General features: G+C 36.9%; 8 protein-coding genes and 1 long non-coding RNA gene across 13 annotated transcripts in view; 3 read left to right on the forward strand and 6 right to left on the reverse strand.

Moving 5' to 3' along the window:
- LOC131016068 (pentatricopeptide repeat-containing protein At5g27270) overlaps nucleotides 1-1,363 on the reverse strand; it is a 5,133-nt gene extending 3,770 nt beyond the window's left edge. The window contains exons 1-2 of the mRNA XM_057944640.1: nucleotides 706-1,363; nucleotides 1-246 (exon numbers count right to left, since the gene is read on the reverse strand). The exon at nucleotides 1-246 is cut by the window's left edge and continues 1,159 nt beyond it. Of these exons, the coding sequence (XP_057800623.1) occupies nucleotides 1-246; nucleotides 706-1,245 (786 nt within the window). The 5' untranslated portion in view covers nucleotides 1,246-1,363. The remainder of the gene's footprint in view (nucleotides 247-705) is intronic.
- A 17,655-nt stretch (nucleotides 1,364-19,018) lies between these two features.
- On the reverse strand, nucleotides 19,019-21,452 carry LOC131016113 (uncharacterized). Its single transcript, XM_057944722.1, has 5 exons — nucleotides 21,042-21,452; nucleotides 19,957-20,169; nucleotides 19,801-19,872; nucleotides 19,626-19,721; nucleotides 19,019-19,537 (listed from the first exon to the last, which is right to left on the reverse strand). The coding sequence occupies exons 2-5, from the start codon at nucleotides 20,102-20,104 to the stop codon at nucleotides 19,077-19,079; spliced, it is 777 nt and encodes a 258-aa protein (XP_057800705.1). The 5' UTR covers nucleotides 20,105-20,169; nucleotides 21,042-21,452; the 3' UTR covers nucleotides 19,019-19,076.
- A 4,029-nt stretch (nucleotides 21,453-25,481) lies between these two features.
- On the reverse strand, nucleotides 25,482-28,835 carry LOC131016098 (uncharacterized). The gene is made up of 8 exons (XM_057944679.1): nucleotides 28,393-28,835; nucleotides 28,170-28,278; nucleotides 27,222-27,337; nucleotides 27,016-27,135; nucleotides 26,763-26,852; nucleotides 26,203-26,354; nucleotides 25,841-26,072; nucleotides 25,482-25,745 (listed from the first exon to the last, which is right to left on the reverse strand). Exons 1-8 carry the CDS (start codon nucleotides 28,606-28,608, stop codon nucleotides 25,593-25,595), a joined length of 1,188 nt encoding a protein of 395 aa, XP_057800662.1. The 5' UTR covers nucleotides 28,609-28,835; the 3' UTR covers nucleotides 25,482-25,592.
- A 2,875-nt stretch (nucleotides 28,836-31,710) lies between these two features.
- Nucleotides 31,711-34,143, forward strand: LOC131016128 (probable NADH dehydrogenase [ubiquinone] 1 alpha subcomplex subunit 12). The gene is made up of 5 exons (XM_057944747.1): nucleotides 31,711-31,931; nucleotides 32,371-32,397; nucleotides 32,932-33,023; nucleotides 33,550-33,659; nucleotides 33,744-34,143. Exons 1-5 carry the CDS (start codon nucleotides 31,843-31,845, stop codon nucleotides 33,897-33,899), a joined length of 474 nt encoding a protein of 157 aa, XP_057800730.1. The 5' UTR covers nucleotides 31,711-31,842; the 3' UTR covers nucleotides 33,900-34,143.
- Nucleotides 34,144-35,427: 1,284 nt separating this feature from the next.
- LOC131016132 (uncharacterized) lies at nucleotides 35,428-38,115 on the forward strand. 3 transcript variants are annotated; one of them, XM_057944756.1, is made up of 5 exons: nucleotides 35,428-35,716; nucleotides 35,813-35,879; nucleotides 36,978-37,055; nucleotides 37,221-37,293; nucleotides 37,869-38,115. In XM_057944756.1, the coding sequence occupies exons 1-4, from the start codon at nucleotides 35,555-35,557 to the stop codon at nucleotides 37,283-37,285; spliced, it is 372 nt and encodes a 123-aa protein (XP_057800739.1). In that variant the 5' UTR covers nucleotides 35,428-35,554; the 3' UTR covers nucleotides 37,286-37,293; nucleotides 37,869-38,115. The 3 variants fall into 3 exon arrangements, with proteins under 3 accessions (XP_057800739.1, XP_057800741.1, XP_057800740.1); XM_057944758.1 differs by having other exon boundaries at nucleotides 36,978-37,050; nucleotides 37,219-37,293; XM_057944757.1 differs by lacking the exon at nucleotides 37,869-38,115 and having other exon boundaries at nucleotides 36,978-37,050; nucleotides 37,219-37,445.
- A 2,178-nt stretch (nucleotides 38,116-40,293) lies between these two features.
- On the forward strand, nucleotides 40,294-50,501 carry LOC131016067 (protein EXPORTIN 1A). Of its 3 annotated transcripts, none has more exons than XR_009098839.1 (33): nucleotides 40,300-40,731; nucleotides 41,932-42,048; nucleotides 42,183-42,275; nucleotides 42,399-42,470; nucleotides 42,590-42,697; nucleotides 42,773-42,855; nucleotides 43,131-43,269; nucleotides 43,376-43,444; nucleotides 43,531-43,608; nucleotides 43,727-43,789; nucleotides 43,877-43,921; nucleotides 44,510-44,617; nucleotides 44,697-44,789; nucleotides 45,037-45,240; nucleotides 45,322-45,381; nucleotides 45,667-45,777; nucleotides 46,087-46,184; nucleotides 46,337-46,445; nucleotides 46,617-46,682; nucleotides 46,774-46,872; nucleotides 46,967-47,047; nucleotides 47,187-47,276; nucleotides 47,510-47,595; nucleotides 47,701-47,781; nucleotides 47,859-48,041; nucleotides 48,205-48,271; nucleotides 48,382-48,492; nucleotides 48,649-48,756; nucleotides 48,854-48,991; nucleotides 49,083-49,220; nucleotides 49,297-49,401; nucleotides 49,833-50,006; nucleotides 50,092-50,501. XR_009098839.1 is itself a non-coding variant. In XM_057944639.1 (32 exons), exons 1-32 carry the CDS (start codon nucleotides 40,633-40,635, stop codon nucleotides 49,953-49,955), a joined length of 3,225 nt encoding a protein of 1,074 aa, XP_057800622.1. In that variant the 5' UTR covers nucleotides 40,294-40,632; the 3' UTR covers nucleotides 49,956-50,501. The 3 variants fall into 3 exon arrangements, 1 of the variants encoding a protein (XP_057800622.1); XR_009098838.1 differs by having other exon boundaries at nucleotides 50,103-50,501; XM_057944639.1 differs by having other exon boundaries at nucleotides 40,294-40,731; nucleotides 49,833-50,501.
- Nucleotides 50,502-50,977: 476 nt separating this feature from the next.
- On the reverse strand, nucleotides 50,978-54,634 carry LOC131016117 (uncharacterized). Its single transcript, XM_057944730.1, has 7 exons — nucleotides 54,410-54,634; nucleotides 53,833-53,913; nucleotides 52,783-52,831; nucleotides 52,496-52,592; nucleotides 52,152-52,204; nucleotides 51,857-51,919; nucleotides 50,978-51,434 (listed from the first exon to the last, which is right to left on the reverse strand). Exons 1-7 carry the CDS (start codon nucleotides 54,511-54,513, stop codon nucleotides 51,156-51,158), a joined length of 726 nt encoding a protein of 241 aa, XP_057800713.1. The 5' UTR covers nucleotides 54,514-54,634; the 3' UTR covers nucleotides 50,978-51,155.
- A 1,380-nt stretch (nucleotides 54,635-56,014) lies between these two features.
- LOC131016085 (uncharacterized) lies at nucleotides 56,015-58,870 on the reverse strand. The gene is made up of 6 exons (XM_057944660.1): nucleotides 58,654-58,870; nucleotides 57,447-58,146; nucleotides 57,268-57,360; nucleotides 56,990-57,118; nucleotides 56,388-56,887; nucleotides 56,015-56,306 (listed from the first exon to the last, which is right to left on the reverse strand). Exons 1-6 carry the CDS (start codon nucleotides 58,765-58,767, stop codon nucleotides 56,265-56,267), a joined length of 1,578 nt encoding a protein of 525 aa, XP_057800643.1. The 5' UTR covers nucleotides 58,768-58,870; the 3' UTR covers nucleotides 56,015-56,264.
- A 4,791-nt stretch (nucleotides 58,871-63,661) lies between these two features.
- LOC131016135 (uncharacterized) lies at nucleotides 63,662-65,524 on the reverse strand. Its single transcript, XR_009098853.1, has 3 exons — nucleotides 65,333-65,524; nucleotides 64,719-65,248; nucleotides 63,662-64,242 (listed from the first exon to the last, which is right to left on the reverse strand). It is a non-coding gene; the product is annotated as an uncharacterized LOC131016135 (long non-coding RNA).
- Nucleotides 65,525-68,743: the final 3,219 nt, after the last annotated feature.

The raw sequence follows: 68,743 nt of genomic DNA on the forward strand, positions 1-68,743 counted from the left end.
GAAATTAAACACAGCAACTGAAGGTATCACACCTCTCTCCTCTACAGCAGAATAGAATGAGAGCATAGCGTTGTGGCGGCCCCATCTGGCATATGTGCATAACATGGTCCCACAAGCTACCTCATCTGGTTCACACCCTGCTTCAAGCATCTCCAAGAAAGTCTCCTCAGCAAGATTGATTTTCCCACCTTGGCCATACGACCTCAGAAGAATTGTGTAGACTATAACACTTGGCCGATAGCTCAACTGTTATGGCACAAATCTACATTACACCAAATTAATATCTAAAAATAATTTACTATAACTATGCAGACAATGAAGAAAATAAACAATCATGCCATTAAAACACCACCTTAGGAATATAATTATAGCACAACAAACTTAAATATAAGTAGAAAATTATGACAAACAGAAAGAACAAATTGAAACAAGAAGCATCAGCTCTAACTATGTTTTCACTCGTAGTTCTAGCTCCTTAACAAATGTAATCGCTTAAAAGAACCACATGCTCAATTCAACTCAATCATAATTAAATTTTCTTTGCATAGTTTCAATTTCACAAGCATATCGTTAAGAAAGATCATGCTTGCACCTAAAAACACTTCTTGTAAAGCCCAAACCAGCTCAATAGATAAGCAAAAACTGAAGCACTATCCAAACACTACATTTGAAATAATCAAATTAGCAGAGAGAGAGAGAGAGAACCTGTAATTTCATCCAACCAAAGAAGTCCCTAACTTGGCGCCAGCTTCTCTGCTCCTTCAAGACGACACACATCTCTCTAAAACTGAGCTTGGCAACGAAGGAGCACATCTCCTCCCTCATATCGTACTCCCCCTCGCGCATCACCGCGGTGCTCCGCACGCGCTTAATCGCGGCCACCACGTGGCGCCCGTAGAGGTGGCCGTTCCTGTCGTCCTCCATGTACTGCACCATCTGCTCCGGAGTGCGCTTGATCCACCTGGGCGTCTGCGCGCGCGAGCCCTGGTTCCTCCTCAGCACGCTCAGATACCGAGCCTTGGCCTTGATGATGCGGCGGGCGTTGTCGTCGGGGAGAGGGTTCTTCGGGTTTCTGGATCTGGGTTTGGGTTTGCCGATGTTTTTCGGGTTGCCGGAGCTCAGGCTCCATGGGTCGGGATGCAGGCAGCAGCGAACCCTGCGCGGCGGCAGCGGGAGCGGCTGTTTGCTTCTCGGAGGTGGAATTGATGGAGATGGGAGAAGAAATGAGGATTTGAGAGCCTCCATTTTCGATTCATGGAGGTTTTTGCAGCATAATTTATAAGCTGAGATTGATGTGAACTGATGATTTTGTGGTACTGAATTTGGCTCCAATTTTAACTGAATTTTGTAGATTTTTTAGGGCTTATGAAGCGAAGCCCATATTTAATTATTTATAATTCGAGTAATTCTACTAATAATTCAAAATATAGGATTAAATAATAAAATTATATTAAAAATTCAACTATAAAGTTGGATTAATAATTCAAATTAATAAATTCAACTTAGAATATTTTAATACACTTAAAAATCAAATAAATCCAATCTTATTTAATGCCTAATTTGGACCATAGGAAAATATGCTACTCCTTTTATATGTTAAAAACATGTGGCATATTCCCTCCAAACAAGAAAAAAAAAAAAAAAAAAACATGTGGCATAAGTTATAGGATTCTTAAAAATGTTACAGATAAAAGTGTATTGTAACTTGTAAGTAAAAAAAATATTTCATTTTATGAAAAATAGGGATAAAAGGTAAATAGATTGTAGTGAAGGTAGTGTTCAAAAATAAAAATATGGAATATATTTTGTGAGACGGTTAGACGGTTCAAAATGACAAAAAATGCATATTTTTAAAAGACGAATGGAGTATAATATAGTCAATTTATATACTCCATATATTTTTAAGAGCTTTTTTCTCCTATTTTTACCTCTCTTTTTTTTATCTCTCTTATCCTATCAATTTTTCACTATTTTTCTCTCTATTCCTATCAATTTTGTCTATTTTTTCTATTCTTTTTTAAGCATCATCAAATTTAATTCATGAAAAAAAAAAATCAATATGCATCTTAAATTTAAGTTCGTGACAAGATCTTTAATATGATATAAAAATCATCAAAAATGAATTTAAACTAAATAAGTTATGAAATTTTAAAATTTAAAATATTTTATTTTCTCTCTCCATTTTTTTTTGTACTCCTTCATCCCATTAATATTTATCATTTTCCTTTTTCGTCTATCTATTAATAATGACTCATTCCAAAAAAAATAAATTATTTTCTCTCACAAAAAATTATGGGCTCTGTCACTTTCTATCACTTTTATCCTTTAATCATTATTTCTCTTAATAATCGTGACGAATATAAACATGCTTTGTCGAATGGAGGGAATAACTTTTTATTTATATTTGTATTTGAAAATATTTATTTATTAAAATATATTTTATATTTATTTATATTTCAATTTTATTTGATATTTATATTTATTTATTTGAACGTATCGTTTATTTTTTATATTTATCATGCGTTGTACATATGAATGTACTAATTTTTAATTAATAAAATTAACCGAAATTATTTAGACTTAATGTAAGGCCAAGGTTAAATCATTAAAAGATCACTGGGATATTCACATAAAATAATAAAGGTATTGTTGGGCTAAATCAATTAATTAAAGAAGTCCAAGGAATAAAACAAGAAAAAGAAATAAATATATATTTTTCAACCTTACTACAATTTCAATCTTTTTTGTCCTGACCAATTTAAGAACAATTTCTTTTACTTTTTTTGAGATCCAAAGGACAATTTCTTTACTAATGTGCATCTAACACTTTCATTAAAATATTACTACCCTCATTCATGTGGTGCACGTCAAACACTGATATTAAATGATATGTTTAAATAAAAAAATTAAATATTAAAAATAATCAAAATATAAAATAAATTTTAATAATAAAATAAAATAATTCACATTAATTAGTCAACAAAATCCTGAATTTAAAAATATAAATTTTTAACTTTTATACAAAATGTAGGATTAATTGTCTGTAAATTCAAAAGATTTCAAATTTTTCGCGACTTTCTCATGACCATTCAATTTGACGTAGGAATCCATAAACGGGATTTTTTTTAATGTTCCCAAAATTAGAAAATTTGACGACATTACATAGCAAACACCAATTATATGTCAATTACATATTTCCATGTCAATCAGCTATGACATGCCATTATTTTATTTTTTAATAATTTTATTTGTTAATAAATTAATTTACAAAAAAAAAAAATCACCTACCCCTACCCCAAACACCCTGAACCCCCCCCCCCCCCCCCCAAACCCCTCGACCACCACCTCCCAACCCATCTGCCACCACCCTGAATCCATCTTCGGTCGCCGCAGCTCGAAGTCGTTCTGGAGGTTGCCGCCATTCCAGCGTTCACCATTTGCTCCGACTTCCAAGCTCATACCGGTGTAACGCCAAATCGAAGGAGGATTAACCTCCTCGCCACCGCGACTTCATCAGGCAATTTCCGCCGCCGTCAACTACCATCATTATCATCCCCTTCAACCATAGATCTAAGGTCGCGAAGAAGAGGCCGCGCTGTGCGACCTGGGAGGGCGGCCGCGCTCTGCACGGCGTTCAAGGGGGCAAATCGAAACCCCCGGTGCCTCCTCCACCCAAATCTCTAACATCGCCGCCCAAATTGAATCCCTAGGGCCTCATCCCTCCTCCTACTACCAAATTGAAGGGGCACACCGTTGTGCGCCCGCCGCCGCGCCACATATCTCAATGTCGATTTCAGCCTCCGTCCTCTGCCCCAACCCTGGAGATGGCATGGTGGTCTGGTGGCTGAAAGGTGGACCGCAAGGCAGCGGTGCGCGAGAAGGCGAGCGGTGGTCTGGTGGCTGAGAGAAGAAGGCAGCCGCGTTCAGCCCCCAACCTGGAAACAAATTGTTTCTTTTTTTTTTAGTTGTAGTTGGAAATCAAAACGATATTGTTCCTCCAGCCTGCCGGCATCGCCACGCTTGATTTTCAGTTGTCCATGTCAGCTTAAAATTGGAGGAAATTTTTAATTTTGGGAACATTAAAATAAAATCCGTTTATGTATTCTGACTCAACCTAGAACACCTCTAGTTTGACTTGCAATAGAACAAAGACATTCTAGTGATGGTAAGTTGACCCAGTGTCATCTCTCAAGGAAAGTCTTAAAGGGCTTCTAGTAGTATCGTGGAAAAAGTAATAAAAGAAAGCAGTAAAGAGTTTGATTATTAATCTAGAACTGAAACTTAAAACTGAATTAAAACCAAATTGTAAAATTACTAGGCGAATTAAATTATTAACCCTAGGCAAAATTAAAACAACTTAAATAAAATCTAACTTAAGAAATTAAGTACTTGTAAATTAAAATAAAACTAATCTAGGCATTAAACTAAAGTGCATAATTTAAATTGCATAATTAAAAAGAAAGCATAAACATGAACTAAAAACATAAACATGATTAAACGAAAATAAATTGAATTGAAATACGAAATACCGTAAATGTCTTGAACGTGTAATTGTGTCACGCAATCACAATCCAATAAATAACTAAAAACTTAACTTAATCGAAAACTAACTAAAAACAATGAATTTTCAATACTATGAAAAAGAACTATGAAAGCAATAAATTCTAAATTTCGGATGCCAAGAGATCTCAAAGATTGAGTCTAAAACTATAGCAAAAGATAGATGATTTTACAATAGAAATGAAACCCTATTTATAGACCTAGCTCTGGTGAGATCGGTGCTGGCAAGAATAAACATAGCTGGAAAGTAATGGTGCTGGCAAGAATATGCGGAGCTGGAAAGAATAAACATAGCTCTGGAAAGTGAACTCCGATGATTATGCTTGGGAAAGGTAGTCAGCGTTGGCGAAATAGGCGGAGCTGAAAATGGTCAGCGCTGGCAGTTATGAGCTAAGTTGAAAATGGTCAGCGCTGGCAAGAATGGGTGGAGCTGAAAATGGTCAGCGCTGGCAAGAATGGGCGGAGCTGAAAATGGTCAGCGCTGGCAGTTATGAGCTAAGTTGAAAATGGTCAGCGCTGGCAGTTGACTCTGGCACTTAGCTCTGCTATGTCGATGTCTGCTAAAAACACCATTTTTAGCCCAAAAATCTCCAAAATTGGATTCTTCCATCTATAAACCTAAATCTCCTGCAAAGCATCAAACAAACCATAAAACGCACCAATTTTCAGAAGATTTAATTTAAAATATGCACATGCAAACCCCTAAAATTAGAACAATTAAGCATAAATCAACCCCCCCACACTTAGCCTTTTGCTTGTCCTCAAGCAAAATCCATATGAATCCTAGGAAGAGATTGATTTCAACAATGCAAATTTCCATCCAAACATTCACAAAGTCAATTCAAAATTTTATCAACAACACACATCTCTTGATCATGCAAGTAACTCAAAGTTTAAGACGCAACAAAAGAGTAATGCAAGTAATTCGATCAGACCCGATTCTCCGCTAGAAGTGAATTCCCTAATGTGATCACCTTTATAATCAATATCCCCATTTTTCACACTTTTTGTGCTTAAGATTTTCAACAGTTGAGCCATAATTCATGAAATAAAACCATTTGGATGTAATCCAAAGTCTTTTCACGTGGTTTCCCATGCTCATAGTTAGTCTAGAGGAGCAGAGACTCAGAGCTGTCACTTTTTCAGAACAGGCCAGATGTTTCAGAGCTGGAATTTTCAGAGTTGGCAATTCGTCCAACATTTTTCACATTTCACAGATAAGATACAATCGTAGGTAATCACACTGACAATACTCCTTCTAGTATCTACCGGACAAATCACGTTTTACTAACTTACAATCATGTTGCAACAAAACTCATAATTCTTTGCATAATCAAGAGACGCATATTAAAAATAAAACAAGAATAACCACCATTCATTCACAAACCCTAAATGCACATCGAAAACCATCTTCTCTTCCACAAATTCATAAAAATTCGCATGAGACAAAGACCAAAAACTAAGCATAGAAGACTAATCTCGCCAATTTTATTTTTTTTTATTTTTTATTTTTTTATTTTTTTTATTTTTTTTTATTTTTTAATATAAGCACAAGAAAACACCCCACACTAAAAGCATGCCATGTCCTCAGGAAGAAAAGAAATACGAATAGTTTAGAAAACGTCCCTGATTATCGGCATTGAAAAACTGAAGCATCGTGAGAGGCGGTTAAGAAAGGGCTTTGTCTGTTGCAAGTGGAGAGTGGCAGCATTGATAGCTGCAGAATAGAAAGGCAGCGCTGACTCTGCACGACATAGTGAGTAAAAACAGAAAACAGAAGTAAATTGCTAACAAACCAATCCCCAAAGTAATTGACTCCCATCATAAATTCCACGAGGCAGCGCTGGCAGTTAATAATTGACTCCCATCAAGAATTCCACGGTTTCATACACATCCGAATATTTGGGAATAGCATATCCCGCCGGATAAACCTTAAACGACGCCAACACGAGAGAGAATCCCAGCCCTACCAGCGTGTTGAAGAGCGGCCCCACGTAGCAGCTGTATATTGCCGCGCGCGTCAGCCCCGCCCTTCAACGCCATCGCCAAATTCGAAATCAAGTCGCCTAGCGAGTTCCCCCACGCTAGGGCAGTTCAGCGATGGCGGTTGTTGAGCGTAGCACAGCGGGCTGGTCAGCGATGGCGGTGTGGAGCGAAGAAGCCGGGCTGGGCTGCCGTGTGGCGGGTGGCGTGTGGCGTGTGGCGGTTGGCTGGGCGTGTGGCGTGACAGCGCTGACGGGTGTTGCTATGAATTTGGAGAGCGAAGGCGCTGGGCAGGTTGGCAGAGCGCAATCGGGCTGGCTGGTCAGCGCTGGCACGTAGGTGCTGGCAGCGCTGGCGTTCCGTGGCGGGCTGGTCAGCGGGTGGTTGTGTGCGCTGGCGGGTGCGTGGCTGGGCGGGCTGGGCGGTTTGGCAGCGCTGGCATGTGGCGGTGTGGCTGGGCGGGCTTAGCGGGTGCGCTGAGCGGGCTGGCAGCGTTGACGGGAGTGGGCTGCGGTTGGCGGGTGGCAGCGCTGGCGGGTGGCAGCGCTGCCGGGGGTGGGCTGCGGTTGGCGGGTGGGCTGCGCTGGCGGGGTGGCAGCGCTGGCGGGTGGCAGCGCTGCCGGGGGTGGGCTGCGGTTGGCGGGTGGGCTGCGGTTGGCGGGTGGGCTGCGCTGGCATGTGGCGTGTGGCTGAGCGGTGCGGGGGCGTGGCTGGGCGGTCTTGGCGGCTGGCAGCGCTGGTGTGGCTGGGCGGGGTGGCTGGCAGTTCGGGGTGGCAGCGCTGGCGGGTGGCAGCGTTGCCGGGGGCATGGCTGGGGTTGGCGGGTGGGCTGGGCGGTTCGGGGTGTGCGGCGTTGACGGTTGCGTGGCTGGGCGGGGTGGCTGGCAGTTCGGGGTGGCAGCGTTGGCGGGTGGCAGCGCTGCCGGGGGTATGGCTGGGCTTGGCGGGTGGGCTGGGCGGTTCGGGGTGTGCGGCGTTGACGGTTGCGTGGCTGGGCGGGGTGGCTGGCAGTTCGGGGTGGCAGCGCTGGCGGGTGGCAGCGCTGCCGGGGGCATGGCTGGGCGGTCTTGGCGGCTGGCAGCGCTGGCGTGTGACCGAGGCGTGCGGCGTTGACGAGTGCATGGCTGGGCCGGCTGGGCGCCGCTTGCGGGTGGAAATTTTTGGTGACTTTTCCTTCTTTTGCTAGCCCGCTCTATTCGACGTTTGGCCAGCGCTGACTCTTTTAACTTCAATCGTTGACGTAATTTCCTAGCCAAAGCTGCGTTGGCCCTTTCTTAGTTTTTAATCCAGCGTTGACTCCTTCCCCTCTCTTTTAGCAATTTTTAACACCTTAATCAGCTTTGGCCCACACATTTTACAAACGTCGCCTTCTCTTAGACTTGGTGTATTCTCAATCTTTTGGGCAACGGACTCCTTCAGCTATTCCTTTTTCTTTTTTTTAATTTTTTTTTTTTATTATTATTAGCGTTGGCTCCCTTCTTCCCTTTGTCGGCGTTGGCAACCAAAACTGAGGAAAGACTCAAAACAATCAACGAAAACAAAGAAAGCAAAAGAAAAATAAAAATTAAAAACAAACCAAAGGTGGGTTGCCTCCCACCAAGCGCTAGAGTTAAAGTCTCCAGCCCGACTTCAGAGCTGAACTTCAGCTAGGGTTGTGCAGAGCTTGAGACTCCACCTCCATAGGCGAGCTCTGGTGCTCGTAGTACGGCTTCACTCGATGGCCATTCACTCGGAAACTCTCCTTTGTGTGCTCGTTCAACAGCTCTACCGCACCATGCTCGAACACCTCTTTGAGTAAAAATGGACCGCTCCACCTGGATTTCAGCTTTCCTGGAAATAACTTAAGTCGAGAATTGAACAAGAGTACCTTCATTCCAGGGCAAAGATTCTTGTGGCAAATGCGGCGATCGTGGAGTCGCTTCACTTTGTCCTTGTAAATTCTCGCATTCTCATACGCCTCATTGCGTAGCTCATCTAGCTCCTCCATTTGTAGCATGCGCTGCTTCACAGCAGAGTCCAAGTCATAGTTAGCAGCCTTGATCGCCCAATAAGCTTTATGCTCAATTTCCACCGGCAGATGGCAGGCCTTGCCATAGACGAGACGGTACGGACTCATCCCAAGCACGCCCTTGAAGGCAGTTCTGTACGCCCAAAGATCATCATTCAACTTTGCGGACCAGTCCTTGCGCGAGGGTTGAACCGTTTTCTCCAAAATTCCCTTGATTTGCCGATTGCTCGTCTCGGCTTGGCCAGAGGTCTGCGGGTGATAAGGTGTTGCTACCTTGTGCGTGATCCCATTCTTCTTCATGAGCTTTGCAAACAACTTGTTACAGAAGTGCTTGCCTCCATCGCTAATGATGGCTCTAGGAAATCCGAATCTAGAAAGAATGTTCTCTTGCACAAACTTAAGTACCACATTAGCATCACATGTTCGCGTGGGAATAGCCTCAACCCACTTGGACACGTAATCTACAGCAAGTAAAATATATTGAAACCCATGCGAAGTATGAAATGGCCCCATGAAATCAATGCCCCACACATCGAAAATTTCAACAATTAATATGCTTTGGAGAGGCATCTCATTCCTGCGGCCGATATTTCCTACTCTCTGGCACCTATCGCATGCAAGAGTGAAAATGTGTGCATCTTTGAAAATGGAAGGCCAAAACAAACCTGATTGAAGAATTTTATGTGCTGTTTTCTGCCCCCCAAAGTGTCCACCACAATGATCTTCATGGCACATCTTCAACACTTGTTGTTGCTCCTCTGTCGGCACACACCGTCTAATGACATCATCCTTTCCAAGCTTGAAGAGGTGAGGAATCTCCCAATAGTAGTGCCTGCACTGAGCTAAAATTCTCTTTCTCTCCTGCGATGTCAGCTCAGGTCGTAGAATACCACAAACTAAGTAATTGACAATATCGGCATACCAGGGCTCGGCGCTCGCAGGGCTGTACTGAGCAGTGCTGAGTTTGGCAGTGCTGGGCTGGACAGCGCTGAGCTGATCAATGCTGACTTCGGCAAGGCTCGCAGGGATGAACTGAGCCGCGTTGGGCTGGGCAGCGCTGCATTCGGTGGAGCTGGGCTTGGTAGAGCTGGACTCTGCAGCGCTGCACTTGTCAAAGGTTAATGCATATGTTTGCTCAAAAGGAAAAGATTCAGGGATGCAATTAAGATTCGACTCTATCCGATGATTATCCAAGCGTGAAAGGTGGTCAGCTACATGGTTCTCGCTCCCTTTTCTATCCCTGATCTCTACATCAAATTCTTGCAACAGTAAAACCCAACGGATCAGACGAGCTTTAGCTTGAGGTTTAGTCATCAAATATCGCAGCGCAGCATGGTCACTATGAACAATAACCTTAGACCCAATGATGTAGGCACGAAATTTATCTAAGGCAAAGACCACAGCAAGCATCTCTTTTTCAGTAGTGGTGTAATTTACTTCTGCACTGTTCAGAGTTAAACTAGCATAGTAAATTACACGTAACATCTTATCCACACGCTGACCTAGCACAGCTCCTACAGCAGAGTTAGACGCATCACACATAATTTCAAAGGGCAATGACCAATCAGGCGCAATCACCACCGGGGCAGAGCTCAATTTTAGTTTTAATGTTTCAAAGGCATTCATGCAAGAGTCATCAAAATTAAACGGAATGTCCTGAGCTAGCAGTTTGCATAGAGGTTGGCTAATTTTAGAGAAATCTTTAATGAAACGTCGGTAAAAACCGGCGTGACCTAAGAAACTCCTAATTCCTTTAACATCAATAGGGGGTGGTAACTTTTGGATTACCTCCACTTTAGCTCTGTCGACCTCTAGTCCATGCTTAGACACCACATGACCCAAGACAATACCACATGTAACCATGAAATGACTCTTTTCCCAACTCAAGGTTAAGCCACTTTCAATGCACCTTTGCAACACTACATCAATCTTCGTCAAACAATCATGAAATGACTGCCCAAAAATCGAAAAATCATCCATAAAAACCTCCACGAATTTACCAATCATTTCAGAGAATATGGACATCATGCATCGTTGAAACGTCCCGGGTGCATTGCACAACCCGAACGGCATCCTCTTCCATGCAAACGTCCCAAAAGGAGTGGTGAAGGCAGTCTTGAGTTGATCTTCCGGGGCGATCGCGATCTGGTAATATCCTGACAAACCATCAAGAAAACAATAAAAATCATGCCCAGCTAAACGATCTAACATTTGATCAACAAAATGGAGAGGAAAGTGATCCTTCTTGGTGACGGCATTGAGTTTCCTATAGTCAACACACATCCGCCACCCCGTCGTAGGACGCGTCGGTACCAACTCCATCTTGTCATTGCGCACAACCGTCATTCCTCCTTTCTTTGGCACGACATGCACGGGACTCACCCACTCACTATCAGCGACAGAGTAGATGATCCCTTCGGCCAGCAACTTAAGGATTTCCTTGCGCACGACATCCATCAGAATAGGATTCAATCGTCGCTGAGCGTCTCGCTTGGGTGCTGCTCCCTCCTCTAGGTTAATTTTGTGCATGCATGTGGCTGGACTTATGCCACGAATGTCTGCCAGGCTCCATCCCAAAGCTGCCTTGTTTCTCTTCAATACCTTGAGCAACGCTGCCTCTTGCTCCCAAGTCAGCGTGGAAGATATGATCACTGGCTTCTCCTCACCTGCTTCTAAAAATACATATTTGAGATTGGCAGGGAGTTCCTTTAGTTCCAGCGCTGACCTCTTGGTTTCCATCTGTTCATCAAAGGGCAGCTCGGTATGGCTGAAGGGTGCTGAGCTCGGCAGAGTTGACTGTAGCAGCGCGGGAATCGGCAGAGCTGGCTGCGGCAGCGCTGACGCTTCAGGCAGCGCTGATTCTTCAGCTTCCTTAGCTAATTCCTCCATGTCGGCCGATCCAGCAAAAGCTTCCATATACTCCTGTTCCTGAATAAATACCTTCTCAACCAAGCCATTAATAGCATCTATATATGAACATTCACTTATGAAATTCGTAGAAGGCATTGCACGATTTTCATGCACCGAAAAAGACACCGACTCCCCTAACACCGTCATTTTAATAGTTCCATGTTTAACATCAATCAAAGTGTTAGTGGTCGCCATAAAGGGTCTTCCTAATAGTAGAGTGTGGTCTCTACCATTCTCATGCACATCCCCAATCTCAAGCACTACGAAATCAACAGGCACAATCAAACCCCCGACTCTAACCAGAATATCCTCTACTATCCCACGGGGGTACCTAACGGACCTATCAGCTAGTTGTAGACACATGCGAGTGGATTTCAAATTACCTAACTCTAATTGTTGAAAAATAGAGTAAGGCATCAAATTAATTCCCGCTCCCAGATCTAACATACCCGTGGCCTTCTTACCATTTCCCAAAGCAATATTAATCACAAAGATACCTGGATCGCGCTGCTTTGGTGGTAAGGATTGCTGCATGATTGAGGTCGCTACTTCCGAGACTAAAATTTTCTCATTGTCCCCGAACTTTCGCTTGTTGGAAACCAACTCCTTGAAAAACTTCACATACGCCGGTACTTTTCTGATCACATCAAGGAGAGGAAGATTCACGTTCACCTTGGCAAGCATGTTGTAGAAGTCGGCGAACTGTTTATCCAGCTTTTCATTCTTCAATCTGCTAGGAAAAGGGATCGGAGGTCGATAGGGTGTGGTAGACTTATGAAGTTTATTCTCCTTTTCTTCCTCCATCTCTCCATCTTTTTGTTGATCTGCCTTCTCTCCATTGGTAGGGCTGGTCAGAGCTGAGCTCGGCATCTCTGGTCTGGGTTGTGCTGAGCTCGGCAGCTCTGCTCTTGTGAAGGCAGAGCTATTCAGAGCTGAATTAGGCAGAGCTGGACTTGGCAGCGCTGACATCGGCGGAGTTGGATTCGGCAGCGCTGACTGCAGTAGCGCTGACTTTGACTTTGAGAGATTCTGTAATGCTGAGTTCGTCAGGGATGATCTTGGCAGCGCTGGCACTTCCACTTTGTTATCCACCATCTTACCATTACGAAGAACAGTTACAGCTAGAGCTTGATGCGGCTGAGCAGGTTGGCCATGAAACTTTCCGGGCTGCTGTTGTTGTTGGATTTGATTCAAAGTACCGGAAAGTTGACCGACAGTTGTTTCAAGCCTTTTTATGGTAGATGCTTGGGACTCCATATTCTGCTTAGTCATCTCCATATTTTGCTTACTAATCTCCATGAAAGCTTGCAAGGTATCCTCTAGGGATGTTTTCTGTGGTGGCATGGGCTGTGCACTCTGCTGCAGGGCTGATTGTTGGTGTTGGTATTGCGGTCTATATGGTTGAGAGGAGCTTTGCTGCGGAGGGAAATATTGTGGTTGCTGTTGGTAGCCCATTTGGGGTGGTCGACGGTATTGATTCCCCCCAAAATTTTGATTTCCCCATCCAGCATTCGGTTGACTTCTCCATCCTCCATTGACATTCTGTTGCCCTTGATTCATGTTCTGCCCATATGGTCTACTTAGCCCTTGATTATAGCTTTGAAATCCTTGTGCCGCATAGACCTCGGCTTGTCCTTCCGGAGTAAACTCTCCCATTCTATGGCACTCATTAGCTCCGTGGCTGAAATCTCCACAAATACCACAAGGCTCCATATTCTGCATAGCTGGGTTCGGCAGAGCTGACATCGGCAGTTCTGTATTCTGCAGAGCTGGCATCGGCAGCGCTGCATTCTGCAGAGCTGAATTCTGCACCGGAACGGAAGGTGTATCCATCTTGCCCATCTTCAGCTGTTGTACGTCCCGCATGATTGAAGCCAATTGTTGTTGTATTTCAAATTGATTCGTCACTGCGCTGGCTTCAACTCTTCTTCCACGGACGGATTTTTGTTGGGAGCTCTCAGCTAAAGTTTTGAAAATCCCTTTTAACTCAGTTGCTGTCTTCCGAGCTATGTTACCTCCTGCCGTGCTATCCACCATAAATTGGGCAGTTTGCACTAACCCATCGTAAAAGAACTGCATCAACATAACATTAGTGAATTGATGTTGAGGGCATTGACGGAGGAGTTCTTCATATCTTTCCCAAGCTTCATGCAAAGGCTCGTCCGCTCCTTGGGTGAACTCCATTATTTTTGTTCTCAACTCCTGTGTCTTATGGCTTGGGTAGTATTTCAGCATGAATTTTTCACAAGCATCTCCCCACGTAGTGATTGAGTTGGGTGGCAGAGATAGCATCCACGTCCTCGCCCGGTCTTTAAGTGCATAGGGGAAGCACTTGAGCTTGAGTTGGTCCTCCGTGAGACTAAGCAAAGGAATTGTTTGCACTTGGGTGCAAAAATCCCGGATGAATTGCAGAGCATCCTCGCTTGGCATCCCGTGGAACACCGGCAGCAAACTCGAGTCATTTGGTTTGAGATTGTAGTTTCTCACAGCAGTGGGGAGCACGATTGCTGACGTGTTGGTATCTCCAATCACAGGTCTGGTGAAGTCTCCCATGTATTCCTTGTTCTGGGCCATCTTCTTCTTCTCCTCGTTTAAATTCTGCTCAACTTTGTCCTGTTCAGAGCTGGTTTCTTCCTTGGTGGTTTTCTGCTCAGTGCGGAAGTTGGCAGGGCTGGCTTGGTCTGTGCTGAAATTGGCAGTGCGAACTTCGGCACCGCTGCCAGCGTTGACTTCGGCAGAGCTGGCAGCGTTGACTTCGGCAGCGAAGAACTTGAAGGCAGGGCTGGCCTCTTCCTCCTTGAAGGCAGGGCTGGCAGCGTTGACTTCGGCAGAGCTGGCAGCGTTGACTTCGGCAGCGAAGAACTTGAAGGCAGGGCTGGCCTCTTCCTCCTTGAAGGCAGGACTGGCAGCGTTGACTTTGGCAGCGAAGAACTTGAAGGCAGGGCTGGCCTCTTCCTCCTTTGTCTCTACGGTGTGCTCTGGAATTTCAGGTTCAGATTCAGAGCCAGAGTAGAAATCGTCAGTTGGAGACACCAATTTGCCTTTAAGACTACGGCGTCCCTGCATGCATAACACTGAACAAACAGATTACGCGTACCGAGTGGAAGAAACGTAAAAACAAAACTGAGAAAAACTGGAAATTAAATAAAGCAAGTAAAAACGACACAACTAAAACGCCTAAAACTTTCCCCGGCAACGGCGCCAAAATTTGACTCAACCTAGAACACCTCTAGTTTGACTTGCAATAGAACAAGGACATTCTAGTGATGGTAAGTTGACCCAGTGTCATCTCTCAAGGAAAGTCTTAAAGGGCTTCTAGTAGTATCGTGGAAAAAGTAATAAAAGAAAGCAGTAAAGAGTTTGATTATTAATCTAGAACTGAAACTTAAAACTGAATTAAAACCAAATTGTAAAATTACTAGGCGAATTAAATTATTAACCCTAGGCAAAATTAAAACAACTTAAATAAAATCTAACTTAAGAAATTAAGTACTTGTAAATTAAAAATAAAACTAATCTAGGCATTAAACTAAAGTGCATAATTTAAATTGCATAATTAAAAAGAAAGCATAAACATGAACTAAAAACATAAACATGATTAAACGAAAATAAATTGAATTGAAATACGAAATACCGTAAATGTCTTGAACGTGTAATTGTGTCACGCAATCACAATCCAATAAATAACTAAAAACTTAACTTAATCGAAAACTAACTAAAAACAATGAATTTTCAATACTATGAAAAAGAACTATGAAAGCAATAAATTCTAAATTTCGGATGCCAAGAGATCTCAAAGATTGAGTCTAAAACTATAGCAAAAGATAGATGATTTTACAATAGAAATGAAACCCTATTTATAGACCTAGCTCTGGTGAGATCGGTGCTGGCAAGAATAAACATAGCTGGAAAGTAATGGTGCTGGCAAGAATATGCGGAGCTGGAAAGAATAAACATAGCTCTGGAAAGTGAACTCCGATGATTATGCTTGGGAAAGGTAGTCAGCGTTGGCGAAATAGGCGGAGCTGAAAATGGTCAGCGCTGGCAGTTATGAGCTAAGTTGAAAATGGTCAGCGCTGGCAAGAATGGGCGGAGCTGAAAATGGTCAGCGCTGGCAAGAATGGGCGGAGCTGAAAATGGTCAGCGCTGGCAGTTATGAGCTAAGTTGAAAATGGTCAGCGCTGGCAGTTGACTCTGGCACTTAGCTCTGCTATGTCGATGTCTGCTAAAAACACCATTTTTAGCCCAAAAATCTCCAAAATTGGATTCTTCCATCTATAAACCTAAATCTCCTGCAAAGCATCAAACAAACCATAAAACGCACCAATTTTCAGAAGATTTAATTTAAAATATGCACATGCAAACCCCTAAAATTAGAACAATTAAGCATAAATCATATTCCTGTGTCAAATTGAAAGGTTGTGAGAAAGTCACGAAAAATTTGAAACCTTTTGAATTTTCAGGCAATTAACCTTAAAATGTAACGATAATTATAATTGTTAAATAATTAAACATTGATAACAAAAATTAGCATTACACTTTATTATTATAGAATACAAGGTTTTGCAGCCATGGGACGTACGTTAGGATTTCCTATCAAATTGGATGGCGCTTCAGCAAATCGGGAAGTGGGAAGTTTTGCTCGATTGCTTGTTGAGATTGATTTGTCTCTTCCTTTAATTGACTCTATGACAATTGATTGCGATATTACTTCCTTTTATGTGGAATTTGTCTATGAACATTTGCCTCGCTACTGCTCTCTATGCAAAATAACAGGCCACGTTCTCGATGAATGCAAGCGGCTTAAAATCAATGCCGATGGTAATGATTCCAAGCAGGCTCCAACTAAGGAAGGCAATAATCAGGGGACGAACAAGGATGCCAATATGCCAGCGAAGGAAGTCAGCAAACAGGTGTTGAATACTTTCAAGCCTCCTGCTAAAGTTAGTAACTGGAAGCCTAAAGAGCAGCAGGAGTCTCTGGCCACGGGAAAAAATCAATTTGCTGGTCTCGATGTTGAGGAGGGGGAATTTTCGGTTGAAGAGGAAGCGGATACTCCAGAGCGACATGACACGCAGCCTTTGCCTAAGGGGCCGTTTGAGGATCCTCACCCCTCGGCGTCCCTTTCACCTCGGGAACCATTTCCGACGGGTTCTGGTGGGCAGCCTGTTCTTGATGCCCGACCCAGGTCTCCCTCTTCTGCGGTGATTCTGCATCAGGTCCTCCCTGAAGCCCAACTTGGGCCGTCTTCCTCTGCGGAGACTATGCTTCAGGTCCCACAATCGGATCTAGCTTTGGTGGTGATGCCAGGAAAGGCGATGATGGAGGATTCTCCCATACCTCGCGGCCGTGGGCGCCCAAAGGGTTCTACCAAGAAGGGGAGGGTTTCCGATTCCTCTATAAAGCACCGGCTCCGGCGTATAATCAAGAATGGTATGGATATGAGTAAGAGTCGTGCGGATGGTGCCGTTTTGCAGGGCGCAGGAGCACATATTGTGCCAGTGGAGTTCTTGAATAAAGTCCAACATGCTCAGGATGGAGGTGCGATTCTACAAAATTTTGTGATTCATTCTTCTTCCAACGCTGCTCGAGCTATGTCGGCGGTGGTTTCTAAAAGATGGGGAGATATGTTGGACGACGACGACTCTTTGGATGAGGATGAATCTCTAAATATTTTCTCATAGTTTGGGTGTTTGTTTTCGTTTACCCGTGGTTTCTCGCGGGTGTTTAAGACTGCTCTTGTCTTTCTTTTTTTCCTTTCTAATAAAATTTCTATTTCAGCAGCTCATGCTTCGTCGATTGAATTCGAAAAATAATGCATAAAAATATCACAAGGTGTGTAAAAGAAAAAGGTAAACATCGAGATGCAAATTACCTCCATTTCAATTATATGACCGATGATTATGTCTGATGACTCAAGACCTTTTTCGGAAAAAAAGATCAGAGAATTGCTCCAGCCTGGTAATCAATAAAATAGAAAAAAAAATAGAAAAAAAAATTCAAGTCCGCTTAATAAGAAAAAAAAAATAGGAATAGAGGGAGAAGGAAACTTGCAGGGTTAGCTCTTGCGTTTGGAGGCGGTGTGAGGCCACAGGCCAACCCGAGTTTTGGGCGACGTTTGTTCGAGAGGCGGCGCGGCAAAGGCGATGGTTGCGTCTCCATCAGAGTTTGGTGAACAAATGGCGGCTGAGTCTCCGTCAAAGGACGACTCGCTAATACGGTGGTTGAATTGACAAAAAAGGAGAAGAGCAAGGAAAATGGTTCAAAGTCTGGAGATCTCTATTTTTTGGCATTTAGGTTGCTCCAGAATGCAGAGAGAACGTGACTTAGTTTTAATGGAAGAGGGAGAAAATATAATAAACTTTAGTGGATGATAAAATTGAGAACATGGGGTATGTGGCAGAAAAGTAGGAATAGTAAAATAACCGCAGATTTTACGGAAAAAAAAACTGCAAAAAATATTGATAGATAATATGAGTAAAATGTGATAAATAATGTGAAACTGCCGTTAAATAGTTATTGAGATTCCGTTAAAAATTTAACACTAAACATGTTTCCGTTAATTTTTCCGTTAAACTGCTTCTTTATATAATATATAGATTACGCGTAATAATAAATAAAATAAATATTTTCATACATAAACATAAATAAAAAATTATATTTGAACAACTATAATTATCGTGTATGTTCATATTGTGGAACAAATTATATTTGAACAACTATAATTATCATGTATGTTCATATTGTGCTTTCAATTAGTGTTCAATATTGCTAGCCCTACTCGAAAGTTTAGCATATATATATATAGAGAGGGAGATTCTAATAAAAATCTCTTTTAACATGAGAACTAGGAACCACATCTTAGCCTTTAAATTTGAAGATCTAATGGCTAGGATTAATTTGTTAAAATTAACGCTTAAAATGGGGTTAGTGGGTTTAGATATCCGTTTCTTTTATTTTTCAATTAGTCTAAGGTTATTTTTGTCTTTTAGTGATTACTTAATTAAACCTAGATATGATATACACGATTTGAATTACTTAATTAAACCTAGATGTGGTTCACGAAATGGATTTTTAGAAACCTAATGAGTTCCTACTTTTCGTTTTTACTATTTTATTTTATGTTCTTAATTTTCTTTCATTCTTTCTCCAAGTATTCTTTATTCTTCCATACTCTTAATTTCCTATACTCTTAATATCAATTATTATTGAAGACAATTGTAGCAGTATTTATACACGATGAACACTCAAGGTGTTTATTCATTTAGTTTTATTATCAGATTTAGTTGATTAATTTCATTGATTTATTTTCATTTTTTTCTGAAATAATTTAAATGTTGATTTGATTTTTAGGAAGTTGTTATTTTGCAGTGTTAATTATTATTCTTTCAATTGTTGTTTATAATTTCTATGAGTTGCATAATCAAACTATATAGTTGATTAATTGCATGGCAAAAAGTGTGATTTGCACAGATGAATACGTAAACTGCATTGTTCAATGTATTTGTTGCATTCATGAAAGATCCTAGTTGAAATAAAGGCTTTGAATTAAAATTGGAAATGTGTATTAATTTTTATTTCATAGATGAGTAATAAAATGATGTGCATAGTTAAATTAGTGTGTTGCATAATTGCAGAATTTAACTGCATAGTAGGGATTCAAATTGCTTAGTTGTTTATTTTTTGGCTGCATAGATAAATTAGTGTGATGCACATTGCAAAGTTGAATACTCAGCTCTTTACTGTCGAAATTTTTGACAACCCAATATGTTAACTTTGTCGTGAGTTCATTGATTTGTAGATGTAGAAAATCGCCGAACCCGATCTGTCGCACAGCTTCTTTTTGGGCGTCGTTGAGCGATGATATCAACTTCTGCAAATAAGATGGGCTGCCACGTGATCGAAGCATATGATGATTCTTAGCTTCCTTTTCAACAGGACCTTCATCCCCAACATTTACACTCATTTGTTTAGTATTTAAACCATCTTCAACAAAGTCATCATCGTGAATGCTCAACGTTGTATTGATCTTCCGAACAACGGCCTTTCTTGCATTTATGACTCTCGGCTCATTAACTGCATATTAGATTGTTCCAACAAATAAGTATAATCATTTCACTATTATTTACTAATAAAAACATATGTTGTGTGTTTAAGATTTTACTACGTGTGTCTGCAGAAGAAGTGTTTGCCTTTTCCTTTCCTTTATTCTTCATCATCGTAGCTTGCACACACTCATCAATAATTGTAGCCGCATTAACTGCAACAAATGAAACCTTAAAAATGAAATGCACAAATACAATAAAAACACAAAAAATAAGTCCAACTTTGTATTATACCTTTTGGATCATCAGTTTCAATTCCCCCACTACTTGGGCCATCATTTTCTTTACGTTTTGAGCTACTCACATCTGTAATGCAACCCAATATAAATGAATATTTGGTTCAAAAAAATAACATCAAACTGATAATATTTGAAATTTTAAATATTTTACCTTTCACACGATTTTTTACAATATTTTCTACAACTTTTTCAGCTAAAATGTTGTAGAATTCCCTTAGTCGTTCACCATTGTTATCTTGTAAAAATAAAATAATATTAGTTAACATATATCTACATACGAATGTAGGAAAAATCAACATGTACCATTTGGCCGCTCTCTATTAACCATTTTAGCCTATGCTTTCTTCCCAAGAGGTGATTTAAACTGTGCGACAATAAAAATAATATCAACTTGATATAAAAAAAGTTGATCATAACTATGCATTTAAATAAGCAACAATGCAATATCACCAATCATATATTCAATCTAAATGGTTAATCCATTACCACAATCTTTGGAATCAAATCCATATGCAAATCATCATTTCAACTCTAAATATTTAAAATCCTAATCATTTAGGCATCAAGCATCTGTGCAAATGAAACATGTAAAAACAGAAGCATCTATGCATCTACCCTAAACATCTATGCAAAAACCACCAATCAGCGATGCATTCTAAATAGTTATTCTATCAACAACACCAATCATGAGTGCAAACGAAATGGTTACTTCACATCTATGTCTATCCAACAAATCTATGCATCAATATCAATCATCTATGCAACGGAAAATGTGTGACCATAACCATAATAAAATGCATTATCAACAGAGGTTTTACCACAATCAATTGCATTATCACAATCAAATGCACAATATTTGCAGTTAAATGGATAATCAAAACAACATTTAATCTATAAATCATGTAAAAACATAACCATATACGCAATTTCACCTCTATGCTACTGTTTCCAACTTCTATGCGACAACACCAATCCTCTATGCATGTGATATTCGAAACAAATTCCAAGAAAATAAGAAATTAGGCATCTTTGCAACAATATCCAACGGTTACTCCATTCCCACCATCTATGCATTTCAAATCTTCATCTATGCATTTGAAATTTGTATCTAAAACTTCATTACAACCATCTATGCAATTTATAAAAAATTAACACAAGTCTAACATCTATGCAACAATATCATGTATCTATGCAATTGAAATTCGAATTGTTAAGAAATTTCCTATTTGAAATTACCTTAAGAAAAATCGAGGTCTCCAAATTTATATGTTGTCGCCGCCTTGTACAAATGGCCCTGCCTCCGACGCCGCCTTCAATGAAGTCGTCTCAGCCGCCGCCTGGTAGCAGACCGAGGACTAATCGCCGCCTTAAATAGTATCATCTCTGCTGCCGCTTGCTATAGACTCGCCTACGTCTTGCACAGTTCCTATTCAATTGCCTCCGCCGTCTCCTTGCAATGATTGGCGCCGAAAACCGCCTTCGACTTGCACAAATCGGCGTCGGAAACGGCCTTCGAATTGCACAAATCGGCACCGGAAAAAGCCTTCGAATTGCACAAATCAACGTCAGAAACCACCTTCTACTTGCACAGTACAACGCCGGAAACCACCTTCGACCGCCGTCCATAGTTTCGATCGGCGAGTTGGAGATGCATAGGCGGCGACACTAATCGTGAAACCCTAGATAAAAGTGAATAAATGAAAATGAATTAGGATGTACAAACCGTGAGTAATTCAAGAAGTTTACTATTACATTTTTGCCCTTACAATTTAAATTGTATTTAAATTACTAATTAAATTGTGCATGTATATTATTAATCTCAGCCATCTATTTTTTCTAGATTAATGGTTTAGATTAGGTTCCTAGTTCTCATCTTAAGGGGGGTTTCTACATTAACCCCACCCTATATATATATATATAGAGAGAGAGAGAGAGAGAGAGAGAGAGAGAGTTAGCTTCTATGGAGACCACTCCCCTACATAGAGAACAAAGATCAAATCATGTGCGTCGATCTTGCTTAATCTAACGGTTCATATAATTTCCTAATTTGATTTTTAATGTAATTAAATATTGGTTGATTAAATTTACCGAAATTTGGGATCACGTTGAATAAATCCCAAAAATTTTGAAACTTCCTGTTTTGGGACCTGATCCGTCAATGAACATAATATGTGAACATTATTATGTTCATTTGTTTTCCTACGAAAATATCGATGAACATTAGTATGTTCATTTATTTTTTTACGAAAATATCGACGAACATTAGTATGTTCATTTATTTTTTACGAACATATCAACGAAAATTAGTATATTCATTTATTTTTTTACGAACATATCAACGAACATTATTATATTCATTAGTATTTTCTACGAACATATCAATGAACATAATATGTGGATGCATTATTTACGTAACAGACTCTTCATCAAATTAATATTCCATAAATAAAAGATTTGATTGCTTATATCTATGACAATTAACGAAAATATCAAATCTTCACCAGATGAATCATCACCCTTGGATATATCAAGATCGACGCATAGGATTTGGTCTTCGTTCTTCGAATTTTTGATGGTCTCCATAGAACTATATCCTATATTTATATTTTAAGAAGTGTTTTTACTGTAGCCCTCCCCTATATATATATATATATATATATATATATATATATATATATATATATATATAGGGAGAGGTTTAAGAAAGAACCATAAAGAAAAAATGAACGGAGAACTATTTTCAGCCATTCGATTATCAAGATCTACGGTGAATGTATCATCTTGTTGGATGAATGCAGATCCTGGGTTCGAATCCTGAAGGGAGCAATTTTTTTATTTTTTGAGTGCATTAATTTTAACAGCGAATGCATTAATTTTTACAGTGAATGCATTAGATTTGATGGTTCTCACGTTCTCACAAATAATGTAGTTCTCTCTAGAACCACACTATATATATATATATATATATATATATATGGTGCGGTTATAGTGAGAACCACACTTATCGTGAGAACATAAGAACCATTAAAATCAATGCATCTACTATATAAATTAATGCATTCACTATTAAATTTAATGCATCTGAAATTAATAAATTTTTTGCTCCCTTCAGGATTCGAACCCAGGATCTGCATTCATCCACCAAGATGATGCATCCACCGTAGATCTTGATGATCGAATGGTTTAAAATGGTTCTCTGTTCTAATTTTATTTAGTGGTTCTTATTTGAACCTCTCCCTATATATATATATATATATATATATATATATATATATAGGGGGCGGTTATTCAATAAACCACCCTTATTTTAAGAATTACGAACCAGCAAATATGCATGAATTTTATGTATAACACGCATGAATAAACTGTAAAAAGGCATGAATTGCGAAAAAATAATTTTTTGCTACCTTTGGGATTCGAACTCAGGACCATGAATTTATCCAACAAGGTGATGAATCAACCGTAGATCTTGATGATCTAAGGGCTGAAAATGGTTCCTAATTTATATTTTAAGAAGAGTTTTTATTTTAGCCTTCCCCTATATATATATATATATATATATATATATATATATATATATATATATATATATATATATATATATATATATATATAGGGGGCCGCTCCAATGAGACCCCCTAATTTTAGTGAGATATAGGGCACGATCTGATGCGTTTATTTTATCAATCCTATGGCTGATATTGTATCTGGAGGGTGTTTTTTTTTCACATGGTTCGAATCCTGGAGGGAGCAGAATATTTTAAATTTTGTTATTCATCAGTATATACTGCATTGTTCATCAGTATATACCGCCATGTTCATCAGTATATATGTCTTATTCATTACGAATTTTTTAAATTTTATTTTTTATCAGTATATACATCTTGTTCATTAGATATACGTTTTGTTCATTAGTATTATATGTCTTATTCATTGTACTCATGTTACACGAAAAATAGGGGGTCTCACTGGAGCGCGCCCCTAACTCCTTACCGTTTAAAGTATTAAATAAAGAAATATAAAGTTTAGCATATTTTGTTATAGGGTTAATTGCATATAATATCACGAACTTTGCCCGAAATTCATTTTCCCACGATCTTTAAAAATTCCATTTTTATAAAATACTTTGACATTTGTTCATTTTTCCCAGGATTTTTTTTCCGATGATCGAAAAAATGACATAGCAATGACGTAGATTTAATTTTACACGTAACACTAACGTGGAATATATATGAATTTTAAATTATACTCCCTCCGTCCCAAAGGAAATGTCCTCCTTCTTTTGGGCACGGTTATTAAGGATGCATAATCTGCCTAATCTAGTAGAAACTGAAATGATGCATAATATGTCATTGAATCTTATATGCTACCTAATCTAGTAGAAACTGAAATTTTCGTAATATTGTACTAGATTAGGCAGATTATGCATCCTTAATAACCGTGCCCAAAAGAAGGAGGACATTTCCTTTGGGACGGAGGGAGTATAATATTAAATAATAATAAAAAAGTCCTAATTTCTTTTAATTTATCATTTTTTCAGGCAAAAAGAAATCAAAGATTGCTTTTGGCGCTAGAAAAAACGATTGTTTTCCTTTCCACCACCTCTGTCGAAGGGTTCCTCTCTAGACCAACGTCCGATTGCTGGCGCCGGTTGTTAGCGCTGGTCGTTCGCTGGTGGGGGCTGATTGCTGGCCAGTGCTTCGTCGGGTAATACGCCAATTGCTGGCCGGTGCTTCGTTGAAGAATACGTCGATTGCTGGTGGTGTGACAGAATCGCATATTTAGAGTTTCAACCTTTACTACTTGTTTACACATACAAACAATGAAATTAGAGGGAGAACCAAAAGAGAAGGAAGAAGAAGACTTCTTGTAGATTGAAGAAGAAGAAGAGGGAAAATGGAAGAAGAGAGACGCTGCTTTTTCTTTTTTCTGATATGGACGATGCTTTTAATTTAGGAAATAGGATTTTGATATTTACATTGAACGCAACATTTCATTTATCGAAATGGCGTATGCCGGTGAGTCACATCAGTGCCACGTCGATTCCAATTTGAGGGGAAAAAAATCGTAGAAAAATTGAACAAATATCAAAGTATTTGATAAAAAAAATGAAAATTTTAAAGATTATGGGGAAAATGAATTTCGGACAAAGTTCGTGATATTATATGCAATTAACCCTTTGTTATACTAATAAGTTTCTTACGATCAAACAACAAGATACTTGAGAATCATGTATGAAATAAGAGTTGGATGCATTTAAATCAATAAGATCAGTGTCATGACCAAAATCCAAACATAAGTATGTTCCATTGAACACAACTGTATGTTAACTTCCTGTTAGTGTTAGGAAACATTATTAGACACTTTAAAATACAAATAAGTCATTGAATATAACGGTCAATAAAGTGTAGACGGTCTCATACAAAAAATTTATTATTAAAACATCTTCAATCTCGAAGGAATAGCTCCAATAGAAACACACCGACTCCTTCGAAAAAGAAAAAAAAACTGAAAGAAGTTCTCTCCCGTGTAAGAGGGGTTAAGTCACATTTATGTATTTGTTTGTTTTTTTTTTCAAGAATTTAAAATTTAATAAAATTTGGAAGTAATAAAATTTATTTAATAAAATTTGTAAGAGGGGTTAAGTCACATTTATTTATTTATTTATTTACTAAAGATATAAAAGGTAAGCAGATTTTGAGCAAATGAAAATACTATGAGCAGAATATGGAGAAAATAGCTATGAAAAGTGGTTAGTTAATGTTGATTTAAACAAAAAAGAGATAACTATTTCCTATATAAACCAGATGTTTGAAGCGTTGTGCAATAATCTGCGATGGTCGGAGAATTCTTGATTAGTTCCCATACCTTGCCAGAGTTCTTCAACCACTCACGCTCAGAAACTGTTCTTGAAAACGACGACCCCGTCATCGATAACACCTGCAAATTGGTTCACGGTGACATGTTACAGAAATGCAGAGTTCATGTGTATGTGTATGTGTGTGTGACTGTGTGTGTGTGAGAGAGAGAGAAACCTGATCCCTCACTTTCCAAAGGGCAGATGCATAGCTTTCGTAGAGTGGCCTCGACGAGCCATCTCTACCCTTGGATGGAACGAGAAACAGTTTCATGTTAGAAGCAGAAGATTGAACATCTTTAGCAGCATCTTGGCCTTCCGATCTTACAAACAGAGAAGTGCTAAAGCACTGCACTAGTGCCTTCTTCAATGCCTGAAAGTTCCGCGGAGTGTTGTCTTGGTCGCGAATCCTACGTAAGCAACGGAACACAACACATAATATAAGAACTTTATACATTTGGTACAAGAGTGAACCAGATGCAAGTTGAAACAGCAGGACAAAAACAGAAGAAATAGATATGTGTGCTTGCTGCCTAATACCTGGTGTGCACAAAAATCGGAGATGCCATGTATTCGTCTCCACTCTCGAGAGGCTTGTTAGAGACTTCTTTGTCGGAGCTCATCGTGGAGCTATGTGGATGAGAAAGTGTTGTAGAAGATGGATCCGGTATTCCATGTTTTAATAGATCCACCTGCTTGGAAGGCAATCATGGTACTAAATCAGAAGAGCTCCAACAAAAGCATGAAATTTCATCAGAAACCTAACCGGCTGTTTACTTTGGTAACATATTAGATTGCCAATATGCATGATTGAGTATTTAAGGGATTAGACAATCAAAGAAGCTCAAACTGTTCGATCCATCTAAGTATGTGGTAGATCAGTTTATCTTATTTTTATCTATCACCCAAAATAGATACCCTCTAACAAATTTATAGTCCCTAAATGGTGCATACAACATATATTAGTTCTGACTGGAAATGAAGAATTCAAATTCATGACGAGCTTTGATGTGCTGTGTTTTTTTCAAAAAAGACTGATGATGGGTGTTACGTTACTTAAGAACAAATCAGCAAAAATTATAACGAGATGAGATGGCTACCGTCAGCATCAAACGCCACATGCTAGCATCATGAACTCCCTCGGATACCACGATAATAATATGACAAATGGACGCAAGAAGAATGCCAAGCTAGAATGAGTCCTTGCAGCGCAGATAGAAAAACATTAGCTCGATCAATTATTTTATACGAACTCTAATTGCTTCAGTATATGCTTAGATCTGTACAAGGAAGGTGGAATACAAGCAAAGCCGAAACTTAACCCATGACAGTCATACTTTCGAAAGAAGTTACCTGTATGCTCATCATCTCGTGGGCTAGTTCTGCAGACAAGGATTCACCACTTATAACTGACATTGTGGATGACCCGTCGGGCCTAATCATCTCTGCTAAAACCGAAGGACTAAATACAGGCTGCACATCATAAATGAAGAAGTTATTTAGAACTCATTCCTAAACACATCCATTCATGTTGCAATAAACTCTAAAATAAAATATACCTGTGTATCAAGAAGTATGATCCTTTCGGCGGAGACCCTGGGTTCGATTCCTACTGTCGAATGCCTAGCTGTCGCTCTTGTTTCCTCTGATACTACGCCAAAAGGAGGTAGCATCCCTGCCACAATTTCCAATATTCAACCATCTTTGATCTTTCTAATGCGCATAACCAATTAATGCCCAAATTTCTCTCAAACTAAATGAACATGGAAGAATTCTATATTCTAAACTATCCAAAATAATCTTAGTATCTCACGTCATAGTTAACAAATCCTGCCACAATCTCCAACATTCAGCCATCTTTCTAGCTATGCATAAACAATTAAAGCCCAAACACCTCCCAGACTAAATCAAAAAACAAAAAGAAACTCAAGATTCTAAACTATTCAAAATAATGTTAGCATTTCACATCACACTAAATAATTCCTTCAACAATCTCTAACTTACTTCAGCATCTTTCTTACTTTCATAAACAACTGATTCTCGAATGTCTCTCAAACTAAAAGAGCATTACAACATAAACTATCCAAAATAATCATCTGGCATCATAGTTAAAAAAATCCTGCCGCAATCTCACTGTGCATAAATAATTTAACTGTTCATAAACGATACTGTTCACTGTGCCAAATGCCTCACATACAACTAACGAAAACAAAAGGAAACTCTGCATTTTAAACTATGCAAAATAATATTAGCATCTTACATCACACAAAATAATTCCTTCAACAATGTTTAATTATTACTGTGATAAGCAACATATAACAATCCAAAACTATCCAAAATAACCTTTGTATCTAACATGACATCTAACAATTCAGGGAGACACACAGGGCTAAAGGTGCCTACTCTAAATTGCAGTCTGCCCCTACTATATACATGCTCTTTCAAACTTCTCACATAGAAATTACTCAAAACTTGAATCTTGAACTGTTGTAAAAAGGCATACATACCTGGCGACCAAGAATTAAACCCATAAATTTCATTCAAAATGGTTGATTTCCCCACCCCTGGTGGCCCAATTACACCCACCACTGTAAACTCAGTGTTATCCGTCAAAAACTGCACAATAGGATAAATACCAATTTTTTTCAATATTAGAGTATAAATAAAATAAAATCAGCAGAAAAAAAGAACACCAATTTGCTGCTACAACGAGCAGGCCGGAGTACTGACCGGTAAAAATCGATCAATCTGGAAATCCCACGAATCAGAGAGGAGATTAAGCGACCCAAGGGACGGAAGGCGAGAGCGGAGCGCCGCAGCGTCCTCCTCGGCTCCACCACCACCGCCGCCTCTATTGAATTTGCCTGCGGAGACAAGGCCAGGCTTTGATAGCAATATTTTGGGGGCTGTATTTGGGGTCGAGGTTCCGCCGCCGCTGCCCGCCATTATCGAAGCTACAATTAGATAATTTAGACAATGAGAGAGTGGCAGATTCTGAATATTATTATCGATTGAGCAAACTTTTGTACAAGACAATTTTATAATTTTATTATCAGGCCAGATGCTGCTAATATCTGTTTTGCCTTTTGTATTTATTTAAAATTAAAATTTTCGACTCAATATATCTTTAACTATGTCATGAAGTGTTTTTGCATCCCACGAAAAATTTCAACAAACTAATATATTTATGTGTCAATTTTATTAATGATTTGGCTTAAAACGGGTGCGTAGTGTCAATTACTCCCTCCGTCCACGAAAGAACTTCTTATTTTTCCTTTTTGGGGCGTCCACAAAAGAACTTCCTACATATTTTTGGACTATACCCCATCATTTATAATCCTCTTATTTTTCACTTTTCACAACTTTCACTTTTTCACCACTCTCAATACACTCAACTACCTTTTATCCACTCTCAATGCACTCAACAATATTTTTTCTTAAAATCCGTGTCACTCCCTCCTAGGAAGTTCTTTCATGGATGGAGGGAGTATAATTTAAATAAATGACATGTATCTAAATTACGTCGTTTTGCTTTTTGATAAACGGCGTCGTTACATGTATACGCTAAAATTAAGATAACGCGGTGACCCTACATATTCCCCCAATTTCCCTATTTTTCTAGTCATCTTCGTTGTAGAAGCGGTCTCACCATTCACCAAGTTCAGGAATTGTCGCATGCCAAGGTCCTAGTAATCATTAAAGTAATGGTGCCTAGGTATCAAATCTTTTTAGGGGTAAATATATGGTTAGGTTCGAATACCGTGCCTGGATAAATAGGGTACCAAAATTTGAAAAGTATCAACACTAGAGTTTTAATATCATGACATTTCAAATTTAATCTCATTTGATTCATTCTCTCTCTCTCTCTATATATATATATATATATATATATATATAAGAATTAAAAAAAATCTAAATATGACACATAAATATTATAAATTTTAAAATATTTAATTTTATACAATATTCATAACTGTACTGCAAAAAAATAGAGTAGTGCATTAAAAAAAATAAAAGTTTAATATATTTCATAAAATTAATTTTTGAAAATGTAAATTTGCAAATTAGCATAATAAACCACAGTTGCTACTATCGAAAAGTCGTAGTTACTTTTATACATTTCACAAATATAGATTTTAATCAAAATTATAAATTCATTATTGATTTAATAGAATCATTCAATTATAAGGTCGTATATAAATGTATAATATAATATTGTGAATTAACTTCAATTAAAAAAATAATTATAAGATTAAAACTGTTATTTACAAATATAATTCTAAATAATAAAAAATCAAAGTTCAATCAACTAACTTACATGATTGCCAAAATGTCAATGGGGCCTAGCTTAAGTGGCAAAATTGAGGCATCCAAAGACTCTAATTTGTGAGAGATCTTGGGTTCATTTTGTGTGGATAGATAGTGGCAGTTTTTTCACTTTTGTGTGGATAGGTAGTGGTCTCACATGCGTGCGATTTTTCTACCTTTGTGGTGTAGAGTAGTTTTATCGCTTTTGTGTGAATAGGTAGTGGTCTCACATGCGTGCGATTTTTCTACCTTTATGATGTAGAGGTCTCACCTAAGTGCGAATTGTTTATTTGATAATATACTAGTATACCCACTCGTGCGATGCACGACGAACATCGAATTATTAAATAACATTATTAAATAAATAAATATAAATATTAAGTAAAAATAAAATACAAACAAATGCAAATATATTCTAAAAATGAATAAAATAATCCACATCAATTACTGAATAAAAATCCAAAATTTAAAAAGATAAATTTTCAACTTTATATAAAGTGTAATCATAATTATATTATATTGAGAAATTGAAAATTATTCATTAAATGTTAATTAATTCAAATATTTTGTTTCTTTATTGTATTAAAGAGTTCTAAAATGAATCAATATAATTTCCTACAGCTTAGTTGAATATAAAAACAATCAAAAACTCTATTTTCATTATTTCATATATATATATATATATATATATATATATATATATATATATATTATTGTTATCAAGGAGATTTCTTTTATGTTCACGATATTTCCGGGTGTGAATTGATTTCTTTTCTCCATTCTCATTCTATGAATTTCAGAGATCATGGCAAACGTTTCTCTTCCCCCCCTCTCCTTTACAATGTTTTAGAAATTAATTTAGAAGAAAAAAAAAGCAAAAAAAAAAAACAAATCTCATTCTTAAATAAAAAAAATGTTGGAAGATCTGGTGGAGGATGGTGGGCTTGTTTGTTAGCCACGAATAATAGAGAGAATAATAAAAATTAGGAAGTGATGAAAAGAAAATGATAAAAATTGTATTCTGAGCAAAAAAATAGGATAATGAAGTTGAAAAAAGAAACAAAATTTTTAAATAAACTGTCAAACTTCTGTTAAATATTAGGAAGGCTCTGTTAGAAAAATGACGGTAAATAGGATGCCGTTAAACTGATTTTTTATATATTATATAGATTAGATATCTCTTGTAATTTAAAAAGAAAATTATATCTACACGACCGCCACAATGAAAAAATGTAGTTTCGTAAGCTTCATACTGATAATTACTCGTTTTTCGCTTCGAAAAAAAAAAACAATTACTCATTTTTCCCCTTTCAAAAATGATGTTTTCACTTTTCTTTTTCTCTTTTTTTTTCGATATATTTTTCTCAATTTTTTGTGTAAATTTATTCTAAATGAAATATACCATATATATCTTGAATAAAAGATTAAAGAAAAGATAGTCAATATTATATAGTATAAAATTTTTGATTTAAAATAATTATTAAAATATCACGTATTTTTACATTAAATTGATTATAAATTGATTTTTTTAATACTGCGGATATGTGTATATCAGTAAATTACATTTATATAAAAATTATAATTTTATAAAAAATTAAATAGCTATTTATTTATGTAGTCGAAAGACTCGAAACGTAGTTGTCTAATTTTATTTTTAAACGAGTAGTCAAAAAAGTTGATTATGCGATAGCCGCCTAATGAAATTATCTTAGTGGCTAAAGCCCAATATAGGTTTGGGCCGTAATCACTATCCGGCCCAGGAAACCCAATTGATTTGGACGGTGGCCTGAATTTCAGTTTTGCAGCTTCTTATGTTTCATTGAGGAGAGAGAGAAAGAGAGAGAGAGAGAGAGGAGATTGCGAGAGGTAGAAATGGCAGCGGTGGTGAGAGGCGCGATGAAATTGATTAAAGAAAAAGGAATTGGAGGTTTCTTCAGGGAGATTCGTGAAGAAGGATACCTGTCAGTTCCATTTAAATTCACTTGAAAAATGTTTTTATGTTCATCTTTTTTTTTTACGATTTGTTTTAATCTTAATCATTTCGGATATCCCTCTCCTTAGATTCTAATATTCCGTAATTGGTTTCATGCGTGTATTTGATTTGATTTTATTTGTTTCGGTTAAATGAATCCGGTGATTTTGTTGCGATTTAAATTTAGCAGTTAGGGTTCAATCGGGCGAGCTATTTCTAAAATTTCATGGGGAATGTGGATGTGAATGTGAATGATTACTAGAATTTCATTATTTCTGCTCGTTGATTTTTTTATTTATTTAAATCATCATTTTGAAATACTGAATTGTAACTCGATGTTTATTCATGGATTTCAGTGCCATATAGTGTTTGGCCTTATTTTACATTGATAAGGTGTTGTTTCTGATTTTTTTATTTCCTAACTACAGGAGTGCGCTTTTGGATGGAAATCTCATGTAAGTAGAACTGGGCAGCTCCCTTCGATGGCACATTTAGTAACTGGGAACGTGATGTTGCTCAACATGGCACAGGCATGATAAAATGTGTTTTTAACAGAAAACGACATGGATGAACTTATCTTTCCAAGTTTATGTGGTTCTAAGTTGGCTTGACTATGATAAATTGGAGTGAAGCCTTTAAAAAAATGATCAATGAAGCATATAAAGACTAGTTGTAAAGCCTTTTCTTATTTGGGATGATTTTGCAACCTGCCTTTTAGCTTCTCTTCTTTATCTTTTTTGCTTGTTCATTTCAACCCAAACTTGTCATTATTTGTTCTGTATATTTAGCAAGCAGGGTCGTAACATTATGCTTTGCAAATGTTTCTGTTTTTGTCAAAATTCTTATCTATAAACAACCTCCTGGAATAGGTCTGTGCCTCAGTTGTTGAATAAACTATCTTGCTCATCTTCTGAATCATGTTTGGTGTAAACCTTCTCACCTGTTACTGTGGCTGCTAAACTGAAACTGCATCCATGTTACTTACACAGGCAAACAAAAATTCACAATATCGGTGCAACAGTAGTGGGTGTTGACAAATTTGGCAATAAGTACTATGAGAAACTTGGAGACACTCAATATGGTTAGTGCTACATTTCATTGATTGGCACATTGAGTTTTCTAGATAGGTTTCATTTACCGGTCTCAATGCACTGCATTCTTTCTCCTCGTGGTAACTGTTTTGTAATATATTCACCATACTGTTTATTATAGAACAGTGATGTGATATCTTGGGGAATATTTGGATGGATTTTGAGTGTATTGGAAGAATTTGGAAAAGTGGACTACAATTGGGAATTTGGGATGTGTCATCAAGAAAATGAATTGGAAACCACTAGTTTGGCTTGTTATTTGAGAGGAGAAACTGATAGGAAAAATCTCCAAGGAAACTATCGAAACATTCCTTTAATATCTGGATCAATTCGCAGCCATGATGATTGATGAGAGTATTTCAGTTAAACTTAAGTTGTATGTGGAATTGCTTTCTCATGCTGAAATTTTTTCTTCCAAAACATTGTTTCCTTTGCATTGCCTATTTTTCTTTTTTGTTTTCAGATTCTCTCATAACAGCTAACAACTGAATAATGTGTAATGGAAATCAATTTTAGGGAGACATAGGTGGGTTGAGTATGCTTCCAAGGACCGTTACAATGCCTCTCAAGTCCCACCAGAATGGCATGGCTGGCTTCATCACATAACTGATCATACTGGAGATGAGGTTAGCTTATAACCCCCCCCCCCCCCCTCAATTTATTTATATTGTCTGATACTAGGTTGCTAACCAAAGAGCGCATTCATGCAGTTGCTCTTGTTGAAGCCAACGAGATACGGTGTCGAACACAAACAGAATTTTTCTGGAGAGGGAGACGAATACATCTATCACTCAAAGGGACATGCCCTTAACCCTGGCCAAAGAGACTGGACACGATACCAAACATGGCAGCCGAAAAAGCCTTGAGTCCTTGTTTAAAGCAAGCACGAAAACGGAGCTTGACAAGTGCATTATTTGTGTTACCTTGTTTTCCATTAATAAGATGTCTGAACTGTATGTACTCAGATATATGGATCTTTTTCTTTTTTTACTAAATTCAGTGCGACACTTCTTTGTCTGGATAGTACTTGTAAGAATATGTTTGACCAAGTTGCCTGTGGTCTGCTGTTTTAAGGCCAGTTAATCTATATGTATGAAACGAGTTTCAAAATGGTGTATTTTGCTGAATTTACCTCACTGTATGTTTTGTGCGGGCCAAATTCGTAATTTCTAAGGGAAAAAAGGAGACGCATTTGGTAATGCTCTTTGGTTCATATTTTCATGTATGTGATCCTTTTGAATCCTAAATATGCAAATTTAATCAAAACCTTTTTTAAGCAAATTAAATATAGAAGTTTTTGTTTTTTCGTTTGTCTTTTTTTAGTTTAGGGGAGTGGGGAGTGAACCCCATCTCTCACCCTCTGAGGTTGAGGAATATACGACCAGATTATAGGTTTATAATTTTGGACATGACTTAAAAATATGATACGAATATGTACGAAATTAATAGGTTAGTTTCAAGTTTTATCATGTCTATATGATAAGGAAATGATGATTTCATGTTGAGTTCGTATAACTTGTTATAGTTAATGTTATTATTTGTATTAAATAATTATTTTAATTCTTATTTTATAGTTAGGGTTTCTTTGAATTTAGACTTTCTTTTATATTGTTAGTATTGCTAATTTCGTATTCTTCATTCACAATTTTTATTTTTAGCGTATCGTATCGTTATCATGTTTTTCGTGTCATGTCAATACGAATTTAACCGTATTGCTATCATATTCGTTTTTATGTAAATCGTGGATTGTTCACGTGTCAAGTAAATTTTTAATAAGTCGTGTTTGCGTTTGACTTTATAGCATTGGATCATTATCATGTCGATCATATAATGACCTGACACGATTGTAGTATCATTTTACAAAGATAACTTTTTCTAAAATAAGATGAAGTATGAAACTAAAATATAAAAATGCAAATGGTCAAACATCGACTGCATTTTGATGAATTATCAAAACTTTTAACAGGCGGTGCTTCGTGAATCAATCAAACTAGGCATTTTTTTTTTGGGTTTTTTAAGTAGGGATATCCAAATAATTTTTTAGAGAAGAAATCTAATTCCTAATACTCCCTCCGTCCACCAATTAAAGGCCTATATGAAAAAACACGGGTTTTAAAAAAAAGTGTATTTTTATTAGTTGAGTGGAGAAAGGGTCCCACTTTTTAAGAAAAAGTGTATTTTTATTAGTTGAGTGGAGAAAGGGTCTCACTTTTTTGTAAAGAATCTTTGACTTTTTTGATTAAATAATGAATAAAAACTTACCAAAAATAGGTAGGCCTTGTTTTTGTGGACGGACCAAAAGGGAAAGTAGGCCTTGAATTGGTGGACGGAGGGAGTAATTCTTTTAGAGAAGAAATATACTTAGGAGTTAGGAGGCTAGATTTAAAATAGATATTCTATGACATAATATATTGAAAATCCTTTAAAAGGTCCAATTAGGGTTAGTTCATTCCTCTGTTCTTTTCAACCCCGATCGCTATTCAATCCCACTTTTGAACCCTCAAAAACTAGGGTCTAAGAAATGGCGAAATTTAACGTTGTACAGAAGAAGCGGCGAGCGTTCATTGCCAATGAGAAGAGGAGGGTTCACGGGGACCCCGCGTCGGGGAAGCTGCACCAGAGAATTCAACCTAAATCCATCTCCGGCAAGCGCCAGCGCAAGCTGCTTAAGAAATGGCGCAGGGTACGTATTTTCATTCGTTTTCGCAGTTTATGTAGTTCGAATTCGTCCATAACGAGCTGTGTATGATTCTTTTATTTATTAAATTAAAAAAAACAGGAGCAGAAGGAGGCAGTGGAAAAGGGCTTAATTACGATGCAAGATGTTGAGATGGCTTCTGCTGATGGTATGCTGTTTGCAATTTCAGCTATTAAATGTTATAATTGAGTTATCTGTGTTTGGAACCGAGTTCTTCGATTATAAGGAATAGAACTAGGATAGTTGTAGCATAGTATTTTTCCTGTTTTGATAAGTTATCTGTGTTTGGAACCGAGTTCTTCGATTATAAGTTATTTAGTTCTTTTCTTTATTCCTTTGATAAAGGGTTCTCTCCACAAGCTATTCGATTATCAGGAACATAACTAGGTTAGTCGTGGCATAGTCTTTTCCCGTGATATGAGTTACTTAGTGTCCCATTTCCCGTGATAACCAAATAGAAGTAAGATAATCGTAGTATATTTTTCTTCTAGGTCATAAGTTACTTAGTCCCTAAGGTTTCTTTCCATGGGTTTGCCTTGATATCATGTTCTTGTTGCTGTATGAATGGTCCAGTTGCTTTCCGTTCATACAGTGTGGTTGATATTGGGTTTGTTTTGATATCATGTTCTTGTTGCTGTGTTTAATGGTCCAATTGCTTTCTGTTCATATAGTGTGGTTGATATTGGTAGTGTTGAACACAGCCGTACTTATTTCTAGCATGTGGCTTCATCAAGAAGTCCAATAGTCTACCAAGTTTAACGAGCTACATCTGTATAATAATAATTTAGTCTCTTGTAACATTTGAACTAAATGTGCAACTGCAGCCATATAAGATGGTTGATACATGTTCTTTGTTTGATTCCTTGCTTATAAGGCTGAGTCTGATTAAAATGTTGCTTCATGAGTCTGTTTTGTTGAATTGAGATCTAAATATACAAGTTTAAGTTTCCCTTTGGTAAGCTTGTTTAGTTATTTTACTTCGCATATTCTGGTTTCCCATGGAATGTTCATGAAGAATTGATCTTTGTTTCATGGTAATGCCAAAGGCAGTGTCATTGTTGACGGGGAAAAGCTCTAAAAAGATAATTTGCTTTATGGGTTATTAATGCTCATGTTAAGTTCTGGTACTCAATAAATGCTAATGTTCAAACATGGGTCAATGGTTTCATCATGATTCACAAAATTACCACTTTTTGTGTTTTATTGATGGGATCTTTTACTTTTATTTTTTGCCCCTTTATTTCAGAGACTGCAGAAGATGCTAAAAAGACTCCTGTTAAATTCCCGATGAAGAAGAGTGCTAGACTAAGATTGAAGAAGAAAGGTGACTGATTTTCCTATTAAATGTTTACTCTTTGGTTGCACACTTTCCAACTTTCCATAGTACCTGTTCCTTGCATCATTGGTTCTACTTGCATTATATATCTGTTTGTTATTTCTTCATATGACTGAAGTTGCTTCACAGAATCACATTCGATTTCCTTGGCAGGGAAGAACACAAAAAAATCTCAAAAACCTGTTGGACAAGCATCAAATGACTCCATGGTGGAGTAAACTACATGGTATGGAATTTATAGGTCTTGGTACTAGCTATTTTAGTTTAATTAGTTTTTCTCTTGTTTTTTTGTCTTATTAAATTATGGACATGGTGTAGTATGATGTCAATACAGTTTTATCTGTTGTGCAATGAATGACAGTCTTGTATTCATGTTTTTCTCATGCTTCTTTTACTTGCTTGAGTTTGCATGATTATTGTAAGGTTATTTGTATGGATATGAACCGTAGCATTTAAGACATTCATGTTTTTTACCTCCAAAAAAATAAAAGACATTCATGTTAGATTTTTTAGAGTAATTGTATCGGATTGACACACACACACCTTCATATAAATGAATCCATACACATTCATCTAAATGGGTATAAGACAAAATTTTGTGTAAGATTGTCCGACGGGTTAGAATTTGTATGACGGTTTAATTCAGATGCTCATATTCAATTACGTGTGTAAATTTATTGGCCTTTAGATTCAGATGTTGGCATCTCTCGTGATCTCATTCAAGACTCTATTTTTATAATCATCTTCTCCTCTGGTTACATAAATGTTGATATTTTTTTTCAAAATTTGTTCCAATGCAAGGCGGCCATACAAACTGGAAGCATGCTTGCCCAAAAATCCAATTATTAAGATGCTGAAATATGAGAAAGTCCAATTATTAAGGTGCGGAAAAATGAAAAGGACTGAATAATAAGAAAACAAATTGATTTCAATGTGGTATGTAATATTTTATTATTTAGATATGTTTAATTATATTGTTTTAGTTCAATTGAACATTAAAATAATCACTACGATACCATTGAACTTTAAAATTTGGTATTCCTCGTAACATTTGATGGTATAATATGCAGAAATCAGAATAGACATCAACAAAAGAGAGTATGAGCTTAAACATTAATTCTATAATATTAATCTTAAATCATCGACCACCGAAACATCATAGTCTACGTCCAATTGATTCCAATATGAGTAAGTGTTACACAAAGAAACAAAGTTGTCTTTATTTGGTGAGAGCTTTTCCCTAATCTCACAATGACTAGAAATGGAGCAAAAAAAATTTCAAATTGAGAATAAATTTATTATTAGTGTGTGTATGAAATTGGAGTGTTTTTTTTATAAATTTATTGTATATAATATATGTATAAATAATAGTATTATGACAAAGTGTGTGTTGGCCTAGCGATAGGTGGTTAATGTCTAAGGCCGGAGGTCATGGATTCGAGTTCACCGTCGTGCAGTCTTTAAATTTCTTTAATTACTTGTGTAATTTATCAAAAAAAAAGAACAAATTATTATGACAAAAATTTAATGAGGGCGCCCCCGTCACCCGACATCAGTTGTATATTCTACGTAGAGATGTCCAAACTATTCTTGCGGTCTTTAAATTTCTTTATTTGCTTGTGTAATTTATAAAAAAAAAACACTTATTATGAAAAAAATTAATGAGGGCGCCCCATCACCAGACATTAGTTGTATACATAAAGATGTCCAAACTAATCAGAATCAGTGGTTCCAACTCGAAGCAATTTCTTTATTTACTTGTATAATTTATCAAAAAAAAAAAAGAAAAAAAAAACTTATTATGACAAAAAATTAACGAGGGCGCCCATCACCAAGCATTAGTTGTATATTATACATAGAGATGTCCAAACTAATCAGAATCAGTGGTTCCAATCCGAAGCTGGATCGACAGTCAACAGTTCGAGTTCAGAACCATTGATCACGGGTCGGCTTGGAATTGAAATGTTATACTATCAAGCATTGCTACTAATTAGAATCAGCGGTTTCAACTCGGAGCCGGGTCGATAGTCAACAGTTTCGAGTTCAAAACCATTGATCACGGGTCGACTCGAAATTGAAATATTATACTATCAAGCATTGCTACTAATTAGAATCAACGATTTCAACTCGGAGCCGGATCAACAGTCAATCGTTTGAGTTCAAAATCATTGATCACAGGTCGACCCGAAATTAAAATGTTAATAAACATTGCTCTAAAACAACAACGTTATATATACTTACAAAATTACCATAGTTTTCTCCTCTAGAAAATTGGAGCTATTGAAGTTGTAGAAATTAATTTCCTCAATTTTTTTTGCAGAATTTAAGATAATTAAAATGTTCATAAGTCATGAAAAAAATTGCAGATTTTAAAACAAAATAAACAATTTTAAAATCTATATAATATATAAAAGATGAGTTTTCCCTCCATTTTCTCCCTTTTTTTTCTCTCTCTTCTTCCACCAATTTTTCAATTATTTTTTCTCTCTTCCTATGAATTTGTTCACTTCTCATTTTTTTTCTTCTAAATATCGTCATATTTGATTAATGAAAAAAATATTCAATATGCATCTTAAATTTAAGTTCGTGAAAAGATCTTTAATATGATATAAAAATCATCAAAATAAATAAATTATGAAGTTTTTTTTTAAATATGTTATTTCTCACTCCATTACTTTTTACAACTTTCTTTTTCTATGTTTGTATATGAAATATTTATTTATTTAAATATATTAATTAATTTCGATATTCGTCGTGCATCGCACGGATGGAAGCACTAGTACTATTAAAAATAATACTTCATGCGTCCTTATAAAATGTATCCAATTTATAATTTTCGTATGTCCTCATACAATGTATCTAATCTATTTTTGATAAATTTTTTACTAACAATAAAGTGAGATCCTAACTCCACTCACAACACATTCAACTACTTTATTAAAATTCGTGTCATTTACGAACAAATGCTTTTTACATATTGTCGTTTGCATAAGTTTGGATTGAAGATAAGTTACAATCAAGTTTTGTGAGAAAACGATTATTATGAAGTGAAGTTAAGAAATTGAATCCAAGAAATCTTGTAAATTGTGAAGTTTTGAAAGTGTAGAAGAGATCCAGAAGCGTACCCGATGACCCGACCCAAAGTGAAAAAAAGAAAGCCATGAATCCAGAGAGTCCAAACCTCTTTTTGCCCTTTTTTTAAGGTATATACGCAACAATTTAGACTTACAAACAAGTACACTCTTCCATCTCTCTCTCTAACCATATAAAACGGGAGGGAAGCCTAAAACAATTTTCAAAGTCTCTCTCTCTCTCTAAAACCCCTTCTGCTTTGAATTGAAGCTGTCTTTTCTCATTCTGAATCATCTCTCTCTCTCTCTCTATATATATATATATATATCCCTCTCTACTATCGTTATTTTATCTCTGCACGAGCTCTCCGACCACTGAGACTAGGGTTTGCTCTACTTCCGTTATCGTACAGTCGTGCGCTAGGGTTTTTGTATAAGCGAGGATAGTGTTTTTGGGGGTTAGGGTTCAATCAAGGTAACTGCTGATCTCCGCCATGGCTGCGGAGAAGCTGCGTGATTTAAGTCAGCCGATGGATGTCGCCCTGCTCGACGCCACCGTCGCCGCTTTCTATGGGACCGGATCCAAAGAGGAGGTCTGAAGCATTCTCCTTTCGTTGCTAGTTTCTTTGTTTAGTGTTTGTACGCATTGGGATACTGTAGCCATTAAACTGAGCTGACTTTTTGTGATTGGGTAATTTGATGGAATTTTAGGAACAATTGGACTATTGAATTGCCTTTAAGAACTCTGACATGCAAATCATTACTTGGAATTAATTCTTTCTCCTGAGCCCCGGATGATTTGTATTTTTGTAATGCCTTCAACGGCGCAAGGGCTTCTAATTTCCCCCACTCTACTATTGGCATTTCGATTTTCCTGAAATTGGTTGTCAATCAATGCTAATTGTCATTGGAAATAGTGACATTGTGCTGAGCTGTCGGGAAAACACTTATCTAGTTCGTCTAAAGTGCAGTGTGTTAGGTAAGGCATTAGCTGGAAGATAAAGTGAGCAGAATTTGGACGACTGTAAAAACCTGTGATTTTAATAATTGCTTTTGTATTTCTTATGTGGCTTTGAAAAAGTTCCGCCTGGATCACGAGTACTCCAGAATATGGGTTTTAAGAACTTTGTTAGAAACAGTGAACGGCACCTTTATATACCATGCGTTGTTTTAGGCCCACAATGTTTCTTGCTTTTTGTGTAGCCAGGTTCTCTGTTTCCATTCGTTCGGTTGTTTGCTAGGCAATCTTAATATAGAAAAAGATAGAAGTTTCCCAGAACCCTCTTTCTTCTGGTGTTGTTGATTTTATTGAAGTATGTGATCAGCGTAAAAGGGGCAATTAGTAAACTTGTTGACTCACATTTCATCAGGGGAAATGAACCCATGGAGCAAATATTTGGCAACTATTTTGATCACATCAAATTAGTGGAAATTTTGTAACTTTTCCCCTTTTTACAGAAACTGCAGGCAAATATAATTGGCAATGCTCTACTGCCATGCATGTGAAATGTGTAATTCTGCTGGGAATTGATTTTCTTATGGTTTCTGGCACATACTTCTTCGTTATGATTCAAGTTGGTGCTGCTTTGCCTTGTGGGCTTCTTCTTTAGATTAAATAGGGTCACAGTATTATGAAACAGGAATATTTCCCTAGATAGAAAAATTTTGCTTTCATTTTGCTGTATAGAGTTTCTTATTGTATGATTATTACATACTCATCAGGAACACTATATATTTATCTATCTATTGGACTGGAACTTACCCTTTTAAATTTTCTCCTGCTTTTGTGGCAGAGGACGGCTGCAGACCATATCCTACGGGATTTGCAAAATAATCCAGATATGTGGCTTCAAGTGGTTCACATACTATCTAGTGCACAGAATTTGAATACCAAGTTTTTTGCTTTACAGGTCTGTGAATATGATCATGATTCTTGCTGATTCTCTAGTCTTCAATTTTTAAAACTTGCTTACCATTGGCTTTCTTCGTTGTTGTTGTTTGGAGATACTGGTGAAAAGGAGTATTGATGAGTTCCCTTCTACAGGTTCTAGAAGGTGTTATTAAATATAGATGGAATGCGTTACCAGTTGAACAACGGGATGGCATGAAGAACTATATTTCTGAAGTTATAGTTAAGGTGATTAAATCTTTGCCTTTCCCAAAATTATTTTGTTGTTATTTGTCGTTTGTCTTTGTCCCTTTTTAGTGAAATTATTGATAGTATTTTTGTTACGTTTTTCCATATTATTCTATTTATCAGCTTTCTAGTGATGAGATATCTTTCCGGCGCGAGAGGCTTTACGTTAATAAGTTGAACATTATATTGGTCCAGGTAATATTTACATTGTACCATGTGATGCTGATTCATGAGTTTAGTACTGCTTGTCTATGAACTCTATTTCTGTGAATTCATTTTTTCATAGGATTTTGCAATTATTTCTGTAAATTCAGATCTTGAAGCATGAGTGGCCAGCCCGGTGGAGAAGTTTTATCCCTGACCTGGTTGCAGCAGCAAAAACAAGTGAAACCATTTGTGAGAATTGCATGGCAATTCTGAAAGTAAATTCTCTTTACATTTATTTTATTCTTAAAAATTGTATCCACATGTTATTGACTTAAATATTTTGTTATTAGCTTCTTAGTGAAGAGGTGTTTGACTTCTCAAGGGGTGAGATGACCCAACAGAAGATTAAAGAGTTGAAACAGTCTTTGAACAGGTAAATTGTTATGTATTATCTTAATGTTTCTTCCATCTATATGTGTGTCCCTTTTTTGGCCTGTTCCATATTTAGCATTCCTATTGCATGTTATGAGTCCAGATTGCAATCTAATTGTCAACTATAATTCATTGATTTTTGGAAGTTACATATCCTCTTTAACTCAGTTTCCACACAATCAGTATTATCTAATGCTCTGAGTTTTCATGTTGGCTGCTAAGTTTAATTCCTCTTTTCATTTGCGAAGATAATAAGGATTATTTTTCTGTCGGCAGCGAGTTCCAGCTTATTCACGAACTATGTTTATATGTACTTTCGGCATCTCAAAGAGCTGAGCTTATCAGGGCTACCCTGGCTACATTGCATGCTTTCCTTTCCTGGATTCCTCTAGGATATATATTTGAATCACCACTGGTTTGTACTTCTCTATTTCTTCTTGGTTGAGGGAACGGATGCTACACTCACATTGTTTGAAATTTTTAGTAAGAGCTAAGAAGATGTGCTTGTTTCTGTTTGGCAGCTTGAAACACTGCTAAATTTCTTCCCTGTGCCCGCTTATCGCAATCTTACGCTACAGTGTCTGACTGAGGTCTGTGTTTTGCAATCACCTTTTAATTTCTGAGACGTTCTTTGGTTAATTATTTTGCTGGCTGTTACATGTTTTGTTTTGTACAGATTGCTGCTCTTAGTTTTGGGGATTTTTATAACATGCAGTATGCCAAAATGTATACTGTATTCATGGTGCAATTACAGGTACTGTAGATAATCTCTCAGTTGCTATATGGTCTTTGCATCTTTTCAGTTATGTCTCAGCTAGGTCTAAGTTCTAGGCTGCCTGCTGATTCTTTATATTTCCACTGTTGCCTATCAGAACATCCTTCCATCTAATACAAATTTCGAAGAGGCTTATGCAAATGGCGCTAGTGAGGAGCAGGTTCTTTTTCATTTTTTTATATTATACAATAATTTTTCTTGATTTTTTTGGGGTCAATGCACTGACATTCTGTTATGCTTTCTCCAGGCATTTATTCAAAACTTGGCGTTGTTTTTTACATCGTTTTACAAGGTGACTCTTATTTTTTATTTTGGAATGAATAGCTATAGTAAGGGTAGAGAGATATATCCAACAGTAGGAGGGCTGAGGAAACATAGTGATCATAGTGATCTATCTGTCATCCATAATCCGATATAAAAGTGTTTTCCGGCCTCTTTTGGGCATGCACATTTTTGGTGGAAACTCAATCTTGTAGTTGTAGAGTAAGCTTAGCCATTATAGGTCTAAATTTTGCATTTCTCTAATTCAGATGTTACTGATGTAGATGTTATGTCATGAACTCGTGTGCATCTGATCTAAAATTGTATAGAACTTGCTTTGTCTGGCTGATGGGGACATTAGTAAACTTCATTAAATTTATGCAGTTCTACCTTGGATGTCATTTAAAACACCTTGCCTCTGTCTCTCTCTCTCTCTCTCTCTCTATATATATATATATATATATATCTATCTATTTTACAGACGCACACACAAAATGTGTGGTTTAGAATTATGAACCATTTGTAACGTCCTTTATCCCGATGTACATTGGCATAAATATCCGGCCTATTCAAGTTCCTGGATGGTTTATCTTACTAGTTGATTGTTCCCTTGTTGCAGGCTCACATACGAGTCCTTGAATCTTCACAAGAGAACATAAATCTTCTGCTTGTTGGTCTTGAGTATCTTATTAACATATCTTATGTGGATGATACTGAAGTTTTTAAGGTATATTTATTCGCTTCCTTATGGTTTGTACTTTTCTGTCCAATAGTATATGCTATCAACCAATTTTATCGTCATGCAGGTTTGCTTGGACTATTGGAACTCCTTAGTTTTGGAGCTGTTTGAAGCACACCATAACTTGGAAAATCCTGCTGGAAACATGATGGGTTTCCAGGTATCATGATAGATTAATTCTTTCTACTGTAATTTGAGTCTTTGAGTTTTGCCTGCAACCCCTTATAGCAAAAATGCATTCTTCTTAAATGAGCATTAGTTGAACACATCATGATCTGAAAATTGACATCACATGACAATAACATTTTCTTTTGTGAGGCCGCAGATTGTTAGTTGCGCCCTCTATTTTTTGTTTTAGATCTGATTAATTCCATATGTTGGCCCTAACCTTTGTATTGAACAAGCAGATGCCTATGCTTTCGGGTGTGGTCGAAGGACTTGGTTCACAACTCATGCAGAGACGACAACTTTATGCTGCCCCAATGTCGAAGTTAAGGCAACTAATGATATCCCGCATGGCTAAGCCTGAAGAAGTTCTCATTGTTGAGGATGAAAATGGGAATATAGTCCGTGAAACTATGAAAGATAATGATGTGCTTGTTCAGTATAAGGTTCTCTATATTGATAAAAACTTTTGTATATCTTGGATGTTCTTGGGATCATCTTGATGATATTCACTAATAAACTTGCAGATAATGAGGGAAACATTGATCTATTTGGCAAATCTTGATCATGAGGATACTGAAAAACAGGTGTTTACTATTCAGCTCCACTGCTCTATGCTTCTGTATTTGATATTCGAAAGGGTTCTTTAGTGTGCCTGTCTGTGTGAAGGATTATAGAAAAATCTGTTATGGGTTTGAGTGCAATAAAATCTCCAGCTTTGCTGCTGTCTTTAGGAAGAATTTCTTGCTTGTATGTACCTGTTTAAAAAAAGTATCTCTATTTTTGTTTAGATTGTTTGGTGATGATTTTAGAGTTTTGTGATTTCTAAATTATCCAACACAATCAACTAACTTTTTGCCTATATGTGTCAGATGCTCAGGAAATTGAGTAAACAACTTAATGGAGAGGATTGGACCTGGAACAATCTCAATACCTTGTGTTGGGCCATTGGATCTATTTCAGGGTCGATGGGAGAGGAGCAGGTAGGTTTTTTAATTCCTATGTTGATTATCTACAATCCTGCCTTAGGTTGTAGTCTGTATGTTGCTAATTGATAATTATGTTATTGTTTGTATTGCATATTTATTTCTGCTGAACATGAGTCTATTGTACTTAATTTTTTGCATTAAAACCAAAATTGGGTCAGATTATTACTTACTTCCACTAATGTTTGATATTTGTGCCATTTGACCTATTCTCTTGTCGTAGTGATTGTATCATATGTTTTATTGGAACTTTTGATATTTGATCTTTACTTCAAATATTTACACAACCTCGTTGATTTTTGGCAGGAGAATAGATTTTTGGTGATGGTCATTCGTGATTTATTGAACCTCTGCGAAATCACCAAGGGGAAGGACAACAAAGCTGTCATTGCTAGTAATATCATGTGAGGATTAAAACCATTTTTTCATTGATTATTTTGTAATATCCTGTGATCATTTTGGTTTTATCATTTACTTGTCTCTGTGAGAAATGGAAGTGACAGGGAAAGAATTGTGAAGGTTTTTTTGTTATATCCTCTAATTGTCTGGTTTGCAGGTATGTGGTTGGGCAGTACCCTAGATTTTTAAGGGCCCACTGGAAGTTTCTGAAAACTGTTGTGAACAAGTTGTTTGAGTTCATGCACGAAACTCATCCAGGAGTTCAGGTTAATTACCTCATTTGCATATTTTCAGTAGTAATAGTATCATTTAGGTGTTCACGTGATGCACCGTGTCATGTTATTTTCTCATCATTCAATAATGGTCTCATATAATTTTTGTTCTCATTGTTTATTTCAATATCCACTAATTTTCTTACTTCTGGCTGGTATTTGTAGGACATGGCATGCGATACATTCTTAAAAATTGTTCAGAAGTGCAAGCGTAAATTTGTCATTGTACAGGTTAGGTTCTATGAGAATATGAACACTAACATGTTTAGGTGGGTGATTACTGTAAAAATGAGTAACTTTATTTCCCGAACCTTCTGTGCAGGTTGGAGAGAATGAGCCATTTGTTTCAGAGCTTTTAACTACTCTTCCTGCGACCATTGCGGATCTTGAGCCCCATCAGATCCATTCATTTTATGAATCTGTGAGTAAAATTTATGTCACTAATACCCTCTTTAGCTCTGACTACCTTGTCCTCTGTCGTGCATTCCTTACTTTGTTACCTAAATTTTCTTTAGGTGGGCAACATGATTCAAGCAGAACCTGATCCTGACAAGAGAACTGAATATTTACAGAGGTTGATGGAACTTCCTAACCAGGTAAGGTCCTACCTCATCGCTGCTGTTTGAGGAAGGAAGCCTGATTTAGTTGTTCTACCAGATGCTTCCTTCTTTGTCATTGGTTTCTATTTTAGTGCTCGTCTGGCATTAGATATAGCTAATGCATATTCTATTGCAGAAATGGGTTGAAATCATTGGCCAAGCGCGCCAGAGTGTGGATTTCTTGAAAGATCCAGATGTTATAAGAGCAGTGCTTAATATATTGCAGGTCTATTTCTGAGCGTATTTCCAACTTGTTTTTCACATTTATCAAGCTTTTGCTTCCTAACCTCTTAAAGTTCTATTAGATTTTACCCTTACGATCTCTTTTTGAAAGATAGTTGGGAATAACAAAGATTTGGTGCACTTTTAAGATTACATTTTATGATTATCTCGTGTTTTTACTTCCTTTACGTTCATCGTTGTTTTTCATGTTCTATACTCTGTGTGTTGTTCCGACAGACAAATACCTGTGTTGCAAGCTCCCTTGGAACATATTTCCTGACCCAGATCTCTCTAATCTTCTTGGACATGCTCAATGTGTACAGGTCTGTTGGGTTTTGTGTTTTTAGAATAAAATGTTACACTTTCATATCAGTACATACCTATCAGTTGCACCTTTTCTTGATATAACTTTTTCTTGCTTGCCACAGAATGTATAGTGAGCTCATTTCAACCAGTATTGCCCAAGGAGGGCCTTACGCATCCAGGACATCAATTGTGAAACTTCTGCGGTATGTTCCAGCTTTTGAAGTGATTTGATTCTTAATCATCCACATATCAATATTTATGTCATGTATATTTTCAACAGCTCTGTGAAGAGGGAAACCCTAAAGCTTATTGAGACATTTCTAGACAAAGCTGAAGATCAACCACTTATTGGAAAACAATTTGTGCCTCCAATGATGGACCCTGTGCTTGGTGATTATGCCCGGAACTTGCCTGATGCAAGGGAGTCGGAAGTTCTCTCTCTTTTTGCCACCATAATTAATAAGTAATGCCCTGATCTCTTTTGTAATTTTGTTTTGCTTGTGTGCTATTCCTCGTGAGTGGACAAATGATCTGAATTTCTTGGACATTTAAGTGCAGTATATTATTTGTGCTTTATTTTGGCTCTTTTAGGTTTTTCTATAATGTTACTACTTTTTATCTCATAGATATAAGGGGGCAATGCTTGAAGATGTTTCTAAGATATTTGAAGCTGTTTTCCAGTGCACTCTAGAGGTTGGTTTATCTACTCTTAAATGTTTCATTGTGTCAATCTCACAGCTCTTAGTTTGAGTGTGCTGAAAGTGTGTTGTCCTGAGCATTGGCTTACTCTATTCTCATTGCAGATGATAACAAAGAATTTTGAAGACTATCCAGAGCATAGGCTGAAATTCTTTTCACTTCTTCGAGCAATTGCTACACATTGTTTTCCTGCTTTGATTCGTTTGTCCAGTGAGGTACGTATAATTGGTACTTGATTTTCTCATAATGACACATCCAGTCTGTGCTAACTAGTCTTGCACATTCAGCTAAAGAGCTTGAGTTTAATTAAATGATGTATGCCGCCTTCTTTATGCACTTATGGCACATTATAATGTTATTGGGATATGCAGCAACTGAAGCTTGTGATGGATTCAATCATTTGGGCTTTCCGTCACACTGAGCGTAATATTGCTGAAACTGGACTCAACCTTTTATTAGAGATGCTAAAGAACTTTCAGGTGCTCTTCTTTCTTTCTTTCTTTATTCTTTTTTGCTGTTGAGGTAATCAATAATGAATACTTGAAGTGCTTACTGTTTACATGGGTGGATTGGCAGGCATCCGAGTTCTGTAATCAGTTCTACAGGACATACTTTTTGACAATTGAACAAGAAATATTTGCTGTTTTGACAGACACCTTTCATAAACCAGGTTTTAAGTTGCACGTATTGGTGTTACAGCACCTATTCTGCCTGGTAATGTAACTTCCTGGCGATTCACCCCCCCCCCCCCCCTTTCATCTTAGACATTTTTACTGGCAATTCTGATGCCATCTAACAATCACAGGTTGAATCTGGTATGTTGACTGAGCCTCTGTGGGATGTTGCCACTGTTCCATATCCTTATCCAAATAATGGCATATTCATTCGGGAATACACAATTAAACTTTTAAGTACATCCTTCCCCAACATGACAGCTGCTGAGGTACTATTATACGAAACTCTCTATTGTTTGGATGCACATGGCATTTGCAATGTAATACTTTGTTTGGCTCTTTCAGGTGACACAATTTGTGAATGGACTTTTTGAGTCTAGAGCGGATTTGTCCTCGTTCAAAAACAATATAAGAGACTTTCTTGTGCAATCTAAAGAATTTTCAGCTCAGGTGAAGTATTGCTCTGAGTTAACCCGTTCTCGCACACAATTGTGTCATAATGATATCCCCTTTTATCATGCTTCTTGTTGGTTTTAATGTTCTCTTGGGGTAGGGGTGTGGTTTAACTTTTGACTTTCATTTCGTAGCATTTTCTTATTTCTTTTGGTTTCTCTGATTCCATATACGAAGAAAGACATAAAATCTGCTCCATTTTCTGGATTCTGTAACTGCTAAGTTGTTAATTATGTGGTAGATGATGGGCATTAGGATTCCCCCGGTTTAACTTTATATCTTATTTCTGAATTGAATTACTAGATTTATTTAAGGATAAAATGATCAAAGTTTCTTGAAACTTGGAAGTAATATTTGGTGGAGGTGAAATGCTTGGTGCATACAGCACACTGTAATCATACAACTGTTTTTTACGTATTTTGATGCAGGATAACAAAGATCTTTATGCCGAGGAAGCTGCTGCCCAAAGAGAAAGGGAACGACAACGCATGCTCTCGATACCAGGACTTATAGCTCCCAATGAGATACAAGATGAGATGGTCGACTCATAACTGCCAGATTTTGCAGCCAAGGCAATTTTGAGGAATTTTTAACTCCAATAGGTTTAAAACCCCCTTTTGATTCCAGAGCCGTACACTTCTAAAGCTTCCATCTGTATTTTTTGCTCAATTTTATTCATCTCCCCAGAATATTTTCAGTGTGGAGTAGTGAAGATGCTGAGGCCACGAGCTGCAACACTTTGCTACTGAAGAAAACTAGGTGGTGGTTGTGTAGAGTATATTAGATTCTAATTTAGGAATATAGGTTGTAATGCAGGACGATTTTGAACAAGTTGTCCTTGGCAACCCGCCATTTGGCGTTACTGGTTTCTAATGTATACAAAATTAATGGGTTGTGTAGAAAAATCCTGTTTTTCTTTTTGTTCATTTTTTTATAGAACCATTGTTTGTTTCTCAACTTGTGATAGGTTTTATATTTCTATATGGCTTTTTCTTTTTCTTGATTATGACTTGTAAGTTGTATTGGAGTACAGATATTCTTTTCCTGAGCTTCTTTATGAGTTTATTATTAGAGTTGAGTTGATGAGATTCATTTTACTCGTAGGCTATTTCCTTGATGCTAATTTTGCTCTTTAAGTTTAGTTGACTCGTGTAGGTAGAGTCTCTACCTAAAAAAATTTGAACAATTTAATGGTTAATGTTTCGTAGTTTTGATTTAATGTTATAAGTTAAATATCGCTTTGAAATACCTTAAATTCGAGTGTAAAATGTGTGAAAGATTGAGTGTTTGCACAAAATATCCAAGTGACATAAATATACAATTTAGGTGTAAAAAATGTTTTGATGGAATTTAGATGTGTTAAGTTTGTACAGGACTAAAGGGATATATTGAGTACTTTTTTCTAACATTCAGTAAATTCATACAATAAAGAGAAGAAAAAGTTAATTACTTAAATAAAGTACTATACATTCGTCGCACCCAAAATTCTAGTTTGTGTATTTGTTTAGTGTTAAAAAAACAATACTAAAGTACTCTCTCTTCAGTTCTTCATACGATTGCGAGACTCGCAAAGTGTCAAGAAGCAAATTCACGCGCTGACTAAACTCAAAAATCGAGTACACATCCAAGTACTAGTACTTGATGCACGATTAATTGTACGTACTGAAAATGTTATAAATTTTGCCTCAAATCATTACATAAAACAGGCAGGCATCATCGTCATTCTAGCACAGTAATTCATTCAAGATGTGTTATGCGTCGACCTTTGGAGTAGGACTTGCTTCCGGTGATTTGGCTACGTCCTCAACGGTTTCCATGTCCATCGTCGTATCCTCACCCACCTCGCCTTCTTGAGCATCGGCCATTACTTCATCTCTGTCCTCTACCGGAGCTTCTAATCCCCCGTTTTCAACTGCGTTGTTCTGAGGCGGGGCATTCCCATTTCCTTCGTAAGCCCCATTTGAATTTTGTTCTGTTGTGGATGGATATGGATCGCTACAGATTTTCAACGTAGATGTAACCAGTAGATTCTGTACCAACTAAGTGATCAGATACCGTTTCCAGAAATTATCAAGTACATCTTAACATGTAGAGTAGTAATCAGATAAGCTTTCATGCGGCAGGATAGATTTGTCAAAAAGAACGAACTCAATCTGGTTAGAGAATATCAAATACCCAGACAATGTAAAGTAATAATCTCTAGAGCCATTCAATTCAAACTATAGCTCCAAAATGCATGGATATAGGGTAGTTGTAAATGCAAGGAAAACATAATGAAAGGTTACAAGACTACAGATGCAAAGAGACTTCCCAAGTCGATAGTGCATTTTAATACATAAAATTGAACTGAACTGTTTGCCAAAAGATATTACAGCACAAAACTCAACATTCCAAATACAATCTATGAAACTTGATTACGGAAAGAGAGAGGGGGGAATAAAGAGTAAAATACCTTATCTAGAGCCAAAGAGAGCTTCAACAGCTTAGGGTAGATACTTCTTGCAGATAGTAGGATCTGTTTAGTGAGTTAGAATAAGAAATCAACAATAAAGATTGTAGTATATCTTTAACAGAAATATTCCCCAAAAAAGATCATAAGAAAGAAATATCAATTGAGAGAAGACGTGAAAATGAATACTCGGTACCATGCCAAGAGTATCAAACTAACTGATGCTTCCATAAAGAAGATGGGTGCACCAAACTAGGCAAAGAATAAGTCAGCAGCACAGAAAGTATAGAATGGGTACCTCACAAAGCCTTTGTAAGGTAAATGGAGGGCCTTCGTCAAAGCTATGAAGAGCTGCAAAACATAATTAGAGACAATTGTTAATGCTTTATTCGACTATGCACAGTATGCCTTCACAAATACAGTATTTTTTCAAGCTATTTGGTGCCTAATTTAAGATAATAATCTTCAGTGAAATCGGAAGCACTAGGAGCTCCCGGGCTCACAAACTCAGGCATATTGCAGTCATAATTAGGTCAATTAAGCCTATGTCTTAGTCTCTGAGGGAAAGGAACAACAAACTTGAATACAATTCACGACCTATGCTCAGCCAGTTAAAAAGGAAAGGTGTGAGACAGGGAATACCATCATCCAACCTTCTCACCAATTCCTGGAAAGTCTCCCCTAATGCAGAAGTCTGCTGCTCGATGGTCATTTTTGACTCTGGATATTCTGTGAGGACCTTGAAGATAAGAATTTAGAAGTGTAAAATATTTGGAGTAATTCACAGATGGAAGGTATAAATGCATATGGAAAACTGATACAATATCAGCCCAGCCACTGAGCCCTCTTGGGTTCGGAGGGTAGGAGTAGAAAACAAATAGATCATCTGAAGAAATAATATGCTGAAAACCCAGCATACCTCCCCATACCTGCTTAAGATGGTAGGACAAAATGCTCCTTAGTTTTTCCCAATCTAGCCTGCAATTATAGGAGTGGGATTACAACTTATCAAAGTTCATTCAAGACTAGTTATATAAAGTGAGCACAAATGGAATGCTTTGTGCATATTTTAAAATGCATGTTGATATCAAAATATATTTTTGAGCTAATTTTATATAACCATTATCTTTAACAAGAGAGTGAATATAAAGTATGCATTGAACTTGCTTGAAGGAACATGGATAAGCGCAAGATCATTAATGCCTTCATTGCTACAGAACAACAAATTCTTTTTTTGGTCCCTAAAACACAAAGGAAGAAGGCTAACCCTAAACCAGAGATGTAAATGCTCAAGATTATGCAAACAAGACATAAGAACACTAACTAGCAGTGTGTCACTGAGTTACGAATGTACTGCCAGATTGCAATATCAATAACAGCACAATCTCTGTTTATGGCAGTATTGTATGGACAGCATCGCCATATATGGATCTGCTTCATTACTATTCATGTGCAATAAAGGACAAAGTTAGCTTTAGTTACTACTAAAATAATGAGCCAAAAGAATGACGATGGCATGCCAACATTACTATATGTTATATAGTAATGTTAGATACTGAAAGAGTTTGCAGCAACTAATTTTCATGGAGAGGAAGACAAATTAAGAGTTTTATGTGAGATAGATTTGAAGAATATATACAACTAAGTTATCATTTCCAGGCAGCCTCGTGAAGGAGAAAATTAACTATAAAATAGCCTAACTATCAATGTAATTACCAAAAAAGACTTGGAGATGAAACTCAGCAGAGACAGTATCTCCACATAATTTTGCTACACAGATAAAAAAATAGAGAAAAGAAAAAAAAGGAAACACACAACCATATCTCCTGACGCATTTTAGAACTACATCGATGATGAGAAAACTTACAGATAGTTCCCACTTATTCCACCTACATCCAAATTAATAGGGAAAAGGAGCAAACTAATCAAAAAATGATTTGTTTTTCTAACTAGGGAGTCTATCATAAATAAGAACATACCAAAATTTCCCGGAAGATGCACTTATTCCCAGTGCACTCCTTACTTCTTCTTCTGAAAATGATGGTTCAGGTTCCAATCCTCTGCAATCATACCAGCCAAGATTTATTGAAATGAAGATTACACATTAAGAGAAATAATGAGGTTGCAACCATTCAACAACATATTTTCCCTTTATCATATGCTTAAATAGCAATTCAGCAACTTCTCATCTAAGAATATCTACAATTCATGCAATGGCTCGAACCGCTCAACAATCCATAGCAGTAGCAATGTAGTTAATTTCTCTACATTATACCGATTTAACGTTCACTTGACTTTCTGATCCAGCAGAAACAATTTAGAGCCACCGGCTTTGTTCGACCAAATAAATAGATTCGCGAAAATAAGAAAAATCAGAAACAGATAAACAAATTGTTCCAACCACCAACTTAACAGCTCAATCAACGATTTCATCTGTTCCACTCCGTACATAATATATACAAAAATCATCTCCAAGCTCTCTATCATCGTTCAAAGCTACACGCAACTAAACTGAACTTAACTCTAATAAAAAGAGGCAGTAATTGAATTTTGTACCCGTGATTCGGCAATTCAGAATCCGGACTTTCATGATTCTGCTCCACAGCGGCATCTCCGTGAGCAGAAGAATTCTCCAGATTTTCGCTTAGAGCTGTCGCCATGTGCAGATTTGGTTGGAAATTTTGGGAGAGAGAAAATGGGAAAATTGGAACAGCCTCCTTCTTAAGCCCTCTTTCTGGACTAATAGTGTCGGATGAGCTACTTCATTTAGTGCTCACTCCCTCCTTATAAAATATATTCAATTTATCATTTTTATTATTTTATTTTAATAAAATTTTAATAATAATCTAAATTATCAATTTTTAATAATAATCTAAATTATCTAATGGAAAAGAGATAGTATTGTTGTTATGTCTTGAATCTCTCGTTCGCAGTATGAGGGTCTCACCCCGGCCCAACGATAATGCAATTTTGGGTTTTAAGCCCAATTTGAATGTTTTATCTCGGTACTATATATATTTGAAATCTGTAATTTGTAATCCTAGCCGGTCTGCTTTCCTCTCTGTCCGTGGATGTAATCAAATTAGTGAACCACATAAATCTGTGTCTTCTTTACGTTTTCTGTATGATTGTACTCTTTAATCCTATTCTGTCACAACAAGCAGTAGTATAATTTATTCTTTGGTACTCAAATATTTTATTTAGAAATAATGTTTAAGCTCACATACTCTCCTCTTTTGTTGATGTCTATTCTGATTTCTGCATATTATACCATCAAATGTTCTGGTTACCAGAACCGATCACCTACCCACCGTAGACATGCATAACGTGCCCACCATGATGTGGCAATTATAATTATAGTAAGATAATTTTAATTAGAGTAAGATTTATTAGTTATCTTTTCTAATTAAAATTGCCACATCAATGGTGGACACGTTATGCTTGCCCACGGTGGGTAGGTGATCGGTTCTGGTTACGAGGAATACCAAACTATAAAGTTCAACGGTATCGTAGAGAAATATCTTAATGTTCAGCTGAACTAAACCATAATTTATTCTTTCGTACTCAAGTTCCTTACATATATATTATGATAGTTAACAATCGTTTTTTTTTTTTTTTTTCTCGACGCTATTTGAAGAATTAAGAATTTAAATATATAGTATTTCAGATGATTTATGATTTTGCAAAAATTCCTATTCAAGATGTGTAGCTAAAGTGACAAAAATGAGACATTTAAAATTCTCATTTGTAATAGGTCTTGAGTTCAATCTCATCTATGCCTCTTATAGTTCTAAAAAAAAGATTTGTAGTTTCACTTACAAGTTATAATTATATTTATAGTAACATGATTATTATTATTATTATTATTATTATTATTATTATTATTATTATTATTATTATTATTATTATTATTATTATTATTATTATTATTATTATTTGTTTTTGAAACGGATAACGTGATTTTTATTTGATTAAATGTGGTATATAATTTCATGACATAATCCGCATTTTGTATCTTAAATAAAACATCTTGCATCTTAAATAAAAAAAAATACTCAAGATTTGTAGTATTTTTTGTGGATAAATAAAATCATAAACATAGAAATAAGTAATTCCAATTAGTTGTGGAATTTGTACTTGAATTTTATCAAGTCGAGTCGAGCTTTAATAATGTGCCGATTACCATTTATTATATGTAAATTTAAGCATCTAAACATTTGGTGTGATTGATGCACACCGAACCCTTGGAGCCTTGCCCAAACAATACCGTATAGGAAGAGGGATATTAAGCAGTTGGAATAAACTTTATTACCAAAGAGGTAATGACAAAAACAGAACAACTAAGAAACCTTATTCTATAATCAATATCAAAATCCATAAAACTCAATAATATGAGGGGTTGATTCGCCTTCTAATTGTCCGGCAGTGCTCGGAGAGCAGTCCTTGCAGATGCCTGTTTTAACAAATGTCAAAATAACAAACCTTAGACCACAGAATTAGAAACAAATTTATGCGATCAAGAAAGAGAATTTACCCCATTTTCACCCTCATTCTTGTCCAAATTTTGGGTGATCGCTAGCTCCTTCACGCTCTTCGACAGAGTTATCAGAGTCGGATCATCCAGCATGTGGACAGTCTCAGCAATGTCCTTACAGATCTTCAATCTCTCTTTTCTAACACTGCCTATGTTCTCTTTGTTGTCCGTATCAGCAGTCACTCTGCTCATCCTCGCGGATGCCTTGCTTGGGGCATTCTCCATAAAAGCAGTTCCGATGTTGTTGGTGGCTACAGCAAATAGTTGATGAGTTTGACAATTCTCCAGGCTGATAGGAAGAGGATCATCTTGTTTGGCTGTTACATATGTCGCGGGTTCCTCTGCTGCAACATCTTGTTTGCAAGTTTTGTAATCGTCCCAGTTGAAAGCACCATTTTCGTTGCTCATCAAACTAATTTCAGAAGGCATGCAAGCCAAGGAATCATTACTCTCCTTCGATGCTTCTATGAGATACTCATCAGGATTGGAAAAGTAACTAGCTGCAGTTTAATGAAGGTTCATCAACCAATTTAATCCAAATAACTAAACTAATTACATGGGAAAAGTAAAGCAACAAAGTAGACTATGTAAAGCAATCATACTATTTAGCTCCAATTCTTCCTCATTCTCATAAAAAGCTACAACTTCATCAGGTTTAGAGTCCACGTCATTTACTTTGTCATCACTTTGGCTAACAGTGTCAGAAGACACTTCAACAATTGCAAGATCATCTAAGCATAAACACAAGAAGGATAACAAAGATGTTACGCCAAGAAAAAAGAAAAGGAAAGTGCAAATAATGAAATAGGAATAACAGTTGATCTTCTGAAAGTTAAACAGTTGATCATCGTAACTGAAAGTTGATATCTGGATAACATACCTTCATTCTCACTGACAGCTTTTTCATCTACAAACTCTGCATCTTCAGCAGTCTTCTCTTCTATATTCTCAGTCTGAACAACGACATCCAATACTGTTTAAGAGTAACAGCTTTTAAGTACGAAGCTGAACATGTATTTAGCTCAAACTATTAATAAATAGATAGGCTGACAAACACACCATCAGTTTTTTGGGATTCATAGTTCATAATTGGTGAACGTGTTTCATCATGAGAAGCTTTTGTATCATCAAAGTTGACAAATTCTTCAGTCCCAGAACCAGATCCCACTTGCTCAATTTCTGCACCCCTACTCTCATTCAGCTCTATATTACCTGAATTCACCTCCACTGAGGTGTTTGCATCTACACCTTCCTTCAGCTTTAATTGAGGTCCATAATTTTCAAAGTGAGTCCTCACCTCCTCTTCAGTTGTGGGCGCCAGTTCTACATCAGTAGACACATCCTGTTTATCGCCTGAATCTACCTGTCCTTCATCTCTTCTCTGAGGCTCTTCCGTGCCAGTAACTCCTGACATTTCATCCGAACCATCCAGGCTCTCTTCTAAGTTCATCTGGAAGTCATGACCATCACCAGTAAACAAATCCTTCTTCGAAAACTCGGTAACTCCTTTCAATAACTTGGCACTCTTCTCTGCCAACCTTGCAGATCGCCTTGTTCCATAAACTTCATTTGCAGCTCTTCGTCTCCGGCTAGTAGCACCTGACTGAGCAGGGGTCAACAGTACATCCTTCTGCCTTGTACTCCTGCCACCAATAGGAGGCACATAGGGAGATGTTACTTCCAACCGAGCCCGTGGCTCAGTTGATGACTGAGATATTTCAGATTTACATGCCTGCAATACATCATCAATCCCTTCAACCTGCCATCACAAGGAAGTCAAAATCCTGATAACAAATTAACTGACTGAAAAACAATGTAATATGGATACAGAATAAACTGATAATATAGAACTTCAACACGATAAATTACCAATGATCACACTCGCATATGGATGAATTATTAATCAACCCCGAAAACTAGCTTGATGACAACAAATGAAATGTTTAAACAATATTAGTATCACTCGTTATAAGTCCTACTCCATTAACCTTATTGATGCAAACGAGTGACGCAATGATCAAATAAAATACTGACAACCGATTAACGAAATGTTCGATCAAAACCTCAGTATTGTCAACATGATCACCAAAATCTGATAGCACAGTCCTCATTCCACAAACTCTACTTCCACAAACAAACCGATCGATCAATCAAATCAAAGCTCATTAAATCCAAAGTTTATAGCCGAATCATAATTACAGAGCGATCTAACACAAGACAAAATCAAAACAATCCGGATTCAGTCATAAATGATCGATTTACTCACAATCTCAAGAGCTTTGAGAGAATCAGCCATGGCAGCATTCGACGTGTTGGCTGGGATCTTATTTCTCTTGCACAGAGCCTGCAATTCTCTCCTTGAAAGGCTGTGGAAGTCCATTTCACCTTAATTGATCGGATTGAACACTAATCACTCAATACGTTTGAAGATTTTGGCTTGCGTTGATGAGTTTTTGAGGGTCTTACTGAAGGGGTATATATAGTGTGCGGTGTGATTGTTGGAATTGTGTTAAAAATGAAAGTGGGGATTTTTGTCCCACATTGGTTTTGCTATCAAAGTAGGTGGAGACCCTTAGGCTATTTAAGGAGTTCCAAGGTCTTTGATACAATTGCACCAATCACTACCTTTAGTCTTGTGATTACTTCTAGTTTGAAATTCCTTGCTCTTTGTTTTAGAGGGGTGAGAGGTTTTCAAAGGCTTGTAAGAGTGTAGTGGTTGTGAGTCGAGAGGGTGAGAAATACTGTGTGATTGTAGAAATTTATCATATAGTAATTTTTCAGTGTGTCGTGGTTTTTTCTCCGGATTTGGAGTTTCCACGTTAAATTCTTGTGTTGTTAAATTGTGTCTATTTTTATTCTTATTTCTTGCTTCTACCAAGTTTGGATGGGGAACTGATTTCCCAACAATTGGTATCAGAGCCTGGCTGAGGTCTCTTGATATTCCAAGTATGCTCTGTGGTTGCAGCATTGTCTGATCTTCCACATCAGAAAGGATTTCTTGAGAAAGATCCGGGCGGGGTGTCTCTTGGGAGATGACTGTTCATTTTGGTGGAGAAGCGGTACGTCAAGTCAACTTCAAGTCCAAATGAAGTTCGACGTGGAGAAATTCGATGGAATAATAAATTTTGGCTTGTGGCAAGTGCAAGTCAAGGATGTGCTGATACAATCTGGGTTACACAAGGCCCTGAAAGGACGTCCGGGTGCAGTCAAAAAGCCTGGTGCAGATGATGACGCAAACAACAAGTCCGGTATGAGTGATGAAGATTGGGAGGATCTGGATCTGAAGGCGGCAAGCACAATTCGTCTCTGCTTGGCCAAGAATGTACTTGCAAATGTACATGGGATTTCGAGTGCGAAGGAGCTTTGGGAAAAGCTGGAAGCTCTGTACCAAGCAAAAGGCATCTCGAATCGGTTGTATTTGAAGGAACAATTTCATACCTTACGGATGGATGAAGGTGTGAAGATTTCAGATCACTTGAGTATTCTCAATGGCATTATCTCTGAACTGGAGAGTATTGGAGCAAAAATTGAAGATGAGGATAAGGCGTTGAGACTCATCTTGTCTCTTCCACGTTCCTATGAACACATGAAGCCAATATTAGTTTATGGGAAGGAAACTCTGGTCTTTGCTGAAGTCACGGGCAAACTTCTTTTGGAAGAAAGAAGGCTGATGAGTGAAGGACGTACTTCATCGGAAAATTCAGCAATGGTGGCCTTTAGCAGAGGGAGGAAGAAAGACTCCAAGGGCGTTGTTTGTTGGAGGTGCGGAAAACCCGGCCATACGAAGCGAAACTGTCCAGGTGGAGCTCGTCAAGGTGGAGCGGATTCGGCAGAAAGCTCCGAACAAGCAGCTAACATCGTGTTTGATGATGTCCTTTGAGGACATGAATATCCTTATGGCATGTCCAATGACCATGATAGAGGATGTGACGATGTTAGTTGGACCACATGTGCATGGTTTTTTGGCATGGATGCAGGTGTGTGGTGAAAAGTATGTCGATGGCTGATGACTTCTAGGAGGGCCAAAAGCTAGAAGGTTGCACCAAAAATTTCAGCAAGGTTTTTTCGACATGTGCCGAAGTAAAATTCTTAGAATGGTTTATTCTAAGTGTTCTACTCATTTGGTGGAGTAGGTTTATTCTCTTTTGAGGATGATGGTTCTTTGTGATAAGAATCATAATTGTCGGTGAAGACAATGGTGTTTTTTCTTTCATTTTTAACAAGGTGGAGATTGTTGGAATTGTGTTAAAAATGAAAGTGGGGATTTTTGTCCCACATTGGTTTTGCTATCAAAGTAGGTGGAGACCCTTAGGCTATTTAAGGAGTTCCAAGGTCTTTGATACAATTGCACCAATCACTACCTTTAGTCTTGTGATTACTTCTAGTTTGAAATTCCTTGCTCTTTGTTTTAGAGGGGTGAGAGGTTTTCAAAGGCTTGTAAGAGTGTAGTGGTTGTGAGTCGAGAGGGTGAGAAATACTGTGTGATTGTAGAAATTTATCATATAGTAATTTTTCAGTGTGTCGTGGTTTTTTCTCCGGATTTGGAGTTTCCACGTTAAATTCTTGTGTTGTTAAATTGTGTCTATTTTTATTCTTATTTCTTGCTTCTACCAAGTTTGGATGGGGAACTGATTTCCCAACAGTGATGGAGTGCTGTGGAATAACGTGTAGCGGCAGCTGAAAAAATCCCTCGCAAATTGCAACCGTTGGAGCGTAGGATTTGAATTCAATTTTTTAATTTTAATTTTTATTCTGGAATGGTAATTATTTATTGAGAAAAAAAATATGTATTTTGTTAATTCGGGTCCAATTTATTAATAGAAATAATTAATAGGTCATATTCGATGGTAAAAACCATTAATTTTTTTTTATATGATCATTAAATTATAGTATTAATTATATACGTTATGTGTGATATTGTTGCACATATATTGGGATGTGTAGTAAATCAATCTTAAGACAAATATAATCTATATACTGTCTGCTTAAGTATAGACTTATATTGGAGTAGTATTTTAGTTTTCACTAATCTTATTCTTTTTGAAACAAATAGCTGCTTAAGTAATTACTGTTTATTCGAGAAAAAGTAATGATTGTTTATTACACAAGCAATAATATGCTACGATTATTTGCCATTCTATTGAGGATTTAAACTCTTGAACGAAAAAGTTGTGTTTGAATAATTTATTTAATTTCATATGGAACTTGATCATTTAGATATTTCTGTATGGGCTCCTCTATTTTTTTTTTTCGGTTACATACGAGGAACTTTCTTATAAATCAAATAATTCATTATGAGTACTTTTACCCTTTCAAAGACAATAAAAGTTACATACGTTTCATTACATACGATATAGGATTTGAAAATATAACTTAATGTTAAGAATGAATGCTTAACCCGAATTAAAAGAAATATAATTAATGCTTACCCTAATTGTGCATTATTTTTTTCAAAATTCTAATGGTGGATTGGTCCTTTATGAATCCGGTTGGGGGTGTTACATCGCAAGTGATCCAATTCATTTGACAAATTAATTAAATGTTTTTCTCATTAAGAGAAAACAGTCAAACATATAAAATTGGTTCGATCTGCTTTTTTTTGTAAAGTTTCGAGATATATATACACGTACTTTATACTACATAATACATCATCACACATATAAAATTTAATCCATAAGTTGGAGAATAAACAAACACATACACGATTAGGGAGTTCGAGGGTTTTTTAGGACAGTAACTTAGATTGATTTGGAAATTAGGACAATAACTTTCGAACTTGTAAAAATAGGACACTAATTATTTTTTAGAGTAAAATAGGACACTAATTAATAAGTGTTGCATTCGCAGGACATTTTTGAGCCAATTATTGGCTAAAAAATGTCCTATTTTTACGAAGCTTATTAATTAGTGTCCTATTTTACTCTAAAAAATAATTAGTGTCCTATTTTTACAAGTCTGAAAGTTATTGTCCTAATTTCCAAATCAATCTAAGTTATTGTCCTAAAAAATCTCCTGACTCCACGATTAGGTATAGTAAAAAATAAGGAGAGTATTCTGAGATGGGTTAAGATTTAAATACAAATTACAAATATAGATAAAATAGAGATATGTCATTAAAATATGGATTTAGATTCGAATTTTGATCATGATCCGTGAAACAAATTTATTAATGGACATTTACTTTTAATGATTGATAATATTTAAAATTAAGCATTTTTATTCTGACTAGTAGGATATCTTCAATCTCACCATCTTAATAAAATATTAATCACATAAAATTAGCTCAAATGTTAGTCCTTATCAAAGATCTTGTAGGGGTGTCAAAATGGGACGGATCGGGTATCCTACCCAATTTTTACGGGTACCCGACCCCAATTTTCCCACAATTCTGCCCAACCCGAAGCTTTTGTCGGGTACCTTAATATTCGATGCAGGTATTAGGGTACCCGCATACCCACATTTTAGTGAAATTTTTCGAATTTTTTATGTCATAATCTTGAGATGCATCTCTCCTACATATTGAACCTTAAATCGAAATAAAAAAAAATGCTTAAAAAAAGTGACGGTATTCACCAATTCTTCCTTCAAACCCACTGATACATAATAAAATGAAACTAGCAAGAGTGCATTTACTTTGGTTGTAAAATTTTCATTGGAAAATGATGGATAAGAAAAGATGAAAAAATAGTATCAATATTTTCTCCTTTTTGTTATCATATGTTTACTAGAGATGAAAAAATGAAAAAATATTTTCACACCCTTACCTTAGGATGATAATATTATCCAGCATTGGAGAGAAAAAGGAGTGAAAAGGGGTTGCCTGAGAAAATATTTCACCATGTTCAAAAAAAATTCCATCATAACACAACAAAAAATATTTTTTTACCGAGGGAATATTCCCTCGGTAAATACACGATTTTCCCTCGGTAAAATGTTTACCGAGATATCACCGATAAAAATGCCCCGTCGTTATTTTCAATGTCGGTAAAAATTTTACCGAGGGATTTCGGTCTCGGTAATTTTTTGTCGGGCTTCACGTCGGCTTATGCTTTAATTTTACCGAGGGAATTGTCCCTCGGTAATCCCTCGGTAAATGTGCTATATTGCCGAGAAGTGTGATTCTCTCGGTAATTTACGGCTATATTATTCAAATTTACCGAGTGTGGTTTCTCTCGGTAATCCCTCGGTAAAGTTTGATTTTTTATGTTTTTCCATTTTAATTTTTTATTTACCTAGTTACGACAACCTGTTTATCAATAAATCCAATTACAATATAATCTAAACATAATTTAAAATTCATTCGACATTGTTCAATATCCAACAATATGTTTATATGTAAATAACACAATAACATAAAAAGTACTAAATAAACTACATCTAAGCGAAATATCATAATAATGTATCAAAATGTACCAAACATACTACACAAAAGCTAAGAACCTCCTGAGCCACTACTCCTCGACTGCTGGGACCTCAAGAACTGCTGGAGCATCTCATTAGTTACCCTAAGTGACTCCTCCAATCGAACTCTCTGATCATGCTCCGTCTGAAGCTGCTGGAGTGTATGCTCATGCTCCCCCTGAAGCTGCTGTTGTGTATGCTCCCGCTCCTCCTGAAGCTGCTGCTGTCTATACTCGCGCTCCTCCTGAAGCTGCTGCTGTAGCTCTTCAATTCGAGCATCAACCTGCTGTGAATGGAAAGTCTATGATGTACCGCCCACGAGACTCCGTGCAAGAGTACCAGTGCCGAACATCCTCTTCTTCTTATCGAGGCGACCTCCCATCACCTCATCCACATATATCTGACTCAAATCAGCACTCTCTCCTTGCTGCTCGGCAATCGCCTTCACTCTCGCCTAATTAGTAAAAATTAAAAGTCATATATATTGAAAATTTAATTAAAGGTATATTACAATTCATAAATATTGATTTTAATTATAAAAAAACTTACATCAACTTCTTGAGCCTTCTTGTAGGTATACGTCCCATCTTTGTTCACGTGTAATGTCTTAAAGGAATCATACACGCACTTCTTGACAGGAATTCCCTCCTTCAAAGACTTTTTTTTTTTTTTTTTTTTTTTTTTTTGATCGGGCAAAGTCATGTTAAATGTTAGTAGTTAGTTCCCCATCCACTCCAAGAACCACCTTATCTCTCCATTCACCAAATCCACCTTATATCTCCAATCTCCAATTCGCTCCCAAGAGGGATCGAACCCGGGTCACTTCACTTACCTCCTTCAAAGACTATTAAACAAAAATGTAAATCAATCATAATATATATACATAAATATAATATAACATAAATAATAGTTTAATTATTAAGTGCTCACCATCTCATGAGCTCTCACAGCAACAGACTTCGAGCCACCCCGATGTTTGCTTATTCCAGTGCCGGGTCCATCTGGCTCAGACAATCTAGCCTTGCTTGCACGTTTAGACTTCTGGATGGCCTCAGGAGTATCCCAATATGTTCATAATGCCTTCCATTGATCATCACATATGTAACCCGACTTCCCTTTATCATCGGGTTTCCTACAAGCTCTGACCTCATATAGAAAGTCAGGAAACCTGCTACCCGCCCTATTTTTCCAAAGCCGGCGTACTTCATCCTCCCATCTCTCATCCCATGAGTAGTATTTCTATTAAAACATATATTGGTCAAATTGAGCAATCATGCAATTTCTATTAAATGTGATGTCAAGTAGTGAATATATGCAAAAAAGTGCTTACCCGAAACTCCTCAAAATATAGATCCTTGACGTCGCCTGGAGTAGCCTTCCAATTGATACCTGTCAGGTTTGGAATCCTCCTAAAAGATTTGCCAATTACCCTGGAGAAGTCCTTGTGCAATACCAACCCCCTGTTAATTAGAATTACAAAGAAACAACAAAATTATTATCAACTTTAGATATATTAACATTAAAAAAATTATAAAGTGACAAACCCTTCAGGCGTCCTCGAAAGAGGTATCCTTCCATCATTGTTTGAGACTGCATCAGATGTTGTTTGCTCTAACTCTACATCTGGAGTCGATGATGCACGGGGTGATGATGCACGGGATGCTGCTGCACGGGATGATGCCGCACTGCTAGAACCTCCACGACGGCCACGATGAGATCTAGTGCTCATATCTGTTCATAAATTATCATATACACATTATAAGGTGATATTCGAAAGAAAAAAAATTATCATATACACATTACAACAACAATTAATCAAAACTGATATAAAATTATACATAAATAGACCTGTCACTCATCATTGTCGTCATAATCACCATCATCATCAGAAAAGACTATGTCTTCATCAGTTTCTTCTTCAATCTCATCAATATCTATCATCCCACCTTCTGGATGAACTAGTGTGTTGTCATCATCTATTGGTGTCTCACTAACCATCATAGTCCTAACCATTTCTTCCTCTTGAAAAGGTGGATCTAATGTTGATGTAGATGTTTGATATGGAACTTCTACAATAGATCTAGCCTTAACTTTACATACTTCCCACCAATCTATCTTATCTTTCTTTAGACTAGGATATGAACAATAGTACACCTAGATAGCTTGATTGCTAAGACAAATGGTTCAAACTTCTTGTACCTAAGCTTGTGGTTTATAGAAACTAATTTGAAGGCCTTATGAACCGATGTCCCAGAAGGTAATGGGTCAAACCACTCACATTTGAATAACGTCGTTGTTTTTATTGGTAGGCCAGGATACTCTAACACACAAACTTCTAATAAGCGCCCATAAAAGTCCAACTCATCAGTGCTATAAATCTCGCCTTTTATGCAAACTCCACTATTCATAGTGGCTCGATGTGCCCCATGAGCTATCATGTGAAACCTGTATCCATTAACAATATATCCAGGATATGTTTTGACCTCTAATAAAGGCCCTTTGGCGAGATCCTGAATATATTTGTTCACGATGCTGTGGGTAGATTGACGATTAACCTATAATGACAATTAAAGAAATCAAACACAAACACAAACAATCTTTCGCCTCATCGATTAATTAATACTAATTTAGATATTTCTTACATATCTTTTGAACCAATCAACAAAATCCTCATCGATTTTGGTGCCTAAATCTGATGCCGATATAAATGGATTTCCTGCTACCATTTCATCTTCAAACAATCTTAAAAAAATATATATACATGTTAGATATATGTATATTAATGAATTATTTGTATTGAAAATAATATGTACTTACTTCAAATATATATCAGTGACCTCGTGACAGTTGAGCAGAATATATAATTGTGCAGCCTTATACTCTTTAGCATCCAGATATCTTTTTGACATTTTTCCAAGAGGGGATCCTGTCTGTTTGAATATGGAAAGCACATTCGGATCATCATTGACCCTAATATTATTTTGACCTATGCAGTTGCGAGGCACGTTCCTCATTTTTGTACTCACATGGTCCTCAAAATAGTAGGAACAAAATGTAGATACTTCTTCCACTAAGTATGCATTGCAGATGGATCCTTCAACTCTTGCTTTGTTTCTTACATGATTTTTCAATTTTCTTAAGTATCTCTCAAATGGATACATCCATCGATATTGAACAGGACCTGCAAGGCGTGCTTCATTAGGCAAATGAACCGGTAGATGCTCCATCGAGTCGAAGAAACTAGGTGGAAAGATGCGCTCAAGATTACACAAAATTATTGGAATGTTATCATTGAGCCTGCACATATCTTCTATTTGTATTGTCCGATAGATCAAGTCCTTAAAAAATAGACATAACTCTATGATCGCCTTCCAAACATTTTGTGGAAGAAGTTCACGAAATGCCACAGGCAAGATGCGTTGCATGAAAACATGGCCATCGTGACTTTTCATCCCATACATCTTTAGCTTACTCATATCCACGCATCTACTCATATTGGACACATACCCGTCTGGAAATCTAAGATCTTTTACCCATTCACATAACACCTTCTTCTCATTCTTGTCAAGTGTATATGAAGCTTTTGGATACTTTCCTGAAGACTCATTACGATTCAGTTCCGGTCTTGTGCAATACAAGTTCAACTCCTCTCTAGACTTAATTATAATAAACATGTGAAAATGGTGAAAAATATATGAAAATGTATTTTTTCTCTCATTTTCCATCAAAGTAAACGCACTCTTAAAAGAAAAAAAGGTCAATAACCGATTACTCATAGCTACAGCATAAATAATTCCTACTTTCTTAGTGGCCCAATTTAAGTAATGGCAGATTGGCAATGTTCCAAATTGTAATTCAAGAAGACATTTTAATTTATTGAAAAGAGAAAAGGAAATATAGAAATTACAAATTTAAGAAACTTACCTCGCCGTGTCGGGCATGCGTCGGCCAGGGCGAGAGGGGCGGACGGAGGGGAATTCAAAGCAGAGCAGAGTCGATGAGAACGAACAGGGGAGGGGATTCTACATTTCTTCTGAACACGCAGTCGGGAATACCTGATATACACAACCCGTTTTGACATCCCTAATTTTGTAATGTCTCAAAATTTTAATTCATCTTAATAAATAATTAATTTATTTTATTATGTTTATCTATCTATATTAATTCTCAAATATGAACACCACTAACTTTTCAATCATGATCAAACAATATCTTGGGCGGCCTCTTTAACCATTTCATTGCGTTCCATCTTTGGTGCTGTTTTACTTCAAAATAACGATCTGTGTGGCATACCATAGACTAGTCATCAGGTATGTATGAATATTATATTGCTTGAGCTATTGTAAATTAAACAAACTAAAATTGTATACATAATATAGAATAAAATTTAAGATGTGATGTGATAAAGAAATCGAACATATAATTTTGAAAAGGAGAAATTTTGATGCCACAACTTCGCTCCTTACGCTAGTAGTAAGTTATTCGTCTCTTTGGTTTTTCTCTGCCATTTAAAACTTATGAATTATTGGATCATTGTAAAAGAATAGGGAAAATTGCACCTAAATACACAAAGTTTGCCGAAAATCCATATTTGACGCCAATTTTGAAACTTACATTTTAATACACGAATTTAATAAGTTGTTCAATTTTGACTTATTTTTCAACTCCCCCAATTTAACATCTTACGTGGCGCCTACGTGGATCGCCGGCACGCGTTGTTCCGTTCGCCGTAGTGAACACTAAACGACGTCGTTATTCCTAACTAAAAACGACGTCGTTTTTCACTGATTAAATTCTAACCCAAATATATTGAAACCTAATTTCGATTTTCAGATGGAATTCAAAAACCCCATCTCCAGAATCCCGATTCTCGCCATCTCTTCTTCTTCTTCAACTGGGTTCAAATCTATCTTCATCTTCGAGCTCTAAGATCATGTCATCCACTTCGTCGTTGT

Source organism: Salvia miltiorrhiza, chromosome 3 (genome assembly GCF_028751815.1).
Source record: "Salvia miltiorrhiza cultivar Shanhuang (shh) chromosome 3, IMPLAD_Smil_shh, whole genome shotgun sequence".
Taxonomy (NCBI): Eukaryota; Viridiplantae; Streptophyta; class Magnoliopsida; order Lamiales; family Lamiaceae; genus Salvia; species Salvia miltiorrhiza.

What these genes read in the sequence shown, in the direction of transcription:
- LOC131016113 (XM_057944722.1), bottom strand. Translation starts at nt 20,104, where the DNA reads ATGTTGATTTTTCCTACATTCGTATGTAGATATATGTTAACTAATATT. An exon ending in TGAAACTGATGATCCAAAAG is followed by an intron (nt 19,722 to 19,800) that starts GTATAATACAAA and finishes CATTTGTTGCAG; the next exon opens with TTAATGCGGCTACAATTATT. An exon ending in TTCTTCTGCAGACACACGTA is followed by an intron (nt 19,538 to 19,625) that starts GTAAAATCTTAA and finishes TCTAATATGCAG; the next exon opens with TTAATGAGCCGAGAGTCATA.
- LOC131016098 (XM_057944679.1), bottom strand. Translation starts at nt 28,608, where the DNA reads ATGGCGGGCAGCGGCGGCGGAACCTCGACCCCAAATACAGCCCCCAAA. An exon ending in AGATTGATCGATTTTTACCG is followed by an intron (nt 28,279 to 28,392) that starts GTCAGTACTCCG and finishes CCTATTGTGCAG; the next exon opens with TTTTTGACGGATAACACTGA. An exon ending in GTTTAATTCTTGGTCGCCAG is followed by an intron (nt 27,338 to 28,169) that starts GTATGTATGCCT and finishes AAATTGTGGCAG; the next exon opens with GGATGCTACCTCCTTTTGGC.
- LOC131016128 (XM_057944747.1), top strand. Translation starts at nt 31,843, where the DNA reads ATGGCAGCGGTGGTGAGAGGCGCGATGAAATTGATTAAAGAAAAAGGA. An exon ending in ACTTGGAGACACTCAATATG is followed by an intron (nt 33,024 to 33,549) that starts GTTAGTGCTACA and finishes AATCAATTTTAG; the next exon opens with GGAGACATAGGTGGGTTGAG. An exon ending in CTGATCATACTGGAGATGAG is followed by an intron (nt 33,660 to 33,743) that starts GTTAGCTTATAA and finishes GCATTCATGCAG; the next exon opens with TTGCTCTTGTTGAAGCCAAC.
- LOC131016132 (XM_057944756.1), top strand. Translation starts at nt 35,555, where the DNA reads ATGGCGAAATTTAACGTTGTACAGAAGAAGCGGCGAGCGTTCATTGCC. An exon ending in TGAGATGGCTTCTGCTGATG is followed by an intron (nt 35,880 to 36,977) that starts GTATGCTGTTTG and finishes CCTTTATTTCAG; the next exon opens with AGACTGCAGAAGATGCTAAA. An exon ending in ACTAAGATTGAAGAAGAAAG is followed by an intron (nt 37,056 to 37,220) that starts GTGACTGATTTT and finishes TTTCCTTGGCAG; the next exon opens with GGAAGAACACAAAAAAATCT.
- LOC131016067 (XM_057944639.1), top strand. Translation starts at nt 40,633, where the DNA reads ATGGCTGCGGAGAAGCTGCGTGATTTAAGTCAGCCGATGGATGTCGCC. An exon ending in ATTGCATGGCAATTCTGAAA is followed by an intron (nt 42,698 to 42,772) that starts GTAAATTCTCTT and finishes TTTTGTTATTAG; the next exon opens with CTTCTTAGTGAAGAGGTGTT. An exon ending in TGATTCGTTTGTCCAGTGAG is followed by an intron (nt 48,493 to 48,648) that starts GTACGTATAATT and finishes TGGGATATGCAG; the next exon opens with CAACTGAAGCTTGTGATGGA.
- LOC131016117 (XM_057944730.1), bottom strand. Translation starts at nt 54,513, where the DNA reads ATGGCGACAGCTCTAAGCGAAAATCTGGAGAATTCTTCTGCTCACGGA. An exon ending in TCTGAATTGCCGAATCACGG is followed by an intron (nt 53,914 to 54,409) that starts GTACAAAATTCA and finishes GTATGATTGCAG; the next exon opens with AGGATTGGAACCTGAACCAT. An exon ending in TGTCCTACCATCTTAAGCAG is followed by an intron (nt 52,593 to 52,782) that starts GTATGGGGAGGT and finishes CTTATCTTCAAG; the next exon opens with GTCCTCACAGAATATCCAGA.
- LOC131016085 (XM_057944660.1), bottom strand. Translation starts at nt 58,767, where the DNA reads ATGGACTTCCACAGCCTTTCAAGGAGAGAATTGCAGGCTCTGTGCAAG. An exon ending in TGAATCCCAAAAAACTGATG is followed by an intron (nt 57,361 to 57,446) that starts GTGTGTTTGTCA and finishes ACTCTTAAACAG; the next exon opens with TATTGGATGTCGTTGTTCAG. An exon ending in AGCTGTCAGTGAGAATGAAG is followed by an intron (nt 57,119 to 57,267) that starts GTATGTTATCCA and finishes GTTTATGCTTAG; the next exon opens with ATGATCTTGCAATTGTTGAA.